Source organism: Pelobates fuscus, chromosome 4 (assembly GCF_036172605.1).
Source record: "Pelobates fuscus isolate aPelFus1 chromosome 4, aPelFus1.pri, whole genome shotgun sequence".
Classification (NCBI taxonomy): Eukaryota; Metazoa; Chordata; class Amphibia; order Anura; family Pelobatidae; genus Pelobates; species Pelobates fuscus.
Window position 1 is genome coordinate 133804103 of NC_086320.1, and position 72089 is coordinate 133876191.

Consider the following 72089-nt stretch of genomic DNA (forward strand, 5'->3'; position numbering starts at 1 on the left):
TCAGCTGTTACAGTTTAGGTCACGTGAGAGTTCGAGGTGCCTGCTCTTGGGGTGAATGGTTTAACCGTCGCCAGGTCCCAAGTTGTCGTGCCAGTTGCGGCTGGTTGAGCTGGTGTCTGCGATGTGAGGCCCATGGTTGTCAATATTGCAGGGATTTCTTCTTGGGATCGTATTACATGATTCGTCCCGTTCCTGGTTATTTGCAGGGTGCCCAGGGGTCCCCATCTATAGGGTATTCCGGCAGTTCGTAGTTGAGTTGTAAGGGGAGTCATGGTCTTGCGCCACTGCAGTGTAGCTTTAGATAAATACTATCATTAAATAGAGAGAGTGATATCACGTATTAGCTGATGGTTATTAATACCATATTTTGCATTACAAGATTCTTTATGATTTACAATTAATAATAGTATTTTGATGTTTATATTGCAGTTTGTGTTTATTTTATTTTTTTAAATGCACACCTTAGGCGATCCGCCCTCTATTAATTTACTATTAATCTTTATTATTTCTTAATTGAATGACCACTCCTTTAGATGCAGGGTATATATACCCAGTTTGTGGACAGCAGATCTTTGTCTTGAGAAAGTCCTCCAAAGGGGACGAAACGCGTAGACGATCTGTTTTCCGTCTCCTCTGATTTTTAACCCGGCTTTATTTACGGTCCGGGAGGGATTTTCGGCAGCTGTTGAATTCGGACCTACACATCCTATCTCGTGGTAGGGAGTTGGCGTGCTCCTCTTACCTTACAAGAAGGTCGGGTGAATAGGGTAAGTTGCTCTGACTTACTCCCTAGGTTTGCAATTCTGGGAGATTATTCACAGCGGCACCCTCTACCCTAACCTAGTTGTGTGGCGGGTTTAAGAGCTCCCTCCCCCAGGAACGATATATGTGTTTGGGGTCTGATATTCTTTTTTTTGATGTTCTACATTTTTTATTTTTTATTTTGATGTGCACAGTCCTTTGGAATTTTTATTTTTGATACACTATCAATATTAGTGTTGGGGGCCCCACACTGTGTATCTTTGAACTCTGGTCTGGACATATATTTTTGTGGTAACATTAAAAAAAAATTCATTGTATTCATGTTTGATTCATTTTATTGTTTATATATGTATAAATAAATACTTTGTGTATATTTACATTTTTTATTCAACAGCTTCTGCTTTGGAGTATAATTTCTAGTGGTCATATTTTGATTTGGAGCGCTCACATACCATTGTTGGTTTAGCTTTAGATAAATCTTGGTAAAACGAGAGGTGGGAGTTCTCAAATTGTACCGGAGCTTTTCCCCGCAGGGTTGACAGAATGCGGTTTCGGTCTGCGTATGAAATGCATTTCACAGTGACATCCCGTGGCGTCATGTTGGTACTTTGTGGGCTCCTGGCAATTCGGTAGACCCCATCTAGAGTCATCTTCTTGGCGGTCCCGGGTGGCAGTATGGTTGCCAATAGCCTCCGGATTTAATGGGGCAATTCCTCCGCGGTTATCTCTGCGGGTACTCCACGGACTTTAACGTGGGTGCGGCGGTGGCGATCCTCCAGTGCTGTCAGTTGCATGAGCATAGAGTGCTGAGTACTTTGGAGCTGGTGGAATGTGTCTCCAAGCGTAGTGTACGCTGCTTGTACCTCACGTATAGTGCCTTCTGTGGCCTGTACCCTAGTGGCGACTGACTGGATCTCCCTTTGTGCTAGGGCCCTGTCAGCTGCTATAATGCTGTGCAGGTCTGTTAATAAGGCCTTGAGGTCATCCTTTGTGGCTGGTGTTGATCCTCCTGTGAGCACCTGGAAAGGCTGTGTTATAGCCTCAGGTGTCTAGTTGGGCTCTGTTCCCTGGGCCTCCTGTGATTGCTGGGATGAGGCTGCATCTGGATTTTCCCCTGTCTGGCCTGCTTTGCCTTGTTGGGGTTTTTGGAGCATCGCTCCGATGTCCCTACCTTCAGGCTTCTGGGAACGTCGGCCCATGGTGTATTCTGAAGGTGCTGGAGGTGAGTTTTGGGTATTCCCGGGTGTTCTGTATGCTAGTGGGCCGCCCAGGAGTGTCTCCAGGGAGAAGCGTGGCGGCTGAAGGTAGGCCAAGGCCTTGCGTTTCCGCGTGGGTCGCCCTGTGGGATACCGGAACGGCATCAATTGGTGCAGCGTTTCACCCTGGGTGGGATGGTGAGGTGCTGGTTATTGTGCGTCGTCGGTTTTGTACGGTATGTGCCGTTTAAGTTATTAGATGTCGGGAGCTGACAGATATGGCACCCGTCTCGTCCCGCTAGCAAGCTCTGCCCCCTCCATAACTGATTTTGTCTTAGCTTTTGGTATCTATCGTGATGTCATTTGTTCCGTTTACCCGCATAGACGAGAAGAACTCTAGCTCTACATGCACAAGCTGGTGGAGTTGGGAAGCAAATACGTTGGGTCATCCTTTAATGACTACCACCAGTCCTTTTCGGCAAGAGCGTCTGCAATTTTGGCTCAGTATAACGTCAAAACTGACTGGAGCCGTATGGATACTGAGCTATTTGGTAGACATTTTGCTGGTCTCAAGACACCAGCTTGTCTCACACCTGGGACTTTCCATGAACCACATACTAGGTTGGACAGATCTGGCAAGGACAAACTCGGTCGTCCTATTGTTTACCTGGAAAAGTCACAGGTGTGTAACAACTTTAATGTAGGTACCTGTGGTTATAGTGCCTGCAGATTGTTACATGTGTGTTCACATTGTTTTAGGGCACACGCCAAGTCCATGTGTCCTAATAAAAGTCATGCTAAACCTTACTTGACATCCATAAAGATTGGTTCTTTGGCTCACGCATTAGCCTCTTACCCATCCAAACACCTAGTGGATTTCTTGATAGATGGTTTCACAGAGGGATTTCATACAGGTTTGGTACATATCCCCGCTGGCATTTACGAATGCAACAATTTACAACCAGCATTTTCTGACGTGGAAATGGTTGATGCTCTGTTACAAAAGGAGTTGGAGGATGGGTTCTTGTTGGGTCCTTTTTGGGAGCCCTCGTTTTCCAATTAGAAAACCAACCCTATAGGATTAGTCACCGGGAAATCCTCAGGGAAACACAGACTTATTTTAGATCTATCCGCACCTCACTCCTTCGCTATACTGGGCCTTAATTCATTAATTCCATCCAAGGAATTTTCACTCCAGTACGCCACTATAGACAATGCCATACACACCATCATCAAAGCTGGCGTAGGAGCTTGGCTCAGTAAAACTGACATCATTAATGCTTTCAAATTACTACCCATACGCCAGTCACTATGGCATCTGCATGGTTTAAAATGGAAAGGTATCTATTATTTTTTCACAAGGCTCACGTTCGGGTCAAAAAGCAGCCCAAAAATATTTGATACCTTTGCCGAAATCTTATGTTGGCTACTGTTAAACAATTGCAGATGCCAGGCCGTTATACATTATCTGGACGACTTTCTGTTCGTGGAGAATAAGTCCTCTTCCCCTAGTGATCTGACCGAGGCCATCTCGTTTTTTCACACGTTCTCCCAAGAAAACAGAAGGTCCTGACTCGGTAGTTAATTTCTTGGATATCGATAAAGTAAACATGGAAGCGAGCCTCCTCTCAGGCAAAATTTACAGTATTCTACAAACCATCAATGACTTTTTGGTCAATAGGACATGCAATCGGAAGGAATTGCAATCTTTGTTGGGATTGTTAAATTTTGCAATACGCATCATCCTGCAAGGTAGAGCCTTTATTTCTAGACTCCTTTGCCTCCTCCCTCTCGTACCAAATGATGTTACCCGTATCTGCTTGGATGTACAGGCTGCGGCTGATTTGTTGATGTGGCGCAAATTCTTGTTGCAGTGGAATGGCAGAAGCATGTTCTTGCCTCCATTGTCTGCCCATTCTCCGGTCATTCGGACGGATGTGGCAGCATCAACAGGTTTTGCTGCCATATTTTAAAATGAGTGGCTTTGGGACGGTTGGCCAGAGGAGGTCCAGCACATCGAAGAGTTCTCACGCGCCTTATTTGAGATATACCCTATAGTTGCAGCAGCCGTGGTGTGGGGTCAGTCTTGGGCAGGTAGCTCGGTACACTGTTTTTCCGACAACCAAGCTACCTGCCACATCATAAACAAAGGTTCTGACAATAATGAGATTCATGAGAAGACTGACCTGGCTGGCTGCCTGCAATCACTTTCATTTGGTGTGTTCTCATGTACCAGGGATCTTTAATACTGCAGCTGACTCGCTTTGAATTCCAGGCATACAGAGACACGTTAACCACAGCCTCCCCAACAGCGATGGCAGCACCACGTTTTCAGGATCTGGTAACGGACTGAAAGAATTGGCAAGGCATAGTCTCGCCTTGGCTAGTTTAGCCCTGTCTGACAATACCAAACGGTCTTACAATAGAGCTTTCAAAGTATATAAGAGGTTTATGTTAGAACATTGCTATGGGGGGGGGGGAGGGGTCATATCAATTTACAAAATGGAGATAGGACAGAAAGGAGATGGGCTTTAGCACAGTATAAGGAGGGTGGAGACGGGGGAGGGGCAAGCTCAGAACAGAGAAGCTATGTAATGTTGATAATTCACAAAATATACAAGTGACGCATGATATTAAATGTATGCTTACTAATGCAAGGAGCCTAAGTAACAAAATGGGGGAACTAGAGGCATTAGCATACACTAAACAATATGTTCTAATGGGCATAACTGAAACATGGTGGGATGAGACACATAACTGGGCAGTTAACTTAAATGGGTACATGTTATTTAGGAAGGATAGGAAAAACAAGAAGGGTGGTGGGGTATGTTTGTATGTCAACCATGATTTAAAGCCAAATCTTAAGCAAATGGAATGCGACGAGGAAAATGTGGAAGCTTTATGGGTAAATATCTGCTTGGGGGAAAAGAAGGGAAACCAACTATTGGTTGGGATATGTTATAAACCACTTAATGTTAACCCCTTCAGGACGGAGTCAATAGTACACGTTCTGATCAAAACAAAACGTAAACAAAAACTGGAATTTGCGCTATATGTCTGTTCACCCGTAGTTCCCCTCTTTCATATTAAATGCACCCACACTTATTATATATCATTTTGTTCAGGAGAAACAGGGCTTTCATTTCATATAAAATATTTGTATTTGAAACAATTTATTATGAATAAAATAAAAAAAAACTGAGAAATTTGAATTTTTTTTTTAAATTTGTAGTTCCGCCTCACATTTTAGCTGTAAATGTCATAATACTGTTAGGTTTTACGGCAACAAAATGCACATATTTGTAATCAGCGATGTCTCACGAGTACAACAGTACCCCCCATTAACAGGTTTTATGGTGTTTTGGAAAGTTACAGGGTCAGATATAGAACGTTCCATTTTCAAATTGAAATTTGCCAGATTAGTAATGTTACCTTTGAGACGGTGTGGTAGCCCAGGAATGAGAATTACCCCCATAATGGCATACCATTTGAAAAAGTAGACAACCCAAGGTATTGAACGTGGGGTATGTTTAGTTTTTTTTAGTAGCCACTTAGTCACAAACACTGGCCAAAGTTAGCGTTCATATTTGTTTTTGTGTGAAAAAAGCAAAAAACTAATATTTGGCCAGTGTTTGTGACTAAGTGGCTACTAAAAATGACTGGACATACCCCATTTGCAATACCTTGGGTTGTCTACTTTTGCAAATGGTATGCCATCATGGGGGTAATTCTTATTCCTGGGCTACCATACGGTCTCAAAGGCAACATAACTAATCTGGCAAATTTCAATGTCAAAAAAATGAAATGCAAGCCTTATATGTGACTCTCTAACTTTCCAAAACACCATAAAACCTGTACATGTGGGGTACTGTTATTCTCGGGAGATTTCACTAAACACAAATATTAGTGTTTTAAAACAGTAAAACATATTACAACAATAATATAGTCCATAAAAGTGCCGTTTGTTTGTAAAAAATGCAAAAAACGTCACTTTTACTTAAAATATCATCGTTGTAATACAATTTACCAGTTTTAAACACTAATATTTGAGTTCAGCGAAGTCTCCCGAGTAAAACAGTACCCCCTATGTACAGGTTTTATGGTGTCTTGGAGAGTTACAGGGTCTAATATAGTGCATGCGAATTAAATTCTCTGCACTTTCTCCCTGTGTTGTCAGGCATGTCAATCAAATTTTAATTAATCAAATGACATAATTATGTTAAAAAATTACTTAAATATACACGTAGAATTTTAATATATATGCATTTATAGGTATATAAATTCTACGTGTATACTAATGTAATCTTTTATGTAATTATATGTATTTATCTCTCTATATATATTTGCGGTTATTTGTATTTTATATATAGATAGATATATATAGAATGTCATTCTAAGTGTATTCTGTTTCCAATATATATATATTAATAACAAAATACAGTTAGAATGAAATTACATATGAATATATAATTTATTTTATATTTTGTTTCAATATTTTATTTATTTATTTAATTATTTTATTTATTTATTATTGTAATTATGCGTATATATATATATATAATATATATATGTAGATCTATTATATATATAATATATATACATATTATATATATGTAACGTCATTCTAAGTGTATTTTAATATTAATATATATACTAATATTAATATTAAAATACATTACGTATGACGTTACATATATATAATATGTATATATATTATATATATAATATATATACATATTATATATATATATATAAAAAGGCATTTAATTTATTTTATAACATTTTAATATTTATTTTTTTACACTACCTACCAGCAGGGGGACTGTCTAATATTTTAAACAGTCCCCCTGCTGGCAGATCCATAGCCAGCTATAGGGGGCCATGTGATCGCTCTTTGAGAGCGATCACATGGCCCCCGGGGGCCTCATTTGCCGGAGGGGGGCTGCCTGGGCTCTCAGACAGCCCCCCAGAAGAGGATCGCGGCGGAGGTGAGTACACCTCTGCTCCTGGGGCTGCAAGCCGTTACGGCGTTCTATGCCGCCGCAACGGCTTTAAAGCCCTTTAAAGCCGCGACGGCATAGAACGCCGTAACGGCGTTAAGGGGTTAATATTGACGAGGAACAACAGCTGTTTGAGCAAATTGAGAAAGCTGCAAATCTGGGTAACACTTTAATTATTGGAGATTTTAATTACCCGGACATAAATTGGGACAGAGGGACTAGTAGCTCAGCAAAGGGAATAAGGTTTTTAAACTTGTTAAATTACACCTTCATGTCACAACTAGTACAAGCACCAACTAGAATGGACGCTTGTCTGGACCTGGTTTTAACAAAGAACGTTGATCTTTTGACCAACATTCAAGTAGGTGAGCACTTGGGAAATAGTGATCACAATATAGTGTCCTTTGAAATAAACTCAAAAAAACAAAAGCACATGGGGTATACTAAAACATATAATTTTAAAAAGGCCAATTTCAACAAGTTAAGGGAAGCTTTACAATATATTGACTGGCATAAACTCTTTAGTGAAAAGAACACTGAGGATAAATGGATCATCTTCCAACAAATATTAGAAAGGTACATTTCTCAGTATGTACCATTGGGAAATAAATATAAAAGAAACAAATTAAAACCAATGTGGCTTAGCAGAAAAGTAAAACAAGAGATTAAAAATAAGAAAAGGGCATTTAAAGCATTTAAATCGGACAAATCAGATGCATCTTAGAAAAGATATAAGGAAGCAAATAATGCGTGCAAAAAGGCAATTAGACTTGCTAAACTTCAAAATGAAAAAATGATAGCTAAAGAGAGCAAAACCAACCCCAAAGCATTTTTTAAGTACATAAATTCTAAAAAACCCAAACATGAAAGTGTAGGTACACTAAAAACTGAAACGGGGGAGTTAGTCAATGAACACCAGGAAAAGGCAGGAATTTTAAATAACTATTTCTCCTCTGTATATATTAAGGAAGAACCCATGGCAAAAGATGTGCAAATGATTGCTACTAAAAACTTGCATAATAATTGTAATTGGTTAACTCAAGACAAGGTGCTGCAGCAACTAAAGAAAGTTAATATAAACAAAGCTCCAGGGCCTGACGGTATCCATCCACGTGTACTTAAAGGACCACTCTAGGCACCCAGACCACTTCAGCTTAATTAAGTGGTCTGGGTGCCAGGTCCAGCTAGGGTTAACCCATTTTTTTTATAAACATAGCAGTTTCAGAGAAACTGCTATGTTTATAAATTGGTTAAGCCTTCCCCCTAATCCTCTAGTGGCTGTCTCATTGACAGCCGCTAGAGGCGCTTGCGTGATTCTCACTGTGAAAATCACAGAGAGAGCACGCAAGCGTCCATAGGAAAGCATTGTAAATGCTTTCCTATGCGACCGGCTGAGCGCGCAGCTCTTGCCGCGCGCAGCTCTTGCCGCGCGTGCGCATTCAGCCGACGTGGCGGAGAGGAGGAGGAGAGCTCCCCGCCCAGCGCTGGAAAAAGGTACGTTTTACCCCTTTTCCCCTTTCCAGAGCCGGGCGGGAGGGGGACGAGTATGTTTTCCTGGCACTAGAGTGGTCCTTTAAGGAACTAAGTGTAGAAATAAGTGAACCTCTGTTTTTAATCTTTCAAGATTCTTTCCTTTCAGGAAGTGTTCCGGAGGATTGGAGGAAGGCAGATGTGGTTCCTATATTCAAAAAGGGTTTAAAATCCTTGCCTGGAAATTATAGACCTGTGAGCTTAACTTCTGTGGCTGGTAAAATATTTGAAAGGTTATTAAGGGATAATATTCAAGAATTCCTTGAGAAGAACATGGTTATCAGCAAAAATCAGCACGGTTTTATGAAGCACAGGTCGTGTCAAACTAACTTGATTGCATTCTACGAAGAAGTAAGTAGAAGTATAGATCAGGGTGTTGCAGTGGATGTGATCTATTTGGATTTTGCCAAGGCATTTGATACAGTTCCACACAGAAGATTAGTGTTCAAACTCAAGGAAATTGGTCTAGATGAAAATGCTTGTTCTTGGGTAGAACATTGGCTTAAAAACAGAGTACAAAGAGTTGTCGTTAATGGTAAATTTTCAAGCCGGACAGAGGTGGCAAGTGGTGTCCCTCAGGGGTCTGTTCTGGGACCCCTTCTATTTAACATGTTTATAAATGATCTTGAAGACAGCAGATGACACAAAACTTTGTAAAATAATACAATGTGAGCAAGATATTACTTTGCTGCAGAGGGATTTAGATAGACTGGAGGACTGGGCACTCAAATGGCAGATGAAATTTAATGTTGAAAAATGCAAAGTTATGCACTTCGGCGTAAAGAATACACAAGCAACGTATACCCTTAATGGAAGCGGATTAGGGATAACAACACACGAAAAGGACTTGAGAATTGTTATAGACAACAAACTATGCAACAATGTGCAATGTCAATCAGCAGTGACCAAGGCCAGTAGGGTATTGTCATGCATGAAAAAGGGCATTCATTCTCGGGACGAGAATATCATTTTGCCTCTTTATAAATCACTGGTAAGACCACACATTGAATATGCTGTGCAATTTTGGGCACCTGTTCTAAAGAAGGATATTATGGCACTAGAAAAAGTGCAGAGGCGGGCTACAAAATTAATAAAAGGAATGGAACATATCAGCTATGAAGAAAGGTTAACAAATGTAAACCTATTTAGTTTAGAAAATTGTCGCGTGAGAGGGGATATGATAACATTATACAAATATATTCGGGGCCAATACAAACCATTGTGTGGAAATCTATTCACAAACCGGACTTTACATAGGACACGAGGTCATGCGTTTAGACTGGAAGAAAGAAGATTTTGTCTAAGGCAAAGGAAATGTTTTTTTACTGTAAGAACAATCAGGATGTGGAATTCTCTGCCTGAAGAAGTGGTTTTATCAGAGTCCATACAGATGTTCAAACAGCTACTAGATGCATACTTGCAAAAACAGAATATTCAAGGATATAATCTTTCAATGTAGGGTAATAACTGCTTGATCCAAGGATAAATCTGACTGCCATTCTGGGGTCAAGAAGGATTTTTTTCCCTAGCTTGTGCAAAATTGTGCTTCAAACTGGGTTTTTTTGCCTTCTTTTGGATCAACGGCAAAAAACAAATGTGAGGAAGGCTGAACTTGATGGACGCAAGTCTCTTTTCAGCTATGCAACTATGTAACTATGTAACTATGTAACATAACTTGAATCAGTTTTTTGCCATTTCCACGCTGGTAGCTTTTGCTTCTTTTTGTCATCTAAAACTCAAACTGTCACACAACACCATCAAATTATATTTAACCGGCATCCAACACCACATGTATACCTTATACCCAGATAACTCTAGTTTTTTATCATCTTACCCCATTAAAAACATTCTCAAAGAAATACAGAACGCCAGCACCACTCCTCCATACACAAGATTACCAGTACATAAATAGCTATTTAAGGACATGTCTGACTTGTTGGATACTGACCCATTTGAACACAATACAAACCTAGTAATCAAAACAGCCATCTACTTGGCGTACTACGGTTTTCTTAGACCTGGCGAGTTTACCATACATGGCAACAAATACGCACGAAACTGCCTAAAACGCTCCCATCTTATCAAACGACATGATCACTATATCTTGTCACTACCCATTACAAAAACAAGTCAGCTTGGTAAAGTAGTACCTATTACATATTATGAACAAACGGTAGTGGGTTCAGCGCTTGGTGGTCAATAGAAAGCTTAAAATAAATATGGAAAAGGCTGCAACCTAAAAATAGGTTTGTCGTCAAAAAAGGATGAATCTAAAGAATAAAAGTTATAGGTCGCGCCACAGAAACCGATAAAATATTTAATAAAACCAAACTTAAATAACAGAAATGAAATGATCAGGATAATCACACCGCAATAGACTATAGGGTGGGTGAAATACAGTTTTGTACTTACATATATCAAAATAGGGTACGATAAAAAATTAATAGTCCCAATAACAATGGGCCTATAGAAGGCCAAGTCCACTTGCGGGAACTTGAGTGTAGTGTAGGTCAATGCAGATTTTAGAACTGGAAGTAGTCAGGTTCTCTTGATCGAGATGGAGATATATGAAAATAAAATAAAAATTCCAATTATGTAGACTGCAACTGAAAATCACATGGAAAGATATACTTCACAGCAGGGAGGTATTTAAACTCACCTATTGGAGAGCTAGAACTAGCTCAGGTATGACCAGCGTTCAGTGGCGTAGATCCCCCACTGGTAGGATACAGGTGTTCACAAACAGGAGGAGGTCCTCAGTATAAGGAAAGAGATATAATCCAATATAGTGCTCGCTGTTTATATATAAAGGCAGGTAGGTATAGAAACATAGAATACTCACATTTGAGTGAGCAGGATCTACTGCTCACTATATTAGCATAGGTGGTATAATCCCCACCTGGGATTCTTGAGCGAGTCATGTCATTCATCACATCGGATAACTCACTCGCTCAAGAAACCCAGGTGGGGATTATACCACCTACGCTATTATAGTGAGCAGTAGATTCTGCTCACTCAAATGTGAGATACATTCAATCATTACCGCATCAGGCTGACATCCCGCTGCTAGTCCTACACAGAGATGTCTTAACGACAGCTACATTTATGCAATACGTCCGCATGTTACTGACCAGACTAGGTCTGAACGTCAGTAATTTTTCTGGCCATTCCTTTCGGATAGGGGCAGCTTCCACAGCCTCTAGTCAAAATATTCCAGTGCATGTAATTAAGTCCTTAGGCCGCTGGAAGTCCTCAGCGTTTGCTTTGTATATACCTCAACCTGTGTTAGACATGAGGTCTGCCTTTGTTAAACTGTCATCTTGAGCTATTTTCTTTGCACTGTCTTTCATCTATGTAATAAAAATTTTCTTTGGCAAGACACTGCTAATTTTTGCCCTCTTTATTACAGGCCTACCGCATACGTCGGTTTCGGCATACTTCAACCGACTTGTTCATATATATAATGTACACCTTGCTATACATACGTTTACATTACAAAAATAGCACCGAACACAAATATATATACATATAATTTTGTTCTTTGTATTTTGATATAATAATAATTTAAGTCTAAATATATTTATGTATTATTTATATGTAATAATATTTTCATTAGTTATATATTCTGGGATCTGCTTGATAACCCAGCCAATCTTGCTATCTAGAAGGACTGCCTGGGTTGTCAGACAGTACCCCCGATCGGATCCAGCAAGGAGGGTGATTATGGTTAGGGCGTGCTATGCCGCCCTAATGACGTTAAAGCCCATGTTTTGAAGGATGGCATAGCATGCCCTAACGTCGGGAAAGCGTAAAACTTCAATAAATGTGTTTAGAAATAAATCTGTGTAAATAAGACACGTTGTTCTTATTTTAAATTACATTTTAGCTTCATAAATTGTTAGGAAGTCATCCAAAATGTCTCCTCGCCACACCCACGCTCACTGTACTAAACTTATAATGCCCTACTTTTTTAATTTTGACATGTTTGGAGTATTTTTTCCAAGAAGGAAAGAATTAGCAATTTATTATTGTTTATTATAATTTTAACACTATTATTTTACCATATATTATTGAAAAATAACATCTACCTCGACCCGCAGTTTTGTCAACAGAGCCACCAGAAGTGATATCAGAAGAACTGATCAACATTTTCTGTGTGACTGAGCTTTGTTAAATAAAGTTGTGCTTGTTTGACACTTTTGCCATCTTGCCGCAGGGGTCGCAGGGAGTTGTAGTTTCACTTTCCAAGTCCTGCTCCTCCTCTCATGGCCGGCTCTGTGGGGCCGCACGGAGCAGTGGATTTGGTCGGAGAGGGGAGCTGGGGAAATCCAGGCACGGAGTGGCACAAGGAACCGAGTTAATCGGCATGAGGTGAGGGAGCGCTCTGCTTTGGCGGAGGTGACCGTCCCTACATGGTGGGAGAGCCGGGGCAGCATGCAACCCAGGGAGGGTGCGGGCCCGGTGAGCAGGCTTTGTGATGATCAGGAGGCCTGGAGATTGAGAAGGAAGTAGTGAGAGTGGGAAGAGAGAGAGGGAGGGGAAGCTGTGTTTACAGTGCAGGAGGGGACCTGAGTATTGATATTTTATTACTGGTAATATCACAGTTATAGGACTTATTGTGTATGCTAGGGTATATATACTACTACATATATCTTCTGTAACCAGCCCAGAGCAACCCTTAACCTGCCTGGTTGTACATCATTCTTCATACAAAGGTTGAAGCATCTATAGACAAAGAGGGGTTTGGCATTTGATCTAAGATCAAGACCTGTCAACAGTCTCCCCACTGTGACACCTATTTTCAGACACTCTCATTCTATATTCTTGAATTAAATGGTACTTATATATTAATTGATGTCCTCCCATCATACTATTGAATCATTTGTTTGATATATTTTTCTTGTTATTTAGAAAGTGGCATACTTGCTTTGTATTATATACAAAGTTAACTATATTCCAGTTTACTCGCTCACTTCCAGTCTGTACTGTAGAAATTTTGTAGCAATTAAAGGGCTACTATAAGTGGCAAGAATACAAAGTATTTCCATCGGCCTTCCCACTCCCTCACACCCCCCCCCCTGCAGTGGTCAAAGAAAAGGTTAAAAACCCTTTATTTACTTACATTAGCCCAGCTCAGATATCCCTCGGAACTGAATAATGCCTCCTCTGAAGTCCCATGACAAGCGGGCAAATGCCTTGCGCGTATTAGACCTCCCTATAGGTAAGCATTGAATCCATGCTATGCTATGGGGAAAAATCTGACGCTGGATGTCCTCATGCAAAGTTTGAGGACGTCCAGCATCCGTTACCGGACCAAAGGTCCGTTTGGATCCAGGAACAGCCTCCAGTGGCTGTCTGGGGGACAACCGCTGGAGGCAGACTTGGTGCGGCAATGTAAACATTGTAGTTTCTCTGGAACTGCAATGTTTAACATTGCAGCACTAAGTGCTATAGGGATACTGTACCCAGACCACTTCAATAGGCTAAAGTGTCCCTTTAATGTAGGGATCCTCAGGACCTCCAATCTAATAGACTTTTGCACAAAGCCTTTTCATCTGGCACAAACAAATCAAATTCCATTCAGTGTACACCCAAAAGAATCTATCCGTCCAGCATTTACCCATGGAGTCTTATTCACTGAATAAAACTCCACTGGTAAATCCCAGACTAATCTCTTGCAGGGTAGATTAAAAATAATTTCTTTTTTTTTTTTGTCCCAGATTAAATGTATTTGTGCACAAGGGACACTAGTCACCCAGCCCACTTCGTCTTAATGAAATGGTCAAGCTGCAGTGGTCCTGTTGTAGGGTTAAAGCAGCTCTGTCATGATAATGTATATTTTATGCCTCCCCCATCCCCAGTTCCTTAACTCCTCAATGTCACAATCAGTGTTTATTTGCTCCTTATTCATGCCAATGTGCCTTAAATTTGCAATCTTCGTGGCGCTGGATACTCAGCCACTAGAGGCGCTTCTACTGCAGTGATAGTCAAACTTGTTCATGTGACGTGAAAGCATTGATTCAATGCTTCCCTGAAGGTGAGCATTGGATTGGACCATCATGGAGTACCATCATGAGATTGTGAGAGGTGAAGAGGTCAGAAGAAAAAATTTACAAAATTGTATTATTGCAAATGGGAGTGAAGGGCCTACCTATTAAGTGATAAGGACACTATAGCATTAAGAATAGTTTTCTTTTAACCAAGGAATAATTTGAGTTTTCCACAGTACTTTGTGCGTAAGTCATTGGAGTTAGGGATACTTCACTTCTTTTCTTGTGAAATTAGGAACATTAAATAGTAGATGTATCTGCCTATTGCTGTGACACATTCCTTGGGGTGCGAGTTAAATAAAAAAAAAAAAAAGTGGATTCACTATATACTCACCTATTTTACCATACAAATATGGTTGTCCCCTGTTATTAGAAAAAAGAAAAAAAAAAAGTAGCAGTCACCCTGGTGCTAATTGTGCTGCCCCAGTGAAGAGTACTAGAGGGACACCTGGGCCCTACGACACTAAATAACAGTAACATCTCTACTTGGACATGGGCATTAAAATGTGCCTGTTAGGAAAAAAACCCAAAGATTTAACAAATCCTGTTTCCTTACAGATGGAAGGTTTTATTAAAAAAAAAAAAAAAAAAACTTTTGTCACAAAGGACTTTAAACATCACATGCCAAAACACCTTTTTAAAGATAGACTGTAAGCTCCAAAGTTCCACAGGAAAGCATACATCGTGGGAAGTCTCTGGAATTGCAGTACGCATTTTCATCTCCCATGTTAAAATTAGTGTAGGACCCACCAATATGTGGGTACTGTGACGTAGTGGTGGGCGTAACACAATATGGTGTAACTGAATCCCCACATTGGTTTGCTAAGATAGAATATTTAAGTAACCTTGTAAAATGTGTGTGTGTGTGAATGCATGTATGTGCTAGGGATTGACAGATATTGATTTTTTTTTTTTTGTTTTAGAGCCGATACCGATAATCTGTGAACTTTCAGGCCTATAGCCGATAACTTACCAATATTCTGTACATTTACCGTTTTGAAAAAAGAAACTATTTCTGCACAAATCTACTGTTAACTGAACATGTTTATTATTTATTTGCAAATCTTTTTTTATTTTTTTATTTAAACCCTTCAGGGCGGAGTCAATAGTACACGTTCTGATCAAAACAAAATGTAACAAAAACTGGAATTTGCGCTATGTCTGTTCAACATATGTCTGTTATTATATATCATTTTGTTCAGGAGAAACTGGGCTTTCATTTCTTATGAACTATTCATAATTGAAACAAAATTTATCATGAGAAATTAAGGCTTAAAAAAATGTCTGTAGACATTTTAGCTGTAAATGTCATAATACTGTTGGCTTTAACTGCAAAAAAAAACAACAACTCATATTTGGATTCAGCAAAGTCTCACACATACAACAGTACCCCCCATTAACAGTTTTTAAGGTGTTTTGGAAAGTTACAGGGTCAAATATAGCACATTCCATTTTTCTTTTTTTTTTTCCTAGGCTACCATACGGTCTCAAAGGCAACGTAACCAATCTGGCAAATTTCAATGTGAAAAAATGAAATGCAAGCCTTATATTTGACCCTCTAACTTTCCAAAACACCATAACACTTGTACATAGGGGGTACTGTTATACTTGGGAGACTTCACTGAACACAAACATAAGTGTTTTAAATCAGTAAAACATATTACAACAATAATATAGTCAGTAAAAGTGCCGTTCATGTGTGAAAAATGCAAAAAACTTCACTTTTACTAAATATATCATCGTTGTAATACAAGTTACCATTTTGAAACACTAATATTTGTGCTCAGCAAAGTCTCCCGAGTAAAACAGTAAGCCCCATGTACAGGTTTTATGGTGTCTTGGAAAGATACAGGGTTAAATATAGTGCGTGCGAATTCAATTCTCTACACTTTCTGCCTGGGTTGTCAGGCACGTCAATCAAATTTTAATTAATAAAATCACATAATTATGTTAAAAGATTACTTAAATATACACGTAGAATTTTAATATACATAAATATGTTTTTAAATTCTACGTGTATACTTATGTAGTTATTTATGTAATTATATATATATATTTATCTATATATAAATATTTGCAGTTATTTGTATTTTATTTATATATATATATATATATATATATATATATATATATATGTCATTCTAAGTGTATTTTGTTACACATATATATATATATATATATATATATATATATTAACAAAATACAGTTAGAATGAGATTACATATGTATGTATAATTTATTTAAATTTTATATAAAATATTTTATTTATTGTAATTATACGTGTGTATATATAAATATAAAATATATATAGATGTATTATATATATATATATTATTTATTTATATATATGTAATGTAATATATATATATATCTATATCTCTTGTATATATGTAACGTCATTCTAAGTGTATTTTAATACTAATATATGCACTTATATTAACATTAAAATACACTACGTATGACGCTCCATAAGTATATATACTTTTAATTTTAAACATGTTTATTTTTTTTTTACACTACCCACCAACAGGGGGACTATCTGACATTTCAGACAGTCCCCCTGCTGGCAGATCCACAGCCAGCTATAGGGGGCCATGTGATCGCTCTTTAAGAGCGATCACATGGCCCCCGGGGTCCTGATTTGCTGTGGGAGGACTGTCAGGCAGTCCTCCCGAAGAGGATCGCGGTGGAGGTAAGTACCTCCGAGCAACTGGGGCTAAAAGCCGTTATGACTTTCCATGATAACCTGTGGTAACGCTCTCAGGGCCGCGGGACTCATGAGCTTTAGACAGGGATGCTGCTGGGAAGAGCATCCTCCAGCTCTGCTCCACTCGTACTTGATATTTCCTGTCCTAATGTTTCTAATACCCCCACCTCCTATAGTCTGTCAGCTCATTTGAGCAGGGTCCTCTTCAACCTATTGTTTCTGTAAGTTTTCTTGTAATTGTCCTATTTATTGTTACATCCCCCCTCTCAAAATATTGTAAAGCGCTACGGAATCTGTTGGCGCTATATAAATGGCGGCAATAATAATAATAATTAGACACATTTATGCCAAGCTCAGGGTGCTGTCTGCATGGTATGCATTTATTTAGCCAGCCTGACATACATACACGCCAGACTGACCTTTCAATTCTTTGGGTAGATATGCCCCCTTTTGGCGGTTCTGGTTATGTGATTTGCTTCAGTTGCACACCCTTTTACCCCACCCTTTGACGTTCTGCTGTTAGGATGTATGGATTTGCTTGAAAGATGAAAGCGAGAGATTAGCATAGGGTATGTGTTTTCTCATAGCTGCATCCTATGAGTTTCCCTCCAGCAACATCTCCATCAGATACATGACGCTTGAGAGGTATAACTGTTTTAGTGTTTTTGGTCGATAAGGTTCTGTAATTAGGTCCATTAGAATAGTCAGCACCAGGCCCACTGGGCTCTTAATGTGGCCCTGCTTATTAATTTATTTTATTTTTCAGAACTCTCCAGATTACTGGGTTCTTCTATTTTTATATTTATTTATTTATTTTATTTGCTATTATGTTTACCTTTACACCAGCACTGAGACAAACACCTAACTGCAGTCTGGTTTTCCATTGCTGAAGTCTTTAAAGGGACACTATAGTCACCCAGACCACTTCAGCTCAATGAAGTGGTCTGGGTGCAAGGTCCCTCAGGTTTTAACCCTTAAGATGCAAACATAGCAGTTTCAGAGAAACTGCTATGTTTACATTGCAGGGTTAAGCCAGCCTCTAGTGGATGTCTTCCGGACAGCCACTAGAGGTGCATCGGCCACACTGGAGGCATATTATGCCTCCATTGCGCAGAGCGTCCATAGGAAAGCATTGAGAAATGCTTTCCTATGAACACTTTGAATGCGTGCGCAGCACTTGCTGCGGCTGCGCATTCGGATTCGCTGACGGGGAGGAGAGGTCACCAGCACCGAGGGAGCCCGACGATGGAATAAGGTAAGCTGCTGAAGGGGTTTTAACCTCTTCAACGCCACAGAAGGGGGAACCTGAGGGTGGGGGGCACTATAGTGTCAGGAAAACCGCTTTGTTTTCCTGACACTATAGTGATCCTTTAAAGGCCCACGCTACCCTCAAAAAGGAGTGTCCAATTTAAAAGGCATTTTATAAAAGTGCTGACTTCCATAAATTGGCACTTTCATGATTACTGAAACACCTCCATGGCTGTCAATCAGGCCGCTGAGGAGGTTTGCTTTTTGCTCCCCTGAGAGTACTTGGAGAGTTCCCTTTAATGAATGTCAGAATTAAAATTTCTATTCTTTTAGCCAATTTACCTGATTTTTGCAATTCAGAACTTTATTTATTTATTTATTTATTTATTATTGCCATTTATATAGCGCCAACAGATTCCGTAGCGCTTTACAATATTATGAGAGGGGGATTTAACTATAAATAGGACAAAGGATATCCCCTGCCAGAATGCTTTTTAAGATATCCAAACTACCACCAGTATCTCTGACAATGTTTAAAGGGACACTCCAGGCACCCAGACCACTTCTGCTCATTGGAGTGGTCTGGGTGCCAACTCCCACTACCCTTAACCCTGCAAGTGTAATTATTGCAGTTTTTTTTAAACTGCAATAATTACCTTGCAGGGTTAAGTCCTCCCCTAGACAGCCACTAGAGGGAACTTCCTGCTTCATAGCACAGGTTTTCTGTGCTAGAGCGTCGCTGGACGTCCTCACGCGTGTGTGAGGACCTCCATCGTTGCTCTATTCCCCATAGGTGAAGCATTGAAATTCAAAGCATTTTCAATGCTTTCCTATGGGGTTCGCTAATGCGCATGCGCGGCATTGCCGCGCATGCGCATTAGGTCTCCTCGGCCGGCGGGCGAGATCAGTCTCGCCCACCGGCCGACGTAAGCAGAAGGAGGAGCGGCGGGGGAGGAGGAAGCAGCGACGTGGGACCTGTCGCTGCCTCTGGTAAGTCACCAAAGGGGTTTTCACCCCTTCAGCAACTAGGGATTGGGGGGGGGAAGGGAGAGGGACCCTCCAGTGCCCGGAAAACGGATCGTTTTCCTGGCACTGGAGTTTCCCTTTAAGGGACGTGACAAGTTTTTTTTAAACCAGCAAGCAAAGACTTTTAAACATCTTCATCTCCCTCACCCTTTACAGATACATCTCCATTTCAGACCAGGCTAGTAATGACCGAAACAGGGTACTTTGTGCAGTAAAAGTAGAGAAAAACCCATCATCGGATTAATCAGACTGATCGGACTCCCTCTTTTTTTCTCCCATGTTTGTATCTTCCAACTGTGTTAACATGTATTAATCTGTTAGGAATGCCTAATGCAGTTTTCCAGCATTCCTAGGTATAGGACACTGATTACAATGCAGTTTTCCAGCATTCATAGGGATAGGACACATCAGTGTCTGCCCTGGAGTGGTTGTGGAAAACCTATGAAAGAAGAAGCAGGTAAATATGAAGAAATCATATTTACCTGCCTTTTTCAGTCTACAGAATGAGGCGACTGTCTCATTCAATGCTGAAGCTTTTGAATGAGGCAGTTGTCTCATTGTGATGCATGTCACTTTAAGGTTTCCGGTTTTTGTTGCTTTTCTTAGCAGTATTGTTTTTCGGACCTGCTTACAGAATGTTTTTCATCAGTACTACACTGATTGGTCCATACTATTCTGTAGTATATTCTGTGCTCATTGTTTGGAAAAACGCTAATTAAGAGCTGCTATGTGTTTTGCACAGGACTGTATTTTAAGATCTATGTGTCTGTACCAATCAGAATTTTTTTTTTCTACTCCATTTTTATTTTATTTTTTTTCCACTTGAAATATTTTTTTTAGTTTTACAGAATTCAAGTATACAGTAGAATATGTCAGCAACACACATATAGGTGTACTGAATCACAACATATTTAGAATACAATATTGCATTGAAATACAACAAATACAAGTGTTGCTCAAGGTTATCTAGGTTTTATTTTCTTATTAATAGTTTCATTTGAAGTGTATATTGGCCTATTTTTCAGCCAAGATAAAGATTGGTCTAATTGCATACCATGCCATAGATAACTGTTCCTAGCAACATTTCTTTATATTTGAAAATGCATTGTGTTGTGATTCACTCTGTAATTACCAGAAGCAAAGAAATGTGACCAATGAATATAAATGCTAGAATGTTAATTTGAATGGTTTCCCTCAAGTACCATGAACCTTTGGATACCTTTCTTTTTTTATCGCAGTAATACATTTCACTTTTTCCCCAATCGAAGAATATTTGTGGGAGTTGTTACATTTCTATGAGTAGTTGTGATCAATGATTGTAATTGTTTTGATGATTTCTGCATTATGGGATGATTTATTATAGTGGCTATGGTTCCAGATGTCTTTGGTTTTAGTCTCACTAGGCAAACTGTTTGTTACTGGTTGGAGAAAAAGAAGGTCTCACTTGGCTTCTAAATCTCAATTCTTCTGCTACAGAAATAATAATGTGATAGCTGTACAAATTTGTCTAAATTTGGGAACCAGTGATGCAATGTGGTAATAAGGGTTCACCCCATACCTTGGCCCTACTGTAAGTAGTCAATGCAGGAAGTTTTCATATCTCTAAACCAAATTTATTGGCTGAGCAGATTTAGCTGATGCTCTCTGTAAAAGAATACTGTACAATCTGTCTCAAATTAATATATCTATTGTGGAAGGTGAACTTACAGTTTTCATATATACCAGAAGAGGAGACGGGACACGAGGCAGCTTTAGGGCTGAAATAAATGTCAATTTTTTTTATAAAGCAGTTTGACACTTTACCAGAGAGTTGTGCGATAGGCTCCATCATATGCCATTTATTTATCTTATTTAAAGACAGGTAGCTGACATTCATTTAGCTTTTACTTTTGTCAATCATTAATCAAATGACGGTTCTATATAAATGCCCCTTGGTTTAGTCTGGATACCTCTAGAGGTATGTGTCGACCCCTTACTGCCAGTTCTAGTCTTTCACCAAGGAACAATAGATGCTAAACCAGTTAAACATTACATGGGATGTCTTAATTATCATTAGAAGCTCTTTAAAACCCAGTAAAAGGTTATTTCATACATCATAACCACAGTTTTGAAGCGGGTTGTGCTGAGGGCCCTCCATTGCCGGTGACATGCATCCAACTTTTGCAGAGCTACAGAATGCAGTTCTGTGCATAGAACTGTGACGCTGTAGGAGGTGGACTAACTCTTCCAGCAGCAGAGGGGTTAAACGTTGTATTTGCGTTTCATAGTGAAACACTGCATATACAGACTCCAGGCACCATGGCCACTTCAAAACACTGAAGTGGTAATGGGGAATAGAGCAACCCTTTAATGCTAAGTAAGGCATTCCCTGTAAGAGTATAGTCTCTAAGACGAGATTTATGTGACCGCATACACCATTAACCCTTTAATGGCTACAGACCTAAAGTATATGTTTGTGTCATCATGCACTTTGTGGCCTAGGATTTACAGTGTATGTCCATCGCCAAAAGTACTTTTTATAACGTATGTCTCACCGTGATTTCTGTCCCAGTAATTCTATTCCATGACTGATTCCAAGTTGCAGCCTTGAAGCAGTCCAGTATTAGGGGAGTGATTGGACCCCAGGCTACCTGTGGTGACAACATTACCTGCTAGTTGAGGCTTGTGATCAGTCAGGCTGGGGACCAATCTGCTAAATAGCATATTGTTCAGGGCTAAATATGTGGTGAAGTAGATAGTGGTGTAGAGCCTCAATGCATCTAAATTGCATCTTTAGGAAGCAAGCAGAGAGCCAGGCCAATATGGTATGTATCATTTTGACCCTAATAAGTTCCTTAGAAATATAACATAGGTGTATACATGTGGGGTATTACTTGCATTGGACATGCAGCCAAATACTAATCATGGATCTTTGAAGTAGTAAAACACACCAGGCCTCTGAAGTGCATGGGGGAAAAAAACTTGACTGTTTGCTTTGGAAGAAATTGGTGATGAAATGGGCAAGTGAAAAGGCTTAAAATGTTCTATATTAAATATAAAGTTGCCTTTTTTTCCCAAGTGTTTTTTTGTCCTAAAATTGACATGGGCCTTGTAAATTGTTGAAACAGTTTCAATTTAGTAAGACAGAACCCAGTTTCAACAGGAGAATAATATTCACAAATTCAAAAACATATACCTTTCTTTCAGGAGTGGGGAATTATTACCAGACTCCTGAGATGTGCCAGTCAGGCAGATAATAAATATATATATATATATATATATATATATATATATTTATTTTTTTGTATCTCCCATTTAGCTCCACGTGACAAATAACAAGGCTGCTTCAGGGTAGTCTTGGGGGGAGCGGGCGTTCTTGCCCACAGCCCGATGCAGAAGACACTCTCTAATAAACCAATACACACACAAAGAATTATAGATGCACACAGCTAAATATATACACATAGACATACATGCATGACAGATCTACATACAGAAATAAAAAAAAGTGAATACATATTTTTAGCCAGTCTCCTGTTTCCTACCTTTTGGGCGCAGGAAAGGGGCTTCCCTAGGGTCCAGTGGGACTGGGCACGGCTGGCGACTTTAGATTGGTGGGGCTGGCTGTGGCTAATGGGAGTGGGCTGCCGCTGGTCAAGACTCCTCTCCACCACCTGTCTCGATATCACGTGCAGCTCACTGTACACCGGGAGGAAGTGAAGGGATCTGCAATTACTTCCTCTCGGTGCTGAAGCCGCGCAGGGGAACGATTGTGCGGGCTGTCGGGTCTGTGAAATACGGTCGTCGGGTATGTGAAATGCGGTCGTCGGGTCTGTGAAATGTGGGTGGGTGGGCGGGCGGTCGAGCGGTCGTCGGGTCTGTGAAATGCGGGCAGTTGGGTCGGTGAAATGGGGGCGGGCGGCGAACAGAGATAATTTTACCAGGTGTACTGCTAGCTTGCTAAAGAATTCATAATTAAATGCAATAAACTGGATTTATTTAAAGATTGATTTATTTATTTGGGCATTGGCGTGTCACTTTGTTTTCATCTCTTCTTTTTCACACATGGCCACACAATACTTCTTTGAGCAAACTACTCCGATCTCCTTTTCACCATCACCACCCTCTAAACTTATTATTGAACTTATATGTACTCCGTTTCCAGTGTTGGTGCATCTTTGCTTGTCTACTAGCATATGTGGAGTTGATTGCTTTATTTCCCAAATTAAACAAATTGGTATAGTGATATTATTTTGTAGTAAAATAGATTGGTAAATTCCCATATCCTTACAAACAAGGACATCAACATTTCCCTGAATATATGCATTACATTATGAAAATAATCTTTTGGATGGAAATGATATTCAGTTTAATTAATATCTAATGTAATAATACATAAAACGTCTTTTTGTTTCTATATAGAGGAGTAAAGGAGGAGAAGGGCTCAATATAAACTCCATTAATTCCCTTCAAGTACACCAGTCGTGCTCCTTGCAATAGAACAACATTTTTTTAGACAAAGGTGACGTGACGTTTTGTATGGGTTTTGTAGTTGCACTTCTTCTCTATGTTAATTGACGTTGATTTTTGTTCACTGTTCTTTGCAGCCAAACAGCTACCTTATTTTACATATGACATATGTGATCTAAGAATCTGTTTTCATCCTCTTGGGACCAAGTTTAATTTTATTTGGTAAACTAGAAGTATTAAAAATATTACCTAGGCATTATCTCCGTAATGGTCTTCCTGCATTAATTACCATATTTAGATTGCATCTACCTAAAAGTGGCTTTGTTATCCTAGTCCAGCAATAATGTATTGACAGTTTGTATATGATGTAGCTTACTCACTGTGACATCGGCTTACTTCTGCAGATGTGTTGCATTTTCATAGAATAAAACTAAAAATAAACAAAAATTTATATGGTTTGGTATTAAAACATCGTAGCATACCTCAAGAAAAAATAAATAAATATATATATATATATATAACAGTCTATAAACAAATAGCAATCCAAGGACTTTGTAGTAAGGTGAAAATAACTTAGCTTTTTATTCGGCGAATGCCATAGTGAATCAACGTTTCAGTTCCTTGTCGGAACTTTAGTCAAGGAACTGAAACGTTGATTCACTATGGCATTCGCTGAATAAAAAGCAAAGTTATTTTCACCTTACTACAAAGTCATTGATGTGCTATTCGTTTATAGACTGTTGTAATTTTGTTGACAAGCACCGGGCTAATTTTATTCCTGAAAAAAGAGACCAACAGTGTGTCAGCGCTATAGGATATAAAACATACAGTATGGCAGCACTCAATACCAGTGATACAGAAGTATACACAGAATATAAACAAATAGTTACCAAAAAGCGCGCTAAACTGATCTGTAAAAATAGAATGACAAAGAATAGTGCAGACCATCTAAACCAAATCAAAATATGTATAGGGAGATATGGGGAAAAAACTCACATTTACCAGAGCCCTATCACCCCTGGCTCTGGGTTTGAAATGCTCCACTTGAGAGGGAAGATTCCCACACTGATAGAACTCCAAGTGGTATGTTCACTGGAAACTGATAAGGCTGTGCAATATAGGACGGAGAGAGGCAGGTCCTCCAATTGAATAGTATCAAAGACAATTTATTAAAAAACAACGGTTAAAAACTCTTACTTTTGCAAATGGTGGGTTATGCTGGCATAGCTACCCACATAAAAGCATGTAAACAGCAAATACAAAGTCACTTCCTGGTTTCGTCCGTCCCGATCACGTGATCACTTCCGGGTCCGCCTCTCTCATGACGTATATTAATAAAACAGTGGCAGAAATTATTATAGCTCTATATTTTGCCACTGTTTTATTAATATTGTATTATTTGATCCTGATGAAAGTCCCTGAGAGGACTGAAACGTTGATCTTCAAGTTGTAATAAAGGAAATCGTTTTCTATGGAAGACCGTGAGTGCAGACCATCTGTTTTATTAATATATATATGTATATGTATATATATATATGTATATATGTATGTGTGTGTGTGTGTGTGTGTGTATGACTCATGCACTCACCATTGACGAAAAAACTTTGTAACCGCAACAACCCGGGTGCCTGCAGCGCACCTCAAAGGAGGGTTTCCCTTGAGAAATATCAGGCATTACTATGCATCTGCACAATTAGCCCATATCATCGAGTGACATGCATCCCCACCCAGGTTTAGATGGGCAGACATAGAAAATTACATTATATGCCAGACACGATTCCCTACCATCTATGGCTTCCACACAGTCCACACATAGATCTCCTATATAATCTTAAATAGTTAAAGGAAACTTTTAGTGTACAAGCAAAAACCTTTTATTCATATCGCGTGACTGTTTTTAAAACACCATTTAGATTAGTTGGCCCCTTAATGACCTAAAATTAGTCAATTTACCTGACATCCAGCAGAAAGAAGGCTCGCCTCTCCCCGGCTTTGCTTTACTGTGGGAGATCATCAGGAGCTTTTGGCTGAGGCAGTGGAGGCTAGGATCAGTACCCAGCAGACACGGTGTTCTAAAATGGTTTGACATATACAATCAGGAGCAGGTTGTCAGGGCACTTCTGGGACCATAAACACTAAATCGGATGTGCTTTGGAGTTCAGATAGTTCCTTTTGAGTTTGAGGGCTCTCGGCTTCTAAATTCTCACTGGCAACATCTATTTCTTCAATATTCCATTTATGACAAAAAACTAATTTTCTTCCTGGTATTAATTACCTTGACTTCCAGACATTTAAAAAAGCGGACCTGTTTGTTTAACAGTGAAACTCTTAAAGATCTTCTCTTCATATGGCATTGGTAACTAAAATTATAGATCAGGGTGGTGCAGTAGACATTGCTTACCTAGATTTCAGTAAGGCTTTTGACACTGTTGCACATAGAAGGCTTATCAATAAACTGCAATCTTTGAGTTTGGATTGCAATATTGTTGAATGGGTAAGGCAGTGGCTGAGTGACAGGCAACAGAGGGTTGTAGTCAATGGAGTATATTCGAAGCTTGGGCTTGTCACCAGTGGGGTACCTCAGGGATCTGTGCTTGGACCCATTCTCTTTAATATTTTTATTAGTGATATTGCAGAAGGTCTTGATGGTAAGGTGTGTCTTTTTGCGGATGATACGAAGATATGTAACAGGGTTGATGTTCCAGGAGGGATAAGCCAAATGGCAAGTGATTTAGGTAAACTAGAAAAATGGTCAGAGTTGTGGCAACTGACATTTAATGTGGATAAGTGCAAGATAATGCATCTTGGACGTAAAAAACCCAAGGGCAGAGTACAGAATATTTGATAGAGTACTAACCTCAACATCTGAGGAAAGGGATTTAGGGGTGATAATTTCTGATGACTTAAAGGTAGGCAGACAATGTAATAGAGCAGCAGGAAATGCTAGCAGAATGCTTGGTTGTATAGGGAGAGGTATTAGCAGTAGAAAGAGGGAAGTGCTCATGCCATTGTACAGAACACTGGTGAGACCTCACTTGGAGTACTGTACACAGTACTGGAGACCATATCTTCAGAAGGATATTGATACCTTAGAGAGAGTTCAAAGAAGGGCTACTAAACTGGTTCATGGATTGCAGGATAAAACTTACCAGGAAAGGTTAAAGGATCTTAACATGTATAGCTTGGAGGAAAGACGAGACAGGGGGGATATGATAGAAACATTTAAATACATAAAGGGAATCAACACAGTAAAGGAGGAGACTATATTTAAAAGAAGAAAAACTACCACAACAAGAGGACATCGTCTTAAATTAGAGGGACAAAGGTTTAAAAATAATATCCGGAAGTATTACTTTACTGAGAGGGTAGTGGATGCATAGAATAGCCTTCCAGCTGAAGTGGTAGAGGTTAACACAGTAAAGGAGTTTAAGCTTTCGTGGTATAGGCATAAGGCTATCCTAACTATAAGATAAGGCCAGGGACTAATGAAAGTATTTAGAAAACTGGGCAGACTAGATGGGCCGAATGGTTCTTATCTGCCGTCACATTCTATGTTTCTGTGTTATAAAGCTGAACATGAAGACTTTTTTATTTAAAGTCTTTACTTGAAAATGCCTCTAGTGGCTGTCTGACTGCCACTAGAGGCACGAGGACTAACAAGTTGTAATATTGCTATTTCTTACAAGTGGAAATGCTTACATTTGTCAGAGTGCAGGAAGAGCAAGTCCACTACCTTAACCCCTTCAGGACGGAGTCAATAGTGCACGTTCTGATCAAAACAAAACGTAAACAAAAACTAGAATTTGCGCTATATGTCTGTTCACCCGTAGTTCCCCTCTTTCATATTATATGCACACTTATTATATATAATTGTGTTCAGGAGAAACAGGGCTTTAATTTATCATTAACTATTCATATATGGAACATAATTTATTATGAATAAAATAAAAAAAAAGGTGAGAAAATTAGATTTGTTTTTAAATTTGCATTTCCGTCTGACATTTTAACTGTGAATGTCATAATACTGTTACTGCAAAAAAATGCACATATTTGTAATCAGCGATGTCTCACGAGTACAACAATACCCCCCCCATTAACAGGTTTTATGTTGTTTTTGGAAAGTTACAGGGTCAAATATAGAACATTCCATTTTCAAATTGAAATTTTCCAGATTAGTAATGTTACCTTTAAGACGGTGTGGTAGCCCAGGAATAAGAATTACCCTCATAATGGCATAGCATTTGAAAAAGTAGACAACCCAAGGTATTGAACGTGGGGTATGTTTAGTCTTTTTTAGTAACCACTTAGTCACAAACACTGGCCAAAGTTAGCGTTCATATTTGTTTTTGTGTGAAAAAGGCAAAAAACTAATATTTGGCCAGTGTTTGTGACTAAGTGGCTACTAAGAAAGCCTGGACATACCCCACTTGCAATACCTCGGGTTGTCTACTTTTTATGCCATCATGGGGGTAATTTTCATTCCTGGGCTACCATACGCTCTCAAAGGCAACATAACCAATCTGGCAAATTTCAATGTGAAAAAAATGAAATGCAAGCCTTATATGTGACTCTCTAACGTTCCAAAACACCATAAAACCTGTACATGGGGGGGGTACTGTTATTCTCGGTAGACTTCACTAAACACAAATATGAGTGTTTTAAAACGGTAAAACATATTACAACAATAATATAGACCATAAAAGTGCCATTCGTTTGTAAAAAATGCAAAAAACTTCACTTTTACTTAAAATATCATCGTTGTAATACAATTTACCAGTTTGAAACACTAATATTTGAGTTCAGCGAAGTCTCCCGAGTAAAACAGTACCCCATATGCACAGGTTTTATGGTGTCTTGGAGAGTTACAGGGTCAAATATAGTGCTTGCGAAATTAAATTCTCTGCACTTTCTCCCTGTGTTGTCAGGCATGTCAATCAAATTTTAATTAATCAAATCACATAATTATGTTAAAAGATTATTTAAATATACACGTAGAATTTTAATATATATGCATTTATAGGTATTTAAATTCTACGTGTATACTAATGTAATCTTTTATGTTTAAATCTTTTTTACTTTCCCACAAGCAGGGGGACTGTCTGATATTTTAGACAGTCCCCCTGCTGGCAGATCCATAGGCAGCTATAGGGGGCCATGTGATCGCTCTTTGAGAGCGATCACATGGCCCCCGGGGGCCTCATTTGCCGGAGGGGGGCTGTCAGGCAGAAGAGGATCGCGGCGGAGGTGAGTACACCTCTCCTCCAGGGGCTCAAAGCCATTACGGCGTTCCATGCCGCCACAACGGCTTTAAAGCCCTTTTAATGCGGGACGGCATGGAACGCCGTAACGGCGTTAAGGGGTTAAACTCTAGTGGTTTTTTTGTGCTTAAAACTGTAGTGTTTTTTTGTTTGGTTTTGTGTGCTTAAATTCTCCCTTTTAACGCATCCCCACCTGGTCCCCATCACACCTGATTTCTTGATTAAATAGCAGGAAGATATTGGAGACGAGGATGTGTGGCAAGACATAAGTTGAATGTGAAGTTATCTGTGTAACACACAAGGAACAGGGTAGAGAACCGAGTGACAGGTAAGCCGGAGAACTCTTCTACAGACATTACCGGTAAAATTTAAAAAGACAAGTAACATGATCATGTTTTAAAGCAGCACGATCACCCCTCCTGCAAAATGAGTATTTTATAAAGATACAATCTTTATGAAATACTCATATCATACTGACTGTGGAAATTTCACTGAAATTCCAACCCTGTCAAAAGATATACTGAGACAAAATAGGACTACTTTATCTTAGAATTTTTCCTACGGCTGATGCTTCTAGACACTTGGTGGAGCTAGAAGTGTCAATCTCTCTGCTGTCATCAGTGACTGCTGCAAAGATATATACTGTATTGGTGGAGGATCATGCCATTTTGTGGGATCCTTCATATACCTAAATACTGTGCTCTTGCACATGCACGAGAGTACAGCAGTGACGTTGGCTCCTGGTGCTGGACCAACCAGAAGACGGTGGTGTCCACAAAGGATAGGTTCAGGTAAGTAAATCTGCCTTTTCCGTGCTTACCGGCCGCAGGGCCACCAGCGGTCTTTGCAAATTATCTCCCCAGGTGGTGACCGTGTCGCTTTAATATTGATTGTGTCAGGTCTCTCACTCTATCAAGTATCCATCTAGCATGCATCTAGCACTCCCTCTAGCACAGGGGTAGGCAACCTTTTAGCAGCACTGTGCCGATATAGGATTGTGATGTCCCGTAGCGTGCCGATCCTCAGGCCCGTCACTACCAGGCAAGCTAACCAAGCAATTGCTTGGGGCCCCGAGCTGGCCTGGGCCCCCAAGCAGGGCCCGCCATTTCTATAAGGCTGCAGCCGCCTGAGCGCTCTATAGAGAGCCTCAGGCGGCTGCAGCACTGCCTCTCTTGTCATCTCCCCTTCCCTGTAGCGTGGCCGAGCTCCTCTTCCTCCTGTCAGTCCGGCTGGGTACCACGCGGTACAGGAGATTTAGTTTCCTGTTCCCTGCCAGACTGACAGGAAGTGCACCCTGAGCTCGGCCACGCTACAGGGAAGGGGAGGTGACAAGAACATAGGGAGGGAGGGAGGGGGGGGGGAGTAAAAAGAACATAGGTGGGGGAGTAAGAAGGACACGGGAGAGGGGAGTAAAAAGGCCATGGGGAGGGGAGTAAGAAGGACACAGGGGGAGGGGAATAAGAAGGACACAGGGGGAGGGGAATAAGAAGGACCCATGGGAGGGGAATAAGAAGGACACAGGGGGAGGGGAATAAGAAGGACACAGGGGGAGGGGAATAAGAAGGACACAGGGGGAGGGGAATAAGAAGGACACAGGGGGAGGGGAATAAGAAGGACACAGGGGGAGGGGAATAAGAAGGACACAGGGGGAGGGGAATAAGAAGGACACAGGGGGAGGGGAATAAGAAGGACACAGGGGGAGGGGAATAAGAAGGACACATGGGGAGGGGAATAAGAAGGACACAGGGAGGGAGGGAGGGGAATAAGAAGGACACAGGGAGGGGAGTAAGAAGAACATGGGGGGGGAGGGGAGTAAGAAGAACATGGGAGGGGGGAGAGTAGTAAGAAGAACATAGGGAGGGGGAGGAGTAAGAAGAACATGGGGCAGAAGAACACGGAGGGGGAGGAGTAAGAAGAACACAGGGTGGGTGAGGAGATGAGGAGAACACAGGGGGGGGGTGAGGAGAAGTGGAGATTAGGAGAACACAGGGAGGGGGAGGTGAGGAGAAGGGGAGATTAGGAGAACACAGGGAGGGGGGTGAGGAGAAGGGGAGATGAGGAGAACACAGGGAGGGGGTGAGGAGAAGGGGAGATGAGGGGGTTGAGGAGAAGGGGAGATGAGGAGAACACAGGGAGGGGGTGTGAGAAGGGGAGATGAAGAGAACACAGGGAGGGGGGTGAGGAGAAGGGGAGATGAGGAGAACACAGGGAGGGGGATGAGGAGAAGGGGAGATGAGAACACAGGGAGGGGGTGAGGAGAACACAGGGAGGGGGGGTGAGGAGAAGGGGAGATGAGAACACAGGGAGGGGGTGAGGAGAAGGGGAGATGAGGAGAACACAGGGAGGGGGGGGTGAGGAGAAGGGGAGATGAGGAGAACACAGGGAGGGGGGGGTGAGGAGAAGGGGAGATGAGGAGAACACAGGGAGGTGGGTGAGGAAAAGGGGAGATGAGGAGAACACAGGGAGGGGGGTGAGGAGAACACAGGGAGGGGGGTGAGGAGAACACAGGGGGGGGTGAGGAGAACACAGGGAGGGGGTGAGAAGAAGGGGAGATGAGGAGAACACAGGGAATTTTCAATTGTTGAAAATGTTCAAGTTTTATGCACATTATATGCAACAGCAGTATTTGCACTGTAAACCTTTTTTATTTATATAAAAAGTGTGGGTGAACTTAAACTGGGCCCCCAAATTCCTTCAAACGGCCCTGCCGATCCTATTTTTTTAAATTGAGGTGTGTGCTGCCGTATTCTGCTTGTGTTATTTATACTGTAATTGCTTTGTATCGTTGTATTTGTGCGTATATGAGCGATTATATTGTATATGTTCATGAGTAGTTTATGGTATCGTGTATGATACATATGAATGTGGGCTGTGTATGAGGGCTGCTTGTGGAATTGTGTGTAGATGGATATGTTACATTGTGTGTTAGATAGTGTATGGGGGCTGTTTGGGGTTTTGCACGTGAGAGGCTGCATGTGGGATTGTGTGCATGTATGTAGATTGTTAGTGGTGTTGCGTTTGTGGGGATTGTGTGTATGTTTGTGTGTGGGCTGTTCGTATTATTTGTATCAGGGGAGGCTTATTCTGCAGGTTTGTGTATATCTAGCAGTGTGGGTGGCTTCCCTGGGTTCCAGTGGGGACCAGCCTGGGCAGGTACAGGTCAAGGACAGGAGCTGCAACATCAGCTGTGGGCTGCTCTACTACAGTGTGGATTCCCATTCACAAGTGCTGCAATGCATAAATTGAGGATTGTCCTTCACTACCTCTTTGTATTAGCAGATATCTGAAGTTTCACTGAGACTCCTGATAGGCCAGACCCTGTTTGGCTCTAGCAGCCTTGAGTGCCGTGGAAAGACACCTCGAGTGCCGTGCATGGCACTAGTGCCGTAGGTTGCCTACCCCTGCTCTAGCATGTCAGCTCTTTTGAGCAGGTCTCTCAAGGCCCTCTGTTCCTGTGCGTCCAACTTGTCTGGTTACAAATACTTGTCCACTCATTGTACAGCGCTGTGGCAATTGTTGGAGCTTTATAAATAATAATAGAGCAAGGATATTCACCTCTCATTGTTTCCATGCATATCATTGCCTATAACTGCAGCAATTTTCAAAAACTGCTTTAGTGTTAAGCCTACCACCACAGAGAGAGATATCAAAGCTGTTCTTTCTGATCTACCAGCCCATATGCGGTATAATTCTCCAGCGCTGGTAGGAGGCTCTCATAGTGCCTAAAACATATTATACAAATTTTTTTTTGTATTTATTCAGTAGCAGATGCTCCAAAAAACATCTGTTTTGAAATAGGATTTGCTGTTTGCCTAGATTGTGATGTATATGAACCTTTATTTTTTTGTGTGTGTGTTAACACAAGCCAGATGTCTATTTAGTCGTTACCTTGCTTAACATTATAAACAGTGTAACACTATCTTGGTGTCAAGAATATTTGACACCGTTTAAACTGAACCATGGAGGAGCGAAACACACATTTTGAGAACTAAAAATTTTAGTAAGCAAATGTAATAGCCAGCTGCAATAGCAAATGAAGAAAATGTGGGGTATATAGCTTCTAGAAAAACCCTCAGATGTAGATTTATTCATAGTTTGCACTTGGGCATTTCTTCAGCAGTGCGATGTGAACATACGGTATGTGCCTGGCACACCATGTAACCTAAAAGCAATTAAACTGAGACAACCTAAAGCTACATTGTTAGTTCTACAATTGTGCAAAATGCTCCCTAATGACAGTTCCTCTTATAATGACTGGAAATCTGCTAATGTGTGTAAAAAGGTGATGAGAAGGATTTATTGTATGTTTAGCCTAAGAGAATTGTATATGCAAGGAAGAAATGCTACTTGTGCCTTTGATATGTTTCTATTTTCTAGCAACACACCTCCTCCTTGCCCAATCATATTACCTGAAGTATTCAATTTGCAAAAATCACTGCAGCTGTAAGCCCACCCCCTTACTCAAATATGACACCTGATGAAGCGTATGCTACCTTTTACACCAACTAGTCCTTGCATGCTCGTGCACCGCATCAGCTGAATTTCTTCTTTCTTAATTTTAACTAAATAATAAAACTATGAAGGATTTAAGTTGTCCTAAAATGAAAGCTGTTAACATTCAGAACATCCATACTTCTGGAAATCACATTCCATCTAGGTTAGGAAGTAAGCCTTGAATCTAGAATACTTTGAGCAGTTTTTGACTGCAGTTGGTCTTTAAATTTAGACTTTTCTAACTGCTTCTTTCTAGTTCTGGACAGGTTTCTCCATAGCGGGAAACATTGTTTGCGATCACTCTGTTTGTTGGAGTAAAAAAATATGTATGTCTTTCATGCGCGGCTTTCAACGATATATTACTGATCCCCTTGTTCCTTATTGCTATTATTTATGGAACCCCCACACACCAACGTCCCTGTGCAATGGTTAAACAAAATAAAATTAAATTACAAATGTAGGTAAACTGGAACAAGATGTGACTTGGGCACTAATCAGGTGACGAGCTTTATTTATGTCATTTTAGATTGTATGCAACCATTTGGAATCCCATTACAAATTAATTTATAGATGGTACCCAACCCCTTCCAAACATTTTAACATGCACCTTAGCGAAAATTATATATGTGGTAGACTGCGGTCAAATTGGTACATTACTCCACGTCTTCTATTCATTTACCAAAACTAAAAAATTATACTAGGCCATCTTCTCATATCAGCTAATCCCATCATCTCTCATCATCTCTCTGTACCAACTTCTCTCTTGTTTTTGAAAATAAAAGGTGTGAATTGACCTTTCGTGATCCATCTACTTTCACATCTATATTGCAGCATGAATAGTCAATGTGGCAAGGTGATGTGAAAGATAAATTCGGACTTTAACCATGTTCCCACCTGACTGAATACAAATTCTATTTCCTGATTATTTTTTTTAGTACTATGTTATTAATTACTTGACACTTTATTTTTTTTCTGTACATAGTGTACTTATTTCATATACAAATATTTTTATAATTTTATTTGATTGCTTGTTTAGTTTTGACAATGGTTCATAAGTCATATATACAAAACTAAACAAGCAATCATATATATATATATATATATATATATATATATATATATATGCAAATGTTGTATGATATTTTATTTTAAAACATTAATAAAAAAATATTTAAAGTAGATTGTAAGCTTTTGCAAACAAGTCTATCCACAGTGCCACCTTATCGAATGTTACCAACTGTGTGATTTCCCTTTAGTGTAGCACTGAAGACTCGATAAGTTAGTTTATATTGTTGGTGTATATAGCATGTATTATACTGGAGATGCAACTTTCACCTCTGAATCAGAAAGCTTTACAAGGCAATATCTAAAATGCCATAAGTAATTTATTATGTGTATTACATAAATGAAGTGCAGCTGGATTACAGTAAGACACAATATGTGGGCTGGTGGCAGGATTAGAGTTGAACCATTTTCGATTCCGATGTTGCTGTTAATGGGCATTATGGCAATGTTATTTAAATGTGTAATTCACCAAGCTAAGAAGCCTCTCATTAAACATGCCCAATTTGATTTAACGAACATGGCAGTAAGTGTACCAGACGATCATTATACTGGGATGCTAATGAGCCATAAGCTTGACATTTTTATTCACCCTCTATTACATACTCTTTCAAACCTAATAGGGTTCAACAAATATGTTTCAGTTATAGTTGGTGTCCTCTGACTTCTCAATTACTGGAGGACATTTCAGTGCTAAAAATGAAAGTTGCTTTAAACTACAATCATTGCCCTTTTCCAGCTAGTTTTAAAAGTATTTCTATCTTTTAGTTAATCTAGGATAGCTTTGTGGTTAGTTCAAAGACAACTCCTCCTCATTGTCATTGAACACCTGCCGAATAGGCTATCCATAAAAAACTACTTTGCCTTGTGATTCCTATTGTCCTTGTTCTAACCTGGTCTGAGTAGTTAGCGGATGTTTTTAATTTAGGATCCTCTTGGCTCTCTAACTAACCTATACTCCATTTTTTCTGGTGGGACTAGATACTGGTGGGACTAGATACTAATTTACTATTAGCAAGTTGATCAGGGACTTCCTTTCCCCCAAATCTCCTATAGCTGTTTTTGGCATCTCTGCTTTTATATCAGCATTGCTGGATGCTTGGAGCACAGGTTTCTCCCGGTTTTGTTGCAAATCAACTCTGCTAGATTTTTATGTACTGGATACACCTTTTGGTATCCATATAATCTATTTACTCTGTACTCAAAGGTTTGCAATTTGCTACATTTATTGTATCTCTTTCTCCCTCTATAAGTAACCTGTTATCCCTATTGGCAACTTTGCCAGATATATACTTACAGCTACTTTTTTGGTTTATAATACTATTCTATGGTTTAGTCAATATTGTTTCCCATTAGGTCCTAATTTTATCGTTTGTTTGTTCAGTATGTTTGATCTTCTCCCCAAGAGGGACTATTAAAAGAGTTTTTGTTTTTGGCTCTCTGTTTATGCAGAGTAGCCTTTTATATAAGGATACAGGGTCTTTTTGGGAGGCAGTTTGTTTTACATCTGCCACCCATTAGTCCTTTTCTCTTTCTATATCTCTAGGGGTTAGGCCCCAGTGTATCTTTCAACCATCACAACTCTGGTGGATGGACTTGCTCCACTTCTTACCAGCGCTGTTCCTCTCTATTATTATTATTATCTTTTGCTTATTTTGTAATGCTTTTAATATTACAGTGCCTTGCAAAAGTATTCACCCCCATTGGCATTTTTCGTGTTATGTTGCCTCACAACCTGGAATTAACATGGTTTGTTTGAAAATATTGTAGTAGAGCCAAATACTTTGAATTGTAGATTGGAAATATAGATTACTCCGATTAACCTAATGATATCTGTTTACTTCACTGTACATTTTAAGTCGCTACTATTGTAAAGTATGAGTTTTGGGACCATCCACATATTCCAAATCGCTAATCTGTTTAATAAACATTTAAATAAGGATACGTTTCATTATTGACCCTGTCAGGATCAATGACATGCTAAAACCTTCACAATCAATAGGCAGACAAATATTAAATGCAAATTGGGTTGAAATAACCACAATTTCCTTTTTCTTAAATGCTGAATGAGTTAAATTCAGAGAAAACTGCCATATTTTTGCAATGCACCATGCACATATTGATCTTTAATAGTAGGTACTAGAGTGGTAAAGGAACACTCTGGGTACCATAACAACGTCATACTGTTTCTCAAGCTGTTGTGTGAATGAGGGCTTCTGATTGCATAAGAGCGTCAGCCGAACATTGCTAATAAGAAGAATCTGAGTGGTGGAATAAACTTTTTCTATGCTCCCCTCCTCCTCAGCTCCCCACCATCTACTTAATAAGCTATTTCACTTGCTTGTTATTCTGAGGAATGGCATGTGTATTAAATGATATAGAACTAGAGCGTGCATGTTTGCTTTTTATTTTATAGTGATCAACATGTGTTTCTCTGTGAATCTTGTTTCTTGGCTGCCTTAGGATTGTATAACTTGAATATACCCTGTAGTTTTATTTTGTTTCAGTAGATGTCTCTTTTGTGTTTGTTTAATTGGCAATGATTAACATGAGAAGGGAACTGAAACAAATCACAGGGACAGTTGCATAAATGAAAGCATTTTTTTATACCATGACTAAGCAGAACTTATCTTTTTTTTTTTGTTATGAATTCATATCATAATTTATTTAAAAATATATAATTCATGAGGCATAGTGCTTATTATGGTAATTTTTAGTTTCTATAATAAGAAGTAGCACTATAAACAGTCGGCACAAAATATACCTTTTATGTTCCAATAGTCCTTGTTTTTACCCATACACTTCAGCTTTTAGACCACCTACTGTACTTTTCCTAACTTGATTGCAGCCTTTTGCTTAAAGGAACGCTAGCATTACAAATAATAACCTATATTCCTAATGATATATATTGTGCCTCTGTCCCTATTTGTATTACGTACCCCCCTCTTTTCCAATAAATATAAATAAAATCAACACCTACCCTAGACATTCACATATTGTCCGTTGCATTTTGTGATATTTGTAGTTACCAATATATAAATAACTGTTAGAGGCAACACAATTTCCAAGTTTAACACAAGTCAACCTACAATGCGCTATGTATGTCTTCATTTTGACTACAAAATCAGAAAATGTCAGAAGAAAGTCAGTGAAGATGCTATACATTTTGAATAAATGCCATTACTGATTAATAATATACAGTTTGTATGAACTCTTAATGGAATAGTGCTAGTATCGAGAAAATTATCTCTTATCTTAAAGGACCACTATAGTGTCAGGAAAACAAACTTGTTTTCCTGGCACTATATAATCCTTAGGCCCACCTCCCACTGGGCTGAAGGGGTTAAAACCCCTTCAGGCGCTTACCTTTATCTAGCTCCAGGCTCCCCCAGTGATGGTGACATCTCCTCCATCTCGCGCATTAAAAACGCCCATAGGAACGCATTTCTCAGTGCTTTCCTATGAACGTTCTGTGTGCTCAATACGATATTCTAATTGATCGTAGGGGAAGTGCCTCTAGCGGCTGTCAGGAAGAGGCTGGATTAACCCTTCAATGTAAACATGCAGGGTTAAAACCTGGGGGACCTGGCACCCAGACCACTTCATTGAGCTGAAGTGGTCTTGGTGACTATAGTGGACCTTTTACTTTTGAGGCTGAATTTTAAAATTAAACCTCTCTAAATTGATCGTGTTGTAAGCATGGAATGCAGATTTTTGACAAATCATATCATTCAGTCATTTAGTTGACTAACATTTTTTAGATTTAGTCGACTAAAATAAGACTAAGACTAAAACTAAAATTTCTTTTTAGTCAAAGACTATGTCTAAAACTTACCGTATATACTCGAGTATAAGCCGAGTTTTTCAGCACATTTTTTGTGCTGAAAAACCCCAACTCGGCTTATACTCGAGTCAGAGTCTGTATTATGGCAATTTACATTGCCATAATACAGACTGGGGGCTGTGGGGGCTGCAGAGAGATGTTACTTACCTTTCCTGCAGCTCCTGTCAGCTCTCTCCTCCTCCGCCGGTCCGTTCAGCTCTTCTGGGAGCTGACCGAGGTGCTGAACGGACCGGTGGAGGAGGAGAGAGCTGACAGGAGCTGCAGGAAAGGTAAGTAACATCTCTCTGCAGCCCCCACAGCCCCCTCCTACACAGTGCCCATCCACTGGACCACCAGGGAAGGAGAGCCCCCCTCCCTGGCCAGCTAGCAAGCAGGGAGGGGGGACGAAAAATTTTATAAATATTAATAATAATAAAAAAAATAAAATAAAATAAAAATAATAATAAAATAAAAAATAATAATAAAATAAAAAAAATAATAATAATAAAAACATGTAATGAAACAAAAAAAATATTAAAATAATAATTAAAAAATAAAAATGCCCACCCCCCACCAAGGCTCTGCATCACACTCTGCATTACACACACACATACACACACTGCACTCATACACACACACTGCATTCCTGCACACACACTGCATTCCTGCACACACACTGCATTCCTGCACACACACTGCATTCCTGCACACACACTGCATTCCTACACACACACTGCATTCCTACACACACACTGCATTCCTACACACACACTGCATTCCTACACACACACTGCATTCCTACACACACAGCACTCATACACACAGCATTCTCATACACACAGCATTCTCATACACACAGCATTCTCATACACACAGCATTCTCATACACACACACTGCACCCATACACACAGCATTCATACACACACACAGCATTCATACACACACACAGCATTCATACACACACACTGCACTCATACACACACACTGCACTCATACACACACACACTGCACTCATACACACACACTGCACTCATACACACACACACTGCACTCATACACACACACACTGCACTCATACACACACACACTGCACTCATACACACACACACTGCACTCATACACACTGCACTCATACACACACACTTCACTCATACACACAGCATTCATACACACACACAGCATTCATACACACACACTGCATTCATACACACACACTGCATTCATACACACACACTGCACTCATACACACACACACTGCATTCATACACACACACACTGCATTCATACACACACACTGCATTCATACACACACACTGCATTCATACACACACACACTGCATTCATACACACACACTGCATTCATACACACACACACTGCATTCATACACACACACACTGCATTCATACACACACACACTGCATTCATACACACACACACTGCATTCATACACACACACACACTGCATTCATACACACACACACACTGCATTCATACACACACACACTGCACTCATACACACACACTGCACTCATACACACACACTGCACTCATACACACACACTGCACTCATACACAGCATTCTCATACACACACACTGCATTCATACACACACACTGCATTCTCATACACACACACTGCATTCTCATACACACACTGCATTCTCATACACACACACTGCATTCTCATACACACACACTGCATTCTCATACACACACACTGCATTCTCATACACACACACTGCATTCATTATATACACACCCTAAATAAATATTCAATTAATATAATTTTTTAAGGATCTAATTTTATTTAGAAATTTACCAGCAGCTGCTGCATTTCCCACCCTAGTCTTATACTCGAGTCAATAAGTTTTCCCAGTTTTTTGGGGTAAAATTAGGGGCCTCGGCTTATATTCGGGTCGGCTTATACTCGAGTATATACGGTAATTGAATTTTGCTACCAAAATTAACACTGACTCTGAGCCTATAATTATATACTGAGCCTATAATTATCACCCACAGTGGGATGACTAATCCACTTCCGTATTCGCATAGTGACAGCGAAATGGTTAAAAGGGCACTAGTCACCAAAGCAGCTTCAGCTTAATGAAGCAGTTTTGGTGTATAGGTCATACCCCTGCAGTCTCACTGTTCAATGCTCTGCCAATTAAGAGTAAAATCACTTTGTTTACTTGCACAGTCTTCGTAAAGACTTCCTGTAAAGAGTCATCTCATGTTTGCGCTTACTTTATTGCTCTTCTGTTTAATTTAGGATGTCTTATCTCCTGCTCTGTTAGACCCTGCAGGAGCTTGTTAGACCCTGCAGGAGCCTCCTGTATGCAATTAAAGTTCAATTTACAGAGCAGGATATGACAACATTTAAAGTATGTTACATCTGATTGTAAATGAAACTATTTTGTTTACATGCAGGCTGTGCCAGTCACAGCCAGAAGATATGTGGCTAGGGTTGCATGCACCAAAACAAAAGTGATTTAACACTTAAATGGCAGTGTGTTGAGCAGTGAAACCTCAGAGGCATGATCTATACACAAAAACTGCTTCATTAACCTAAAGTTGTTTTGGTTACTGTAGTGTCACTTTAAGCTGTAGCTACAGGAGAACATGCCGAAGGAGTTGGCCTGGACTCCCAAATATATTTACACCTTTTGCTGTGCACTGTCGCAGGTGCCTCAATCCAGGGCCCTGTTAGCATTGCATGGTAAAGAGCCACAGGAGGAAAAAATTAATATATATTTAAAGGGACACTGTAGGCACCCAGACCACTTCAGTTTATTAAAGTGGTCTGGATGCCAACTCCCATCACCCTTAACCCTGGGCATAAACTGCTATAATCTTGCAGGGTTAAGTCCTCCGCTTTCTTATACGGCTTTTGGTCGTCTAAACGACGCTGGATGTCCTCATGCTATGCATAAGGACTTCCAGCGTCAGCGGAATCCCCGTAGGAAAGCATTGAATAATGCTTTCATTTGGGGAGGTCTAATGCGCACGTGGCCATTGTTGCACATGTGCATTAGGTCTGTCGGTGGGGGAGGAGCATGGGCGGAGCCTGACCCAGCACTGAGGGACATTGGCACTGGATTCAGATAAGTGTCTGATGCGGTTTCAACCTCTTCAGCGATGGGGGGCCAGAGGGAGAGGTCACTCCAGGATTCTACAGTGCCAGGAAAACAGGATCTGTCCTGGAGCTGGGTATTTATTATTACTATTTGCTATTACATTTTCTAGCCAAAGAGTCACTCTCTATATGTATATCACTTTATATGTATATTTGTTGATATATAGATATATTATTCCATCTTCATAGGCATGCTGCAAACCCTCTGTTTAGATGAGGGTGTCCTTTTTCTATTTACATTTGTTTATTTGTGAATATCACTGTATATATAGGTGTTGGTATTTGTTTTTATATATTAGCCTCAGCTGTAGTAGCTATATACCATCTAATTGCTGCATCCTCTCTCTCCCTTTAAGTGGTAATAGACACACTATGGATAAAGCAAAGAATCTACTAGTTATTTGACTGTTATTTGCAAATATACCACTTCTATTGGAGCTGTTTATGTTGCTAGGTTGCCTGAAAACAATTGTTTGTTTACATGTTGCTTAGCAACAGTGCGTGATGACATCACACGCAACAGAAGTCAATGGAGACTCAGGGATGTCGACCAGATGCAGGAAGACTCTGCACAGCTGATATCAATTTACTTCTTATTATGGGGGCAGCACAGATATTATTGTTAGCACTGTAACTTGTATATACGTTGGTATGTGCCTTATTCTCACTTTACGACATTAGCATTAATAAAGGGCTATTGCCTGAAACGTTTGTTGTACTTTGTCCTTCTGAAATTAAAGGTGTAACACCAGGGAGTGCACTTCAAATTCAAGTTCAGCAAGTCTTCTATCCTTTTTTCTGTTTTGTACATAGTTATAGAAGCACATGGGGCGTTAACACAACATGAAACACCGCTCATGGGAGCGAAGCTCAAATCACACATTTGTAGGATAGGTCTGTATAACATTTGTGAGTCCTCTCGGGTGAGAGAGACCAAATTAGCTTCTTCTCATGAGCCATATCCTGAAGCCAAGACCCTACTAATTACCTAATTTTCATGAGTATGTACCCAGAAGAATGGTATAAAGTAAACAAATTAGGCTAAAGGTCTAGTGCAGGGGTAGGCAACCTACGGCACTAGTGCCATGCACGGCACTCGAGGTGTCTTTGCACGGCACTCAAGGCTGCTAGAGTCAAACAGGCTCTGGCCTATCAGGAGTCCCAGTAAAACTTCAGATATCTGCTAATCCGAAAAGGTGGTGAAGGACAATCCTCAATTTATGCATTGCAGCACGTAGAGGAAGTGATCTCAGATCACTTCCTCCCAGCACTTGTGAATAGGAAGCCACACTGCAGTAGAGCAGCTCGCAGTTGCTGTTGCAGCTTCTGTCCTTGACATGTACCTGGCCAGACTTGTCCCTACTGGAACCCAGGGAAGCCACCCACACTGCTAGATATACACAGAAATGCAGAATAATCCTCCCCTCATACAAATAATACGGACAGCCCACACACAAACATACACACAATCCGCACAAACGAAACACCACTAACAATCCACATACATGCACACAACCCCACATGCAATACCCCAAACAGCCCCCACACACTACCAAACGCACACTTTCACATATCCATCCACACACACACAATACCACAAGCAGCACCCATACACAGCTTACATTCATATGTATCATACACAATACCATAAACTACTCATGAACATAAACAATATAATAGCTCATATACGCAGGGCCTTCTTTAACGCGGGGCAAACTGGGCAGCTGCACCGTGAGCCCTGCTGGCCTCAACTATTTCTAACCCTCTGGCTGGTAATCTGCACACTAAGGAGGCCCACCGGGTGGCCCATGCACAAAGGTCAGCAGGGACCCGGCACACGCTGAGGTGCTTTAACAGCGCGAGCGGGCCCCTTGCTTTTCGGCAGCAGGCTGGGAGGAAGTGACGGCCACGCATCACTTCCTCCCACAAAGAGAGGAGCGCGCAGGAAAGAAGAGTAGGCAGATTGGAGGGGGGCTGGCCACGAGCTCTAGACCCCAACTCCCAACGCCTTCAGCCACCAACAGGAAAGGTAGGAAACTGGAGGGTGAGTTTTAAAGCGTATGTCTGTGTCAGTATGTCTGTCAGTGTGTGTGTGTGTCATATCTGTGTGTGTCAGTATGTTTGTGTGTCAGCATGTGTATGTGTCAGTATGTCTGTGTGTGTGTCAGTATATCTGTGTGTGTGTCAATATGTTTGTATGTCAGCATGTCTATTTATGTGTCAATATATCTGTGTCAGTATATCTGTGTGTGTGTGTCAGTATGTTTGTATGACAGCATGTCTGTGTGTATGTCAGTATGTCTCTGTGTGTGTGTGTGCTTGCAATCACGCCAACACCACATACAAACATATTCCACAAAAACACACAAAAACTGCTTAGTGCTAAATACAGACCTGCAAACATGAGTAAATGGTAGAGCCCCAGCTGTCAATGCATTTCTGGAGTTGCACGACAGATGGGGATCTACCTTTTAATCACCCGTGCAACAGGGAGACCGCCAAGAATTCTTGCATCTCTCTACTTTAGGTCCACCACTGTGTTGAGGTGTAGGACGTGATTGCATGCCTGGGAAGGGGGGGACAAGGTCCAGGGGGCCCTAAGCAAATGCTTTGCCCAGGGTCCAGTAATTATTAAAGACAGCCCTGCATATATACGCACAAATACAATGATACAAAGCAATTACAGTACAAACACAAGCAGAATACGGCAGCACACCCACCTCGATTTATAAAAAAAAATAGGACCGGCACGCTACAGGACATCACAATCCTATATCGGCACAGTGCTGCTAAAAGGTTGCCTACCCCTGGTCTAGTGTGTGGTATATAGGTTTTACTGGAGTGTACACTTCTTTGCATGTTTTACTCGTGATAAGGAGGGTTTAGGTCCCCAAGGAAGCGATTGAAGGATGTGTAACCCCCATTGCCTTTCTTTATCCCCTATCCCTTTCTGTACCCCACAAAAAAATGCAATAACAATTGTCAAGTTGAAGAAAAAAAAATCTGAAGCAGTCAACAGAGTTTTGCTTTTCATATTGGTCTGTTTGCCCTGAACGAAGTCACTACAATTTGCCCCCTGCAAAGTAGTCCACCTTGTATTTCGGAGAATGTTTATATATACGTTATTTTCTTTTAATTTTTTTAACAAAGCATTAACTAAAATTCATGCTAATATGATATACAAGTTTATTTTTAAAGATTAATGTTTATCTTAATCTGACCTAAATCTTCTTTCTGCATTGCACCACATGCATTAACATCTAATGTACCCACTCTAGTGGGAAAAATCTGATCTGCTTGAATAAACAAACATGCTGGTATTTTTTAAACTTATAATAGGTCCCGGTGGTAAAGCTGCTGAAAAGCTTCAAAATGAATGTTCCACTACTATCCTAAAGTTGTTGCAGGTCATTGCCAGATAGACTAATTATAAATCTAATATTACTTCACAGATATGAATATAATTTTTCTTCTAAATTAATGGTTTTCTTACTTTATTTTTTATAGGTGATGGTTGTAGAAGCTAAATGACGCCATATACACAGAGAAATGGAGGTGTGATTTATGGCAGCGTGCTAGGACTAATCCAGCGGAAGAGTCCAAAACAAACAGGGTTCGATTATTTGCCATAATGAAGAAAATAAGTCTAAAGACTTTTCGCAAGTCTTTTAACTTGAATAAAAGCAAAGAAGAAAATGACTTTGTAATGGTACCACAGCCATCAATGACAAATAATTTTGTGAAAGATGACTCCTTGTTTGGCAGCTGCTATGGCAAAGAGTTGACAGGATGTGAAATAAACAATGAGGATGAAAAGGGGGGCAAAAATAGACCGAAAAGTGAAAGCTTAATGGGCACTTTAAAAAGACGCCTATCTGCTAAGCAAAAACAAAAAGGAAAGGGCGGTACATCCAATAATTCTGCTGAAGATGATACTTTTTCTTCTTCTTCTGCACCTATAACACTTAAAGATGTAAGAGCTCAAAGGCCTTTAAGATCAACATCCCTCCGTACCCACCACTACAGTCCAACTCCATGGCCCCTGCGACCAACCAATTCTGAAGATACTTGCATAAAAATGGAAGTGAAAGTGAAAGCATTGGTACACTCCTCCAGTCCAAGCCCAGCACTGAATGGAGTTAGAAAGGACTTTCATGAGCTGCAATCTGACAATGTATTTCAGGAACAAAGCAATGCATTGAAAAGTACAGAATCTCAAAATGGAGATTTACATCTACATATTAATGAACATGTGCCTGTAGTTATAGGACTTATGCCTCAGGACTATATTCAGTATACTGTGCCTTTAGATGAGGGAATGTATCCTTTGGAAGGATCTCGTACTTTCTGTTTGGACAGCTCTTCCCCAATGGAAGTTTCTGCTACATCTTCTCAAATTGGAAGTAATAGTTTTCTTGAAGAAGAAAGTCAGGTGGCCCAGGATGTAGTAGTGGCACCGGACATCTTTGTGGACCAAGGTGTTAATGGTCTGTCACATAGCACCAGTGGAGTTCTTTTTCAGAACTCTAGGGTTAATCACAATGAAGTCCCTCCACTTTCACCATTACTACCTCCAGCCCAGAATAATCAAATCCAAAGGACCTTTGCAGGACTTAATAGCACAGATGTACACATGGCAGAAAACATGCGTTGCCATTTGAATTTTGATCCCAGTACCGCTCCTGGTGTAAGCAGAGTTTATGATTCAGTGCAAAGCAGTGGACACATGGTAGTCACAAGCCTCACAGAAGAACTTAAAAAACTTGCCAAACAAGGCTGGTACTGGGGACCCATAACACGCTGGGAGGCAGAAGAAAAACTGGCTAATGTGCCAGATGGCTCTTTTCTGGTTCGAGACAGTTCTGATGACCGTTATCTGTTGAGCCTAAGTTTTCGCTCTCACAGCAAAACTCTTCACACTAGAATAGAACACTCTAATGGTAGGTTTAGCTTTTATGAACAGCCGGATGTGGAAGGGCATACCTCTATAGTGGACTTAATTGAACATTCCATAAGGGACTCTGAAAATGGAGCATTTTGCTATTCTAGATCCCGGGTTCCAGGATCTGCAACATACCCTGTTAGACTGACAAATCCGGTGTCAAGGTTTATGCAAGTGAGATCCTTGCAGTACTTGTGCCGTTTTGTAATCCGTCAGTACACAAGAATAGACCTGATTCAGAAACTGCCTTTGCCAAATAAAATGAAGGATTATTTACAGGAAAAGCACTACTGAACTTGAGGAAATTTTGCAACTTGCACTTTTGGGAACTAGAAAAAATTAATTGAAATACCGTTTACAAACTTTTCATCACTCTCAGAATATTTTGCTGCCATACCAATATATTTTGTTTAGATAAATGAGTGCAATGCATTATTCTTTTCATTTTTGTTTTAAAAGTAAACTGTCCATTTTTTTTGATGTGTGAAATCACCATCATCTTTTTTACAGCATTGAAAAAAAATAATAATCACAATGTGAAATATTAGATTTTCCTATTTTTTCATGTTCTTAGCTGCTATCCACTGTGACTATTATGCATTTAAAAGCACATATTTCATGTGTTCTTAACCACCGCTGACATTAAATTAAACCTATAGATTGGATCTTTTACCTGTTCTCTTATGTTTTGTTTTTACAATACAATATTAGACTTCTATTTTTATACAAAGTTTAGATATAACATGTTTTATGGTTTAGCATATCGATTTGAAAAGCTAATCCATGCTCCTTGTAAATTCTGTTAAGAAAGGAGGGCAAACCATTAAAGGAATCTCTTTATTAAGGCAGATGTGTTTGAAATGAAGTGGTTGATTGCCAAGAATAATCCAGACCCCATATAATATTCATATTATATGTGGTTTATTGTAAGCACATCTCACAGCACGTGTGCGTATAAATTGTATTGAAAAATACATTACTATTCCGTGGAGCACTATTACAGCTGAATACGAACAGGATCCTAGGTTGTAATTGTAATAAAACTAGAAAGAAGGCGGGAAGGAAAGCAACAAAAAATTGTGACGCTCAAGTTAATGTTTTTTTTTGTACAAGAAAACAAAAATGTAATTGAGATTAAAATATGTCTTTGTATTTTTTTGCCAGAAAACTGAATGACATTCTTTTCCTAAATATTTAATTTTAATTTTTAATAGTTAAATTTCAGTTTGTAGAAAAAGTGTTATAAAGTTGCTTGTTTTAAGAAGATGATCAATCCTATATTGATACTGAGCTTGCACATCAAGGTTGCCATGGTGAAAGAAAAATTAGATTAATTCTTTTGACCTGCACACTTGTATAATTATTCCCCATCCCCTTGCTGCTCGCCACTGTCGGTGAGAAAGGAGATGAGTTGGATTTCTGAAGTATCGTTTGTAATGCTATAAGAAAAACAGACTCTCTCTGCGTGATGCAGCAGCAGAGAAAGCTTTCCTCACTCCCTAGCACTTGTATGAGATATCCTGTCTGACAAAAAATGGTAGAAGTGATACAGCACCACAGTCTTATAGCAATTTGGCTCAATGCAACGGTAAGACATGTAAGCGGATTGGGAAAGACTTTATTTGCTACGGCATGGTGCAGAGGCAGCCCACTCCTTGCCAGGGGCAGCTTCTGACTACATCCTCTCCCTTCTCAACACTGATAAAAGCAAACCATAAACAGTCATCTCCATTACACTACCGCCTACATGGAATGGTGTTTCAACAGCGTTGGATTTAATCCCTATCGTACAATAGGACTGTGTATGCTTCTATTTGGCACATAAATCTTACACTTTCATGGGACTGAGAATTTGGGATTTCGGTTTACACAGTTATTTACTAAAGTGAATTTCAAATGTAAGACCAGGGTAGCCAAAAGGAAAGCATAGCTCACTTGGAGATTTTTTCCAGTTCATCTATTTTGACCTTTAATTTGTATTTCACTTTAAATTCTTATTTTAGTTAATAACCCTGAAAATATTAATTCTCACCCATAAACCCACTCCGGTACACATGAATAAGTTCTAAAAGCTAAGAGTCCTCATGTAAATGCTTGACTCAATGGTACATGTTATTGACAAAATATTAAATGGACACTTTCCCCCCCTAAATATCCAGTGGCATTAAAGGACCACCCTAGGCACCCAGACCACTTCAGCTTAATGAGGTGGTCTGGGTGCCAGGTCCCTCTAGGATTAACCCTTTTTTTTTTTATAAACATAGCAGTTTCAGAGAAACTATGTTTATACTGAGGGTTAATCCAGCATCCAGCATGCGCATTCAGTCGATGACGTCGCAAGGAAGAAGGAGAGGAGGAGGAAAGCTCCCCGCCCGGCGCTGGAGAAAGAGGTAAGTTTAACCCCTTCCTCCCCCCAGAGCCCGGCGGGAATGGGTCCCTGAGGGTGGGGGCACCCTCAAGGCACTCTAGTGCCAGGAAAACGAGTGTTTTCCTGGCACTAGAGTGGTCCTTTAAACATCAGCAGCAAAATGTCAGTAGTTAAAAACCTGCTCAGCACAAAATCATGAACTTAAAATGATTTTCCCCTTCTTGTATGTATTGTTTTGTTATTTGACATAGAGAGCAGCAGAGTTGGAGGGGTGAATAATTAAACTAGCCTGTGTCTTTATAGGAATGTTTGTATAGGTGAATGTCTGTATGTGTCTTTGTATAATATATGTGAATGTGAGTGCCTATGAATGTATATACTTGATGTAGCTCAACTGCAATATTGCAGTCATCTCCAGATCTCCACAGATCTGCCACGGGTGGTCTTTGTATGTAATTACTTCCAGAAGTACATCATGGCCTAAAGGAATTGTAGGAAGAAAATTGTCATTGTGCTACAATTTGGCATTTAAACTAAGCTTTAAGAAGTCTATGAATAGCCTTTATTTCTGTGGGTTGTGCTCCACAATTCAAAGCTGTTTTCAAACCATTGACATTAAAGCCAACATCAAGGTTATTTTCCTTTTTAAAATATGGCCGCAATAATTTTTGCTACCCACTCCGGTACACACACATTGACATTAGTTTGTAAAAGATTTCATTGTTGTTTCCTTGATCCTAGAAGATCTGCTGTGTCTTTCGCTAGATCAAGGTCTCAAATTAGGTCACTAAGTTCTTGTTGAGTAATTTTGTGTGGCTCACTCAGCGACTGAGTGGCACAAAATCAGGATCGTGTGACAGGTCAGTTATATTTCTTTCACACTGTCCCCGTCTTCATTTGCCTGCAAACTCTACTCTTCTGTAGGTACAGGTAGATCATCCCAATGTGGCACTGATTGGATAACTGATGGGTTGTTGGAAAACTCCCGACAGCCCATCAGCTATGTATTTATTTTTTACATGCCAGGAGGTACCATGCAGAAATAGCAGGCATGTATATGATTTATGGGCTCTCTCCAAAAGGCATTGGAAATCCTTTTTTAGTTAACCTTCTACATAGATTACAGAACATGTATTGCAGCAAATATGAGGTGCACAGTGTTTGTGGGCTGCCTTCACGGGTAGAGGAATCAGCTTTTCTGGGTGGAAAGTATCACAAACCAAAAACACAAATTGTCAGTAATGTTAAAACATTTATGTGAAATCCTGGCTTGAGTGAGCATAACCACAAAAGTAAAAACATTCAAAAGAACAACAATGTAACCTTCACTTCATGCAAACTATACACAGACAATAAAGAAACAAGGCTTACAGTGAATCATCATTCCTGTACTCTATACTCATACCTTACATCATCATAAATGGGTTATGTCTCAGGGCTGAGAGCTAATTGATAGTTTTAAATGTCATATTCTTGTTTTCGTGTGCTGAAATCAATTAGAAGCAAGTATTTTCAACTCGAAACATTTTCACTTTTAAACAGTGTTTTAGATTGGCTTGTTTGTTGAACAACCTCAAAACGAGATAGGAAAAAGCCTCGCTGATTACTAAATTATTTAAAGGCACGTAGAGTTTTTCACTAATGCGAGAACTGTCAGGAATTCAAAGTGAATTCAAAAAGTATTTCAAATGTATGGCCAAAATATTCAAACTGAACGCATAGCTAACTTGGAGAATTTTTCCTGTTCAATACAAATGTGAACTGTAAAATTCACTCTGGCTACTCACTTTCGTGAAGTACGCTAAAAGTGAGTGATTATGAAAGATGGCATATTTGCTAGTGTGTAGATGGGTCATTGCGTAAGGTTAAAATGGAAAAGACGGCTCCTTCAGTCCCATCATACAAAGCCAGCCCACTAATTCTGCAGCATCATACAATAGACGGACTAGCAAACAAGTAGCTGCAACAAGGTTAGTTGGATTACCGTAAAAGAGAATCGTGAAAAACCTGCTCATATAGCTTACAATATAGCAGTTATTTACTAAAGTGATAATATAAAGTCAATTTCCTATTTAGAGACATGCAATAAGCACAAAAAAACAACTTTCGCTTAGTAGAGCTGTCCTGGCATATAGTTCATGCCACTGCTGTCTCACTGCTCAATTCTCTGCCGTTTAGGAGTTAAATCACTTTGTTCATACACCTTAACACCTTCCGGCATGTGATTTGAACAGCCTTCCTAAACACTTCTCTGAAAGAGAGATGTAAAGTTTAAACTTCCTTTATATTTCCTTTATATTTCCTAAAATTCTTTTTAACTTGGAATTTCTTATATTGTGCTCTGTTTAAAAAAAGATTCCTGTGTGTGGGATTAAAGTTTAATTCACAGGGCAAAAGATACCAATGTCTAAAAGAAGTTATCATCGGATTGAAAATAAAACCAATTTTTCATGCTGGCTGCGTCAATCACCAACCAATGGAGGTGTGGCTAGGGCTGCATAAACAGAAACAAAAGTGATTTATCAACTCTGTAATCACATTAGGATAACCCTTAGGAAAGCATTGAAACCGTGCATGGGGTTTTAGCTGATGCTGGATGTCCTCATACAGACGGTGAGGACGTCCAATGTCAGTTATGAGACCACAACTAACGTCCTGGAAGTCCCTCTAGTGGCTGTCTTGTAGATAGCCACTACAGGTGGAGTTAACCCTGCAAGGTAATAATTGCAGTTTATCAAAAACTGCAATAATTGCCATTGCAGGATTAAACTGACAGGGACAGTGCACCCAGACCACTTCAATGAGCAGAAGTGGTCTGGGTGCCTATAGTGTCCATTTTAGCTAAATCTGACCCTGACTCTATAGTGTTAAAACCACCATCTAGCCCCCTTGGGCCTCTCATGCCTTCATAAATATAGCAAAATCTTACTGTATTCAAGCTTGAAGCTGTAACTCTGCATGCTGTTTGACTCAGAAAAACAAGCAGCCTGCTGACATCATCAGAAGTGGTAGTCTGATCCAATCACAATGCTTCCCCATAGGATTGGCTGAGACTGACAAAGAGGCAGAGCCAGGATGATTCAAACACAGCCCTGGCCAATCAACATCTCTTCATAGAGATGAATTGAATCCATGAATCTCTGAGGAAAGTTCAGTGCCTGCATGCAGTGGGTGTAGACACTGAATGTTTGGATGCATTGTAGGCAGCCATGACCCAGGAAGGATCTCTAACAGCCATCAAAGGAGTGGACAGTGACATTATCACTAGGCTGTAATGTAAACACTGCATTTTCTCTGAAAAGACAGTGTTTATAGCAAAAAGCCTAAATGTAATGATCCTACTCACCAGAACAAATTTAATAAGCTGTAGTTGTTCTGGTGACTTTAGTGTCCCTTTAAACATTTGGGCTCTGTGACATATTCCTACTATTATTGGTAAATTTCCACCCCTGAGGCTTCAACATCATCACCAGTATCAGGGCCCGCCTCAGGGGGTGACAACCATAACGGTTGTCACTGGCCCGGCCGCCCGGGCCCCACGTATAGTGGTGGAGTTGCACCTGGGCCCGCACGCTGAGGGGGCCCATCGGGTGGCCCATGCACTTAGGGCCATTCGATCAGCCCTATATCTTCAGCGGCCCAGTCAGCGCTGTGGCCGTATTATAGCGCGACCGGGCCCCTTTAAAAAAAAAAAAAAAAAAAAGCAGCCGCAGCAAGTGCTGCTGGGAGGAAGTGGTCACTGGAGTAAAAAACGTAGTCACCAAAGCATCCAGTGGTATGGAACAATGTAACCAGAGGAAGACCACTAAATATCTGAAGTAACAGAAAGTATGAACACAGAAATAAATTGTGACTCCAAATAAAAAATACCGAACTAGCCTAATAAGGCTAGTCCCATGCCTAAGTAAGTGAGGAGATAAAGTTACTAAACACCTAAGTCTGCAATATTCATATAGGCTTTATTAGTCCTGGCCCTTTAATGCATAGGGTAAATCTCCCATGTGTACCTAAGCCAGAAACCAGAAAAAGTGCTAAAGGGAGAAAGGTTACTGTCTAGAGCAGGGGTAAGCAACCGTTTAGCAGCGCTGTGCCAATATAGGATTGTGATGTCCCGTAGCGTGCCGGTCCTATTTTTTTTTATAAATCGAGGTGTGTATGCTGCCGTATTCTGCTTGTTATTTTTACTGTAATTGCTTTGTATCGTTGTATTTGTACGTATATATGCAGGGCTGTCTTTAATAATGACTGGACCCTGGGCAAAGCATTTGCTTAGGGCCCCTTGGACCCTGTCCCCCCTTCCCAGGCATGCAATCGCGTCCTCCACCTCAACACAGTGGCGGACCTAAAGTAGAGAGGTGCAAGAATTCTTGGCGGTCTCCCTGTTGCACGGGTGTTGCACAGACGGATCCTATTATTTTCCAGCCCCCATTCCTCCTCCACTCCAAGTCCCGGTCACGCCTTCCCTTCCTGTTTCCTTTCCTTCTCCTCTCTTGCCCATCCCTGTCACTGCACCCTCTCTTCCAGCTCCTGTTGCTTCTGTCCCCGCCCAATTCCTTTACCTTAACCCTGTCACTTCCGCCCTTACCTCTCCTTTAGATTCTTCCACTTCTGCCCTTTCATTGTCACCATTTCCTGTATCTGCCACACCCCTCCCTTCCATGGTGGTCACTTCCCCTCCCACCATCCCTTTGGTCACTTCCTCTCTCACCCCTATATCCTCTTCTATTCCTGCCCCTATCATGGCTGCCCCCAGTGTATCTTTCCCTATTATGACTGTTGGCTCCACTGTTCCTGCAGCATCAGGACATCATCCTGCTACCTCCCCTGCAGCATCAGGCCATCATCCTGCTACCTCCCTTGCAGCATCAGGCCATTATCCCACTGCCTCACAACTTGATTCACTCCAGGTTGCTAATACAGTTACTCCCCCTGAGGCCAGTGCTACAGCAGTTCCAGTTTCCATTCTCTCTGATATAGCCTGTTTACACAGCCAACCAATTCCCATTCCCCCTGATAATGGTAGTGTCCAGGGGGGACAGCCACCACAGACCCCAAATAATGTCCCTTGCATTCCCCTAGCAGGCCCTTGCAGTGCCCAGCATGATCTGGAGGGAGCCCCTTTGATGTATGTTACCTTTAACCCATCCCAAGCTGCAACCCTGGTAAATTCACTTCCAGACCCAGAAAAACAGCCCATGCCCTTTTTCCGTCGGATCGTTCAGATCCGTAAAACATACTCTGCTGCATGGCGCGTTTGTTTAGTCTGTGTGAAATTAAAGCAGGGGATGCCTACTGGCCCATAATGGAAAATAGCTTTGATGATGCCCATCTCACTACTGACACAGATTTTCAGTCTAGTATCACATTTTGTGAACAACTCTGTGCATGGGCTCAAGATAAATTAGCTGATCAAGCTACTTCTATTAATGATATTGTTCAAGAAAAATCAGAAACTGTTGAAAGATTTCATTCTAGGTTAACTCAAACCTTCTCTGATCTGGGTTTCAATACATGTAATAAGGCCCACATCCAGATGCTGTCAGCTGCTTTCGTTGCAGGCCTTAAAGAACCCATAAGGAAAGGCCTGGTCCTGTCCCGCCCCGAGTTCAGGATTATTCCCCTGGATACTCTCCTCCTGGTCGCTAAAGGCCTGGAGTCGATCCAATTGCCCCAGCTCAAGAAATCCAATCCTTTAATGTTTTCCTTATATAACCCTGCAATTCAGCCTGCCCCTGGTGGGTCCCCTGCCTCTGGGCCCTTTAATGGCTCAGACCCCAAGACCACAAGTTAGAACTTGCTTTCACTGTAAGCAACTAGGTCATTTTAAGAATGATTGTCCAGGTCTTCAAGCAACTAAGCAGCGAACGAACGCTCTGTGGCCGGTTATCCTCCTGCCGAGGCGATAGGTTATCCGATACCTGGTTCTAACTGTGCTAATTATTATCCTGATGACCTAGCCTCTGCCAATTATCTGCCCACTAACCATCCTGTGCCTAGACACCGTCGTCCTGCTTACTACTCAGCTACACCTACACGTCCATACCCTGGTCCAGACCAGTCTCATATTGATCTTGTCCAATAGGTAACAGGCAAACCTGTGTCTAACGCCCCTGTCATGGCAGTGCTTACAAGGGGTAAAGGGGGGCCCCTAGCTACAGTGGTCCTACCTGTGGAAGGCTGCCCAACCACCTTCTTAGTTGACACAGGTGCAGCCCGTAGCGTACTTAGAGAACGAGACCTGCCTGACTCCTCTTTCCTCTCTAATATTGATGTTTCCTGTATAGGTGTAGATGGTACCCCTTCGTAGTAACCCATTAACTAAGCCCTTACGGGTGGGTACTTACCCAGATCTCCTTACTAGTTTTGTAGTGTCTTCCTCTTGTCTTCTTAACCTGTTAGGAGCTGATTTCCTTTCGCGCCTGCAAGCCTCTATCTCCTTTACTCCAGATGGCAAGGTTCAGTTATTAACCCCTCTCTCCAGTGATGATACCTCAGCCCTCTGTTCTTTATCCCTCCTACTCCACATGGAGTCACCTCAAGGGAGTGCAAGGGTCCCAGACAATTCCCCCAGTGCCCTTGACAGAGTTCCTGTGAAACTGTGGTCTACTGGTCCCGATGATATTGGACGTCTTAAGGTCCCTCCGATACTTGTGCAGTTGCTCCAAGGAGCAAGTCCGCCCAAAAGACCTCAATATCCTTTGACACCTGCTCAGGCCCTCGCTATCTCGAAACAAGTTGAAAGTCTACTTGCTACGCGTGCTCTGGTTAAATGTGTATCGCCATGTAACACTCCTTTGTTTCCAGTTAAGAAAAAGACTGAGAAGGGTGAACCGGACAAGTACAGGATGGTTCAAGACCTCAGAGCGGTCAATGATGTTACCATAATGGAAACTCTCATTGTTCCGAATCCTCAAACTCTCTGTCCCAGATCCCTCCTTCAGCCAAGTTCTTCACAGTGGTGGATTTGGCCAATGCCTTCTTCAGCATGCCTTTGCATCCCTCTTGTCAATACCTGTTTGCATTTACCCACGACTGCCAACAGTATACCTGGACTGTCATGCCCCAGGGAGCACAGAATTCACCAAGCCAGTTTGCGAGAGCAATGGCATACATCCTGGAACCATGGCAGAAGTCTCACACGGATGTGGTCCTCCTGCAATACGTAGACGATCTCCTTCTATGTGCTGATGATCTCCCAACTGCTGAACATGCCTCTGAAGATTTCCTGAAGATCTGAAGATTTCCTGTTTTCTGGCCACCCAAGGTTGTAAGGCCTCTAAGAAGAAATTGCAGTGGTGCCAACCCTCAGTGATCTTCTTGGGACATTGTCTTTCTCATGGCACCCGGCACCTCACTAGAGACAGAGTGCGGGGTATAACATCTCTCTGTCCTCCATCAGCTCGCAAGCCCCTCCATGCCTTCCTTGGTCTTCTCTCTTACTGCAGACCCTGGATTCCTGAAGACTCTTCCCTCATGCAGCCTCTCTACGATGCCCTCAAAACTGAACCATTTGCTTTATCTCCTGAAGCCCTTACCAGCTTCTTTGCATTACGACGTGCTGTTGTTTCTGCTCCTGCACTGGGCCTGCCCAATTACCAAAAGTCCTTCAAGCTCTTTGTCTACGAAAAGATGGGTCATGCATCTGGTGTTCTCACACAGTCTCATGGGTCTCTTCAACGTCCAATTGGGTATTACTTCTGTCAGTTGGATCCGGTGGCCAGGGGAGGACCCTCCTGTCTTCGGGCTGTGTTTGCAGCAAGTGCTCTACTGGACAAGACGAATGACCCAATTCTTGGTCACAGGCTTACCATTCTCGCTCCCCATGATATTTCTGCAATACTCAATCAAATTCAGCCTAAACATCTCTCTACACAGAGACATCTTCGTCTCCAAACAACTTTATTGTTACCAGATAACGTCTCTTTACAACGATGTTACACTTTGAATCCTGCCACTCTTCTGCCACTTCCCAAGGGGGGAGTACCACACTATTGGTACAGTCTGGACATAGATCCTGATGTCTTCCTTGATCTGGATGTCCATATGCCCACAGTACCACACGACGAACAGCCATCTCCTCTATAGCATTGCACTTTGTGGTTCAGAGATGTTCCAGGGCCTGACCATCAGTATGAAGAAGAACTGTTTCAGTTAATTGAAGTAAGTCTCACTTTGACAGACATGTTCTGTGATACAAAAGGCAACACTGTGGTTTTAGTCCAATTACCCACAGAAGTGACTCATATGTACCACCATTGGGAGATGGCAGTCCCTCATGTCTCTATTACTAAATCTCCAGATATCTCATGGAAGGAACTTGGTCCATTAGCCAAAGCATGGAGTACAACAGATCAAGACCAACTCTCCACAGAAGGTGTTAGCAAGCGAACTGTGTATTGTAAGACTACTGGTTACCCGCAACATCACACAGAAATATGTGAAGATGCTCCTCCCGTAGATCCTGTCCCAGATGTCCCCCATGATTGTTTTGAACAGATGAAGATGGAAACAACCCATCTTCCCACAGTACATGAAACGGCTTTGCCAGATCCTGACTGCACACTGTTTGTGGATGGCTCCAGATTTGCAGATGAACAAGGAAGATACCACAGTAGATCAGGTACTTCAAGCATCCCCACTTCCCCTGTCTATATCTGCTCAAGAAACTGAGCTAAAAGCCCTCACTGTAGCATGCCAAATGTTTGAAGGGAAGTGTGTTAATATTTACACTGATTCAAGATATGCCCTGGTCGTGTAGCACACAACTTTGGACTAATATGGCAGACAAGAGGTTTTCTGACAGCAACCGGTACACCAATTAAACAGCTATCAAGGAACTGATGGGTTCTTTACTCCTTCCTGAAGAAGTGGCCATAATGAAAGTAAAAGCCCATGGAAGACGGAATTCGGAAGAAACGTGTGGCAATCATAAAGCTGACCAAGCCGCCAAAGATGCTGCATGTCGATCAAGGGAAGTGGACAGAAGAGTGTCCGGTGAGGAAATTCCTATGTTTACCATGCAAACCTTACCTACGGACCTCAAGTTTTTGAAAGAACAGCAAGCAGCTGTAAGTCCTGAAGAAAAGAAAAGTTGGAAACAGAAAGGAGCGACCTTACAGGATGGAGTGTATACTAGCAATCTCAAATTTTGTCTACCTAAAAGTATGTATCCGGCTGTGATTCAGTGGGCCCACGGAGCAGCGCACTTGTCTAAGACCCTCATTAACTCTTTAATTGCTAAATATTTTGAAGCACCTGGTATTACCACTCTGACTAAAACCTACTGTGAGTCTTCTGCTATCTGTGCCAAGTGCAATCTGGGAAAATTGGAGAAAGTTTTCCCCAAACATCTGGCGAAGCCACACTACCCATTCCAGAGAGTCCAAATTGACCACATTCAGATGCCAAAGAGTGGCCGGTATGAGTATGCCCTAGTTATGGTGGACATGTTCTCAGGATGTCCAGAAGCTTTCCCGGTTACTAATATGACCGCCAAGACCACTGCCAAGCGGTTGCTCACTGAAATTGTCTGTAGATATGGAGTTCCTGAAGTGATTGAAAGTGACCAGGGCCCGGCTTTTACAGCACTAGTGACTAAGGAAGTCTGGGCAGCACTGGACGTGACCCTTGCATTCCACACACCCTATCACCCACAGAGTAGTGGTAAGGTAGAACGCATGAATGGCACCTTAAAAGCCAGAATGCTTAAGATGGCCCAAGAAACTAACCTGCCCTGGCCAGAGAGTCTCCCCATAGCTCTGTTTAGTGTCAGGTACACACCAAGAGGGAAGTTTAACCTGTCCCCCTATGAGATTTTGTTTGGTTCAGCCCCTAGGTTAGTGTAACGAGTATATACCCCTACACGCAGGATCCAGCCCTAACAGATGACAGTACAGAGGAGAGATACGTCTACCGGACCTTAGAGTGGCCGGACTCGACGTAATAGGATAAGACAGAGTCAGGAACGATCCGAGGTCAAGGGCACAAAGAGACAGCGTAAACGAAAACTAGCCGGGGACTGGTACACAGGAATCAGCAAGCCGGCAAACAGTACAGAATAGGATAAAGCGAAAACGAAGTCAGAATACAAAGCCAAGGTCAAATACGGAGAAACACAACTGAACACAACAAGCACTAAAGGGAACTGTAGCAGAAACCACGATAGGGCAAGGAACTAAGGGAAAAGGGTAAGTATAAGTAGCCTTCAAACTAATGTGATTGGCTCCTGTCACTTCCACTCCCCCAACAGGTAAGTGTATGGGGTGATTGGCATGACAGGAGCCAATGGGAGCCTTTTTGCAATTTAGGCTCCCACTGTCTCTTTAAGAGCGCGCCCGAGATTCGCGGCGCGCTCTTAGCTGCAGGCGGGACACGTGACCGCTTCTCGCGGTCACTGCCCGCCTTCCTGTCAGAACAGTCGGACGAGCCGCGCGCGGCTCGTGCAGCCGCAGGACCGCGCGCGGCTTGAAGAGAGGACCGCGTCCGGCCCCCGGATAAGGTAAGTACCGCTACAGTTAGTTTGTTACTTTCCTCAACAACTCCAACTGCAATCAGATACTATGGTTAATTATGTGACTGCTCTTCCTCTTTCTTCCATTCCAGATCCAGAGTCTGATACAGGCACATAAAAGTTGCTTCCTGGTGATTGGGTTCTGGTTAAGAAGTTCCTGAGAAAACAAACACTTGAACCTAGATATGATGGTCCATTCCAAGTTCTTCTAACCACGACTACCTCAGTTAAATTGGCCAGAAAGAACACTTGGATACACGCTTTACATTGCAAGAAAGTTCCAGCTCCAGAGGAAGCAGATCCTGTTATATCATGAATTTTGTGTATTTGTTCTTGCTGCTAGGTCTGATAAAGGCCCAACAAGCCGCTATATCCAAAGACAATCATGTTTACACATTTTGGTACAATTCCTCTAGTACACGGGTAGCCACATTTGCATTTGATTATTGTGATGTCGTAAATTGTACATTTCCACTGTCATTGTCGTCAACAGTGTACAAAGATATACCTAACATCAAGGACCCATACATATGTGTGACTGATGACTACTGGGGATATGAGTGTAGTTCATGGAAGGCAGCAGGTTGGAATACAGGGCCAGCCTGGGGCTATAGACCACAAAGTGCCTTAGCCAGATTAGATAAAAATGGGGAGTCCTTACTGAAAAGAATGACGTTCAAGAAACCAGGGGGGTCGACACCTATGAAACTAGCTTTAAACATAGAACATCCCAGTCCTGGAGATGCTGGGCAATATGTAATGGAAATGTAATGGAAGGGAGGAGGTTCATACAATAAACAGGGGACCTTTTACTTACAGGACATGTATGACTCACCTGAATGGGTAGGTGCCACGCACATGACTATTAATCCTCTTAAGCCACACATCAAAACTCTAAAAAACATGCTAGCTATAGCTAACCCCACATATGAGGACACTATGGCTGTAGAGACAGGTTTCTCTGACACTAACTTATGGCTTGAGTGGATGAAATATAATGCTAACAAACACAACAGATCTAACTGCTATGTCTGTGGAGGAGTGAGGCCTCACTTAGGTACTGTCTCTTTGAACATACCTCCGGAGATAGAGATGTGTTTCCTAAGTCTCTATACCATACTTAAAACTGACCGGACGGAATGTGAATCATGGATAAAGGAATACCCAATTATCCTTAAAGATGTTAAGCCAGATAAAGGTATCACCATATATCCAGGAAACTACACTTGTTACGGTATATATGATGGGATAGGCCAATTCTTTGGTAATTTCACTAGTAAGTACTGTGCCACATATAGCCCAATTCCAGCCACCTTAATCCAACAACACATAAGATCCCTTGGAGACATATATTGGATTTGTGGGGATATGCAGATTAGAACCAGATTGGAAGGCGTATGGTGGGGAGAATGTGCTCTAGCTAAGGTAATTATGCCTATACACATAATCTCTGACGGACACCAAGATACCCCAGGTACGTCACACCAATAATCTAGAATAAAGAGAGGTACTCCTGTAAAAGGCAGTTTTGATCCCCATATTTATATAGATGCCATAGGAGTGCCAAGGTGGGTGCCGAATGAATTTAAAGCAAGAGATGAAGTGTCCGCAGGGATTGAATCTATTTTTCCAATCATCACGGCCAATAAAAAATTTAATTGGATTAATTACATCTATTATAACCAACAACGTTTTGTAAATTATACAAGAGATGCCCTCCAGGGTTTGGCGGAACAATTACAAGCTACTTCCCAGATGACCTTCTAGAATAGAATGGCCTTAGACATGATTCTGGCGGAGAAAGGGGGAGTATGTAAAATACTCCCAGACACCATGACATGCTGTACCTATATCACAGACAATACAGGCCCTAATGGTAAGGTAATGCTGGCAATAGAAAAGTTAAAGAGTTTGTCCAATGAACTGAAAAAGAAATTCTGGGGCAACGGATCCATGGGAAAGATGGTTTGGATGGATGTCTGGATGGCAAGGTGCTCTGGCCCAAATAGGTGTTGCCATTTTAATAACGATAATCATCCTCATTTTTCTTGTTTGTTGTGTGTTACCCTGTCTTAAGAAATGCCTACAAAAGACAGTTGATCAGACAATCGACCAGACCACCCCAACCTTCCTTCACCAAGAGATTGACGACATAGACCGTGATACACCACATACACCCTTACAGTCCCACCTCACTAAATCAACAGCTACTTCCTCTTAAGGACATTCAGGGATAGTGTCTCTCTCTATGGGCAGAAGTCTGTCGCGGGAGAAGTAGGGGACAAGCTGCTACGGGTCACCCGCGCAGTGAAGCGTTCGAGGCCTGTTCAGACAGATGTGCAAGATAGCCTTTTTGTTCTTTTTCTATAGGGACAGTATTAGCGTTAGAGATAGTAGTTGTTAGTAAAATAGTCATTTTAAGGGGGGACTGTTATGGACAAAATACTAAAATGTCTTTTTTACTATTATACACTTGTGTTTATATCTCATTTTGTCACACATTCCCTAAAAGAATATCCTTGTAAGAGGGTCATAATTTCTTACACATGTGTGCTCAGGAACTATTTCCTCTGTAAATTCCTCCCATCCGGCTACCCTCCCCCCTTCCCATCGAGCAAGCCTCGTTTAACAAATTCCTGTGTTAAAAGAACAGCTTCCTTTACTAACTCCTCCCCCACTTCCTTTGTGCCAGTTAACAGCTATGTGCCATGTGTAACAAAATGGAGAATCGCTGTTAAAGTAACTGTTTCCCTTTCAGCCCCTTTGTGTTCAGTAACTACTCACTCCCCCTCTCATCGTGTAACCAAGACGGAGCTGGAATGGGGCTGGGATACAAAGAAATGTCATGTGATGATGCTGGGGTCACGCCCAGTAGGGTGGGTTTAGACAAGACCCCTTAGACTGTTAACTGTCACGTCCTGCTCTGCTCTGTTCTGATGTCTGGACTTGGCTTCTGGTATCCAGTACTCTTTTTGCTATTCTTGTTTGGTTTTCTATTCTATGTCTGGTTTTCTTTATGCTGGGATTTCTGGGTTTCCTTTAAATGTTTGTTTTATTTGCCACACCCGTTTGTTTCCATCTTTCATTTTGTTTCAGTGTTCCTGCAGGCAGCTACTCACTGCTTCTGTCCTTTCTTGCAGGTAATTGCTATATATGTGTTCTGAATCTGTGGTTGTTTTAGCATACATTAGGCAATGTAGGACCTGCCAGATATGGGGTACATTGGCGTTGTTGGCAGGCTTATGCAATGTATGATCATATAGTGTGACTAAACCCCCATGATTTCCATATGTAGTACTTGGTTATTTCTCCTCTTGTTTTGTCTTTGTTATCTTGTCTTGTTTTAGTTTGTATACCCAGTCCATGTACAGTCCTGTCCAGTCTTGCCCAAGTTATGTTCATGTTTTCCTCATGTCTTGTGTATATGTTCTGGGTTTAGCTTACTATCTTTCTCTGGTTCTGGGTTCTATTAGTTCTGTCTTGTTTTCATGTTTGGTGCCTGTTCTAGTCTTGCCTTGATTTTAGTACTGGATACAATCTTGCTGCAGAGCTTCCCTATTCAGCCCTTGGGAGGTCTGCTAATTTCCATGCTCCTAGTTCCTGGTATCTGCTGAAGCTGCTACAGGGTCTTGGTTTGTGGCCGCACAAACGCTGGTGCTCAACACCAGGGGGCGTGCGGTTACCCTGCACCAGACCCTGCTAATCCACCTCCACGCTGTGACTCCTACTCTGAACATCAGGCATACTGGGTCCCGGTCTTGCACCGCCGCCCGGACAGTGTCTGGGTCCCGGGCATCGCACCGCCACCCTGATATTAACCAATTGATGAATGTATACTGTATGTTAACTGTGACTCTGTACATGATGTATTTCTGCTTTAAAAGGGAATTGCACCCCCTGCAATAAAGGCCACTCTGGAGTTCTTCATAAACCTGCAATGTGTCCGGTGTGATTTACTTCCAGAAGACATGCGCACAATCAATTTAGAAAGGAGTAGATAGACAATTAATCAAAGTTTGCTTTGATCTAAATCATTACTACTTTGGCTGTTACCAAAGCTTGTAGGGAAATTGATGTGTGTTGAGAGGAGTGTGGTAATGGATCACCCTCTACATCAGATTCCTGGGGGGTTTCGTTTGTGTGACCAATAGGTCAGAGGAATAGTCCTTCTTTGCAGAGCATGGAGCTTTTGTATTGGGCTATTTTGTAGAAATTGTCTACAAACCTATTCGTGGATATTTCAGCCGGGAACAGGAAATTAGATCATAATCTTAGTGGAATAGATGGAGTTAAGCTGGAGGTAATAAAACTACATCAGGGTAGATATAGGTCAACAGGTCATAGCTGTTTGACTAGTTGTTATTTGATATGTTTTTTAAAAGTAAATATTTACAGTTAGAGTTATGTCCAGAATTTCTGTAGGTGCTAGTTTATTGCAAGTGGCCTAGTAGTGTCTAATTTATAGGGGGTTAGTCCCAGCGTTGGAAATAGCTCAATATAGGTCTGTGAGGTTCAGAATTGTAAACAGGTGTAACGTCACCGCCTATGCCAATACCATTCTGCAGAAAAATTCTGTACAGTTCAAATGGTTTTGCATTCTTTTTCAGAGTTTAATATAATTTACTTGGGTAGGTGATCAGTGTTTATTTCATTTGTAAATGAGAACTGTGGGGAAGTATGTTCTTTTAAAATCAAATCAAATCAGGACAGGTCTTGTGAAAATTCTGCAAGGGCTTACCATACAGCCAATGTTCAAGATAAAACTGGCACTTCACAGATCTTAGGCTTTTACTGAGAGTACCAGGATGTGTGACTTTGGTAGAGAAACTTCAGGGTTTGCCAAAAGCACATAAAACGTCTCTCACTATGGTGTGAGGAAGGCTGAACTTGATGGACGCAAGTCTCTTTTCAGCTATCTAACTATGTAACTATGTAACTATGTGGTGATAGAGGTGGTAGTTAAGTTGTAAAATGATTTCCAGCATGGCTTTTATGAGTCAGGTTTCTTGGGGGTGAGAGACTGAAGACAGCTAAATAAATGGTGTGTTCATAGTTCGAGAGTAATATAAGAAATAATTTAACGAAAATGTACAGGGCGTAGCTGGCGGTGTTTGTTGTACATTTTCGGGGTTGGTTCTGGAATTTGCTCAGATGATGAATCTGGTTGTAGGCACTAGCACTGTATTCCTGTTTGGCGGCAGTGACAAAGGCACATTGGGTCAGGAACAGCCTTGCTTGTAGGCCTGGACTTTAATTCGGAGCCCAAGGATCACTAGAGGTGTTTCACAGAATGTCTCCAAATAGGCGTGAGGTTGAGCTATTTGACTCCTCAGTGAAACGATTTTGGATGTGGTGGTTGCAGATTGAGGGCCAGATGGGTATAAATGAGTTCTTTGGCTCTGAGCTCTCTTGAAGTGCGGCCAGTTAAGATGGCAGTGGAACCGGTCCCAATAATCAAGTTAAGGGTAGATAATAAAGTTGTAAAATGTGTGCTTTTTGCATTGTTGATAAAAGAATGTAAAAAAAAAAAATAGCTTTCTGTCAACTAGCTAATTAGGCCTCTTATTTAGTAGAGCTTCAATTAATGTACACTGCCTTTTAGCTTCACAAAAATCCAGATTGTGGTTTTAAAAAACAGACATTATTTTTTCTGAATAAGTGTTAGCACATTCTACTTATAATATTTTAAACTCAATACTGCTGTCCTAAATATTGCCTAGATTTAAGCTTTCAGTAGATAGGTAATTTCTATTTATTTATTTATTTTAGTTTATAAATGTCAGTTTGGAGAAAGTTATGTGTATCCTTGTAAAAGCATTGTGTAGCATACTCAGGTGTCCTATGTTGGTGATAACATCTACAAATCATTATAAAATAAACTTAAAACAGAGCAATCTATTTAAACCGTTTACGTTTTAAGCTGAAACTTTATACATACAGTATTTCCGCATGCCCTTATGCCATACTTTTCTGACTGCTACTCAAGGAATTTAGTGCTTATTGTGTGAGCATAATTGTTGTAACTTTTAGATGGATACACATAGCTAACTAGAATTTTCAAACTTTTACATAAGGTTACTTTTTTAAAAGAAATTTTTTATGTTAGGTTATAACTAATGAGACACGATCTTGGTGCCTTATGCAAAGGTTAAGCTTTAGTTCAGAGGATTGGCAAACATTTGTTTGCTTTTTCATAGGCATAACTCAACCACTACAATAAATGCTACAGAGTGCTGAAAATGCTACCACAAAGTGAAAAAATAGGTCAGTGTAATTTCTTTGAATTGTTCCAATGCAGAGGTTTTTCATCCATTTTTTTTCAGTTCTGCAGTTTTATTTCAAACTTTGACTGTCTTCTCATAAGGAATATTTTACTAGATCATAAAATAATAATTTAACAAGCACAGTCAATAGTAACATAATTGATCATGTATGAATGTCATATTTTTAAAGTAGAAAAGTGTATGTAGGTAAGCCTTAATTGGGTAGACTGTACATTATATTGTCTGAACATTTTTATCTTGAAAGTATAAACTATGGTCTATTCACAAATCAAGCATTCCTTTGGCACATTACTGATCGCTGCTGAGTTAAACAGTTACTGTTTGTTCCAATCCAAAACTGAAAAAAATATATATGCAAATAAATGTAGTTGTGAATGTAACACAAACTCTTGGTAGTTGTTTAGCATATGCGTCATTAAACACAGTCCGTTATGAGATCATTCTTGATTTGCTCTAAATAGACAGATTTATTTTTATCTTTACTTTTTCAGCTATATAGTAGAATACCAGACAAAACAATACATGTATTACTATATAGACCATATAATATCATCTATGAGTTGTTCTAATTGCCATCAAATATGTAAATAAAATATTGTTGTATTTTTGAAACACAAGTAAAAAACTACAAATAATGTTGCTTAAATGTATATACATAGATTTTCTCCTGGCATCCTAAGTGCAGCAGGCGAATGGTAGCCGCTCCGAAGTTCAGCTTTAAGAATCTAGGGATGGGTCAATGTATGTACATCCCTTCTCTTCCACTGTTGTGGTCATTTGGGATAGGTTACCAGGAAGCTTGAAAGTTGAACTATCTGCCAACCCTCTCCAAAATATATAAACTCATGAAGAGAGAAGACTATTTGCCTAGACTTAAACTTTAGTAGTATTTGCAAAAAGACAAAAAAGAAACCACACTCCAATCACGTGAACATCCGGGTGCTAAACTGGACCAAGGCCCAGCACCAGCCCCAGGGAGTAGATATCAGTAGTAGAGAGGATCCAGGCACTCCAAGTATCTTCAAATGTGTTTATTGGGACAAGCAGAGACACCACAGTTTAATCTTCTACTGATTAAACTTTGTTAGTGTCCCTTCTTAGTCACTATCTTGTGCCCTCAAAATAATTAAAAAGTCAACATATATTTCTCTATTGATAGTGTGAAATGCATAATTAGAAATCAAGGATTCTCAGACATTTTTATGGAGGATTTGCAAGTGATAAGCTTGGACAATCATGTGGTGTCACCAAGTATTGTTCATAGATAAACAAAGAATAGAATTAGTCTAAGCTGCTTAAAAGGCACTCTAAATACCAGAACCAGGATAGCTTAAAGTAGTGGTTTTAGTGCAAAGAGACTTTCCCTGCAGTCATAGCAATGCAAACATTACATTGCGTCCTAAGTCTGAGTTCAAGCCACTAGAGTGGTTTTCTGGTGCATCTTTCAAATCTTTTGCTGGACAGATATTTCATGTCGTCATGAGCAGCATGAATATACTAAACACTTCCCATTGGGATGTACTAAGTCAATACATGTCTACCAGATGATGCCGATTGGCACAGTGCGGCAATTGCTGCACACGCTAGTCGATCCCTATGTTTTCCAATAATGATGATCTCATTCAGGAGAGAAACAGCCGGTGTTGATTGTCTCAACAAGGGATAAGTGTCAACTTTTTAGATCTTTTAATTTACATCGAGAATAACAAGATTAAAAGTAAAACATTTTTTAAGAGTGTGGACGTTAACAGTTTTATAGATTTAAAAAGTTGCCATTTTAAACCTTGGTTAACTAATATTCCGAAAGGCCAGTTTTTGCGACTCAAGAGAAATTGCACAGAAGAAGAGGAATTTTTTAACCAGGCCAAAATCTTAAAGACAAAATTTATTGAGAAAGGGTACATTAAAGAGGATTTAGACACCATTGAAAGAGAAATTGCGGAAAGAGACAGACAGCCTCTACTAAAATATAAAGAGAAAAAAGATCCTAATGAAAGACAATATCAGAATGAGGTGATCCCTTTTATTTTTAATTTTAGCTCAAATAATGGAATTTTACAAAAAATAGTTAGAAAACACTGGTATGTTTTAAAAGAAGATTCAGATGCAGTTCCGTTTTTAGGTTTTAAACCAAAATTTATTTTTAGAGGGGCTAACAATTTTAAACAGTTATTAACAAGCAGTTTTTTAGATAAAGAAAAAGCAGAAAACAAATCATTTTTAAAGGGGAGTAAAGGTTTTCATTATTGTGGTACATGTCAAGGTTGTAGTTTTAGAACAAATAAAAATAGAAAAATCTCTCAGTTTACCTCACTAGTTACGAAAAAAGAATATAAAATAAATACGTTTATAAATTGCTCGAGTAAGGGAGTAATTTATTTGCTTACGTGCCAATGTGGTTACCAATATATTGGCAAGACCATACGTAACCTTAAAACCAGGATTAGAGAACATATATACAATATAAAACGCAAATTTTTAAATCATAATGTATCAAAACACTTTGCTGAGGTACACAATGGGGACCCAAGAGGTATTGAGTTTATGGGAATTGATATTATCACAGCACATTGGAGAGGGGGAGACAAAGAGTATAATTTAGGATATGCTGAGATGAAATGGATGTTTGAAATGGAGACCATGGTTCCCAATGGGTTAAATATCGATTTTGAAATTAACAAATACATCTGAGTATCTTTTGGGGGACCATGGTCCATAAACATATTTAATGTGTTTTATATATTTGTACCCAATTTGCACTAACTCTACCTTTGTTTTATTTTCCCCATGTGATTTGGATTTTATTTCATTTTTAGGGATATAGTTTTATTCATTAGTAATATATATATTATATTCATTTTTAACGTAAGCTGTATGTAATAATTTTTTGTATATATGTCCCTTTCTCTTCCCCCCCCCCTGCATTATTTTGAAGTTTGAGGGACTTTTTTTTTTTTATAAATTGAGGGATGTTTTAGTTGTAATTGTATTGATTTTAATGGAGGACGTTTCCTACACGTCCTTCTCGCCGAAACCAGCAGCAGCGTCAGGACGTGATGACGCAGGACGTCCTGACGCCGGAACCCGGAAGAGAAATGCAGATGACCGGCGAAAACGGCGCCAAGAATAGGACTTATAAAGGACTATGTGACAGAACAGAAGATAGCACCTCTGATGAAGGCTTTGTGCCGAAACGCGTAAGGTGGACCCGGAGGACGTTTTTGGGACATTTACTGCAAGTTTTATGGGACTTTCCGTTTTAATTATTTCGTCTATTTTGTTTGTAATTTATATTAAATTTGGTGTGCAATCTACAACCTGCGTTCCTGTGTGTTGCACTTACCCTGGGAAGACACCCTCTACAATTCGTCCCTGTTCCAGTCTCTGGGAGATTTCTTCTGTTCAAGGCGTGTAGCTTGGGCCAGCTTCTAATTGGCCCCCTGTTTGTGAGTGCAATTTGCCTCCTTTGTTCTAAGTTTATTTTAATCTGACGTTATTACCCTATGTTGTGTTCTCTCTCCCTTTTAGTGTATCATACAAGTGGGTAATATTATCTGATTTTTTATCTGTCTTTCAATTTGAGTGCTCTCACCATCATTCTCTATTTTACTAATCGTGTTCTTTCTAGTGGTTTATTGTGGCCCACTAGGGTGATTGTAGCACCAGAGTGCAGATTATTTTTTCACCGTATACTTTTGTATTTTGTCTATTGTATATAGCCACTTTTCGGTGTTAATTTAATTTTGAATATGTCTATTGGTCAATTAAGATCAGGGTGGTTAAAAGATTTAGATAAGAAATTTTCTGGAGAAATTTCTGGTAAAAATGGAGTCTTATCTAATGATTTAGATACTATATGCTTACAGCTGGAAAAACTCCTTATAAAAGAGATGAAACTCAAATGGGAGGTTTTTATGTTTGAAAAGTACACCTCCTTACAAATTACACCAAGAGGTCTCAGGTTTGATAAGTTACCTACATCAGACCAAGATAACCCAGTTTTTATGCAGATTTGGAATAATTCTCTAGAGTCTTTCTCAAAACACATGATAGGGATCCTGATAGAACAAAAAATACAGGTCCTTAATCAACTGGATATTTCTATTAGAGAAATACAATCCCAGTTAGAACCTTTTAAAGATATGGAGGAATTAAATGAAATCATAGACCTAATGATTAAAAAAATTAAAAATATTGAAAGCAAAGTCATAGAGAATAAAAAGAGAAAAATGCAGCGAGATCAGGAGGACTATAAGAGTGGAAAGATTAGGCCCTCTCAGAAAGAAAACTATCAGAAAAAGAGATTTACCTCTATGGGTAAATATGATAGGAGACATAATAGTCCTAATAATAGGAGAACCAATTTTGAGTTAAAACCAAAACAAGAAGTAGTACCTAGATGGAGATCTCAGACTAGGAGAGAAATAGGAAATCCACAGGAGCAATATGCTCAAGAAGGTAAATGGACTGAAGTCCGATATAAAAGACAGAGGAGACCAACAGATAGGTACTTTAATGAAAATAAGACAACAGTTATTAGGACTCCAAGAAAGAAAGAGACGTTTGAAACTCTGAATAGATTTGACCATCTGAAGAACAGTAATACAGATGATTTTTTAGGAGTAAGACCCCTAGAAAAGAGGGAGAGAGAGAAAACACATACCCCCCTAAAAAGATCCAGGGAGTTAGGAGAGTAGGAAATAGAGGTAAGAGAAAAGGGGGAGAAAAAAAGAAGGAACGAGAACTTCTGGAGGAAATAGGTACAGATAACAAGGAGGATAATTTTAGAATTTTTAATTTATCCGAAAAGGTATTAACAGATGCACACATGAGTATTTTTAAAAAGGGTTTTAAATTTGCCCCTAGCTGTAATTTAGATAAGTTTAATTCTTTTTTAGATGTTAATAGATTTTTAAGGAAATTAAGTCTTAAGAAATTTTTTAGGGACTCAAGTGAAAATAAAACAAACGAAAGTAATGACTCTTTTATTCATACTGATTTTAAGAGAAAATCTTCATTTTACCCAATTAACTATAAATCTGACGTAATGAGAACCTTTGAAAAACTATGCTGTACAGACATTAAAAAGATAAAACCCATTAGCAAATTTCAAGAGAATTTAACAAAAAAAGAGAAATTAGCAATGAAAGATCTAAAAACAGATAAATCAATCGTTATCAAACCAGCGGATAAGGGAGGGGGGGTGGTCGTATGGGATAAAAAGAGCTATTTACAAGAAATCAATAGACAGCTTGAGGATGAGAAAACATACAAAGAATTAAAACATAACCCCCTTCCGGATATTCAATTAAAATATAAAGAACTTTTAGATGAAGGCGTAGAAACAGGGATCCTAACCAAAAAGGAGTATGAGTTTTTAAATATTAAATACCCTAGAATCCCTGTGATCTATATATTACCTAAGGTGCATAAAGACACTGAAAATCCCCCAGGGAGACCGATTGTATCGGGGATAGGGTCCCTCTTATCCCCTTTATCCCAATATATAGATCGTTTCCTCCAAAAAAAAGTAATAGGATGTCCAGCTTACCTAAAAGACACCATGAGCCTCCTCCAAATTTTAGATGATTTTATTTGGGAGGAAGATTTTATCATGGCAACGTGCGACGTTAAGAGTCTATATACAATTATAGATCATAAAAAAGGTTGTGAGGCAGTGAAATTTTATCTCGAAAAATCAGGAGAAATGGACAGTATTCAAGTGGATTTTTTAATTAAATGTATTTATTTCATTTTAAATAACAATTTTTTCTGGTTTGAAGGCAAGTTTTACCTACAGATTTTAGGAACAGCAATGGGGACCAGATTTGCCCCGAGTTATGCAAATCTCTTTATGTCTTTTTGGGAAGAACACAATATCTATTCCCAATCAGAACACGGGGCAAATCTGGTCCTCTATAAAAGGTATATTGACGACATTTTTATAATTTGGAAAGGGAATAGGGAATCCCTAGAGAATTTTATCCTCACTCTTAACTGTAATTCCTTTAATATTAACCTATCACATGAAATCAGTAGGAAAAGTGTCAACTTTTTAGATCTTTTAATTTACATCGAGAATAACAAGATTAAAAGTAAAACATTTTTTAAGAGTGTGGACGTTAACAGTTTTATAGATTTAAAAAGTTGCCATTTTAAACCTTGGTTAACTAATATTCCGAAAGGCCAGTTTTTGCGACTCAAGAGAAATTGCACAGAAGAAGAGGAATTTTTTAACCAGGCCAA

At 40.3% G+C, this 72089-nt stretch overlaps 1 protein-coding gene across 1 annotated transcript; it reads left to right on the forward strand.

Annotated features, from left to right (window-relative positions):
* The first annotated feature begins 12745 nt into the window (after positions 1 to 12745).
* On the forward strand, positions 12746 to 47351 carry SOCS6 (suppressor of cytokine signaling 6). Its single transcript, XM_063451615.1, has 2 exons — positions 12746 to 12859; positions 45247 to 47351. The coding sequence occupies exon 2, from the start codon at positions 45371 to 45373 to the stop codon at positions 46973 to 46975; it is 1605 nt and encodes a 534-aa protein (XP_063307685.1). The 5' UTR covers positions 12746 to 12859; positions 45247 to 45370; the 3' UTR covers positions 46976 to 47351.
* The last annotated feature ends 24738 nt before the right edge of the window (positions 47352 to 72089 follow it).

Bases quoted from the DNA above. Each gene is read 5' to 3' on its own strand.
- SOCS6 (XM_063451615.1), top strand. From the start codon at position 45,371: ATGAAGAAAATAAGTCTAAAGACTTTTCGCAAGTCTTTTAACTTGAAT.